At 39.7% G+C, this 60,165-nt stretch overlaps 7 protein-coding genes across 9 annotated transcripts in view; 4 read left to right on the plus strand and 3 right to left on the minus strand.

Moving 5' to 3' along the window:
- The first annotated feature begins 9,908 nt into the window (after window positions 1-9,908).
- On the plus strand, window positions 9,909-12,177 carry LOC121757199. The gene is made up of 2 exons (XM_042152716.1): window positions 9,909-10,748; window positions 10,830-12,177. Exons 1-2 carry the CDS (start codon window positions 10,012-10,014, stop codon window positions 12,040-12,042), a joined length of 1,950 nt encoding a protein of 649 aa, XP_042008650.1. The 5' UTR covers window positions 9,909-10,011; the 3' UTR covers window positions 12,043-12,177.
- Window positions 12,178-17,029: 4,852 nt separating this feature from the next.
- On the plus strand, window positions 17,030-20,829 carry LOC121759010 (protein RETICULATA-RELATED 1, chloroplastic-like). Its single transcript, XM_042154497.1, has 8 exons — window positions 17,030-17,575; window positions 18,421-18,585; window positions 18,677-18,769; window positions 18,836-18,951; window positions 19,382-19,480; window positions 19,555-19,860; window positions 19,966-20,130; window positions 20,251-20,829. Exons 1-8 carry the CDS (start codon window positions 17,216-17,218, stop codon window positions 20,531-20,533), a joined length of 1,587 nt encoding a protein of 528 aa, XP_042010431.1. The 5' UTR covers window positions 17,030-17,215; the 3' UTR covers window positions 20,534-20,829.
- A 1,053-nt stretch (window positions 20,830-21,882) lies between these two features.
- Window positions 21,883-24,644, plus strand: LOC121759011 (cytochrome c oxidase subunit 6b-1-like). Its single transcript, XM_042154498.1, has 5 exons — window positions 21,883-22,008; window positions 23,251-23,526; window positions 23,627-23,709; window positions 23,819-23,900; window positions 24,186-24,644. The coding sequence occupies exons 1-5, from the start codon at window positions 21,967-21,969 to the stop codon at window positions 24,237-24,239; spliced, it is 537 nt and encodes a 178-aa protein (XP_042010432.1). The 5' UTR covers window positions 21,883-21,966; the 3' UTR covers window positions 24,240-24,644.
- A 4,288-nt stretch (window positions 24,645-28,932) lies between these two features.
- On the plus strand, window positions 28,933-29,569 carry LOC121756912 (classical arabinogalactan protein 5-like). The gene has a single exon (XM_042152342.1). It carries the CDS (start codon window positions 29,078-29,080, stop codon window positions 29,435-29,437), a length of 360 nt encoding a protein of 119 aa, XP_042008276.1. The 5' UTR covers window positions 28,933-29,077; the 3' UTR covers window positions 29,438-29,569.
- Window positions 29,570-41,300: 11,731 nt separating this feature from the next.
- Window positions 41,301-48,370, minus strand: LOC121756911 (33 kDa ribonucleoprotein, chloroplastic-like). 2 transcript variants are annotated; one of them, XR_006041126.1, is made up of 6 exons: window positions 47,953-48,370; window positions 47,749-47,847; window positions 46,780-47,064; window positions 46,568-46,702; window positions 44,758-44,827; window positions 41,301-41,470 (listed from the first exon to the last, which is right to left on the minus strand). XR_006041126.1 is itself a non-coding variant. In XM_042152341.1 (5 exons), exons 1-5 carry the CDS (start codon window positions 48,256-48,258, stop codon window positions 44,819-44,821), a joined length of 834 nt encoding a protein of 277 aa, XP_042008275.1. In that variant the 5' UTR covers window positions 48,259-48,370; the 3' UTR covers window positions 44,652-44,818. The 2 variants fall into 2 exon arrangements, 1 of the variants encoding a protein (XP_042008275.1); XM_042152341.1 differs by lacking the exon at window positions 41,301-41,470 and having other exon boundaries at window positions 44,652-44,827.
- Window positions 48,371-48,927: 557 nt separating this feature from the next.
- LOC121758315 (centlein-like) lies at window positions 48,928-51,776 on the minus strand. Its single transcript, XM_042153734.1, has 6 exons — window positions 51,515-51,776; window positions 51,147-51,416; window positions 49,804-49,961; window positions 49,616-49,721; window positions 49,443-49,535; window positions 48,928-49,335 (listed from the first exon to the last, which is right to left on the minus strand). The coding sequence occupies exons 1-6, from the start codon at window positions 51,704-51,706 to the stop codon at window positions 49,225-49,227; spliced, it is 930 nt and encodes a 309-aa protein (XP_042009668.1). The 5' UTR covers window positions 51,707-51,776; the 3' UTR covers window positions 48,928-49,224.
- A 1,262-nt stretch (window positions 51,777-53,038) lies between these two features.
- LOC121758951 (rhamnogalacturonate lyase-like) overlaps window positions 53,039-60,165 on the minus strand; it is an 11,320-nt gene continuing 4,193 nt past the window's right edge. Inside the window, exons 11-16 of one of the 2 annotated variants that reach the window (XM_042154411.1) lie at window positions 55,236-55,377; window positions 54,900-55,056; window positions 54,262-54,378; window positions 53,740-53,863; window positions 53,456-53,648; window positions 53,039-53,168 (exon numbers count right to left, since the gene is read on the minus strand). In XM_042154411.1, the coding sequence (XP_042010345.1) occupies window positions 53,164-53,168; window positions 53,456-53,648; window positions 53,740-53,863; window positions 54,262-54,378; window positions 54,900-55,056; window positions 55,236-55,377 (738 nt within the window). In that variant the 3' untranslated portion in view covers window positions 53,039-53,163. Of the gene's footprint in view, window positions 53,169-53,344; window positions 53,649-53,739; window positions 53,864-54,261; window positions 54,379-54,899; window positions 55,057-55,235; window positions 55,378-60,165 lie in introns of those variants that run through there. The other variant, XM_042154409.1, reaches the window with a different exon arrangement.

A 60,165-nucleotide genomic window follows, 5' to 3' on the forward strand; every position in this document is an offset into this window, starting at 1 on the left:
AATGATAGTTTCAAATGATAAAATGATACTTTTGCATGATAAATTGATTGTTTGAGTTCTTTGGTTGGATAAAATGATAGTTTCAGTGGGTAAAATGATCCCCAAAATCCGCCATAAATCTATCATTTTATCAACTCAGAGTATCATTCTATCCGGCAAAACTATCATTGTATGCAGTAAACCTAACATATATAAGCCAAAAGTATCATTTTATCAACTCAGAGTATCATTCTATCCGGCAAAACTATCATTTTATGCAGTAAGAGAGTGAAAGAATGAAGTGAAATTCAGAAATTAAATGGTCATCTTGCCAGATTTCCTCTAAAATGGCCAACAGATATGTATCAACCTTGATCAAGCTAATTGCTGAATGCTATCTATCATATATCAATATACTGAAAATACCACATGCATAACAAACAGAGTCAATGATCAAAATGAATGCACATAAAACAATAGTAATGTTAAAGAGAGCTCGACAAGCTCCTACCTACAACCAAGAGAAGAACATTAGACTGAGAGAGAGATATCAGTAGCAGTACCTGAAGAATATCTTTCGGTGGGGATGATGACAAAACAGAGTTCAGAAGCTCTATACTATTTCTTGCCACATCAAATGCTTCCTTCGTTTGTTCAGCTGAAAATCTTTGTGCAGTGATTTGATTACCAAGTTCTAGGGAATCAGAACCTGCCACTGACCTTGGAGGAGTCACTAAATTACCAAGATTCTCAGTATTGCGAAGAGGGAATCTTACACCCTTTGCTATCCGGCAAAACTATCATTTTATGTACATACCTACAAATCAGTAAAAGTATCATTGTATCAACTCAGAGTATCTTTCTATCCGGCAAAACTATCATTCTATCCGCCAAAACTATCATTTTATGTGCATACATACAAATTAGTAAAAGTATCATTTTATCAACTCAGAGTATCATTCTATCCGCCAAAACTATCATTCTATCCGCCAAAACTATCATTTTATGTACATACATAAAATCATCATCCTCCAACTTTTGTTTATTGCATTTATCGTCAATCATCTAAGATGCAGGCCATGGAAATTTAAAAATAAGTTAGATTTAGGTTATATTAACCTCTTGTTCGTTTTCGTATATTTATATAAAGATTTTAAAATTGTCTTCACACAAATATATATGTTAGAGGATCTAATCAAATAAAAACATCCAACCGTAGAATTACGAAGCGCATAATCTCTGCCAGTGCATCTAAATAAGTTCATACCTTCTGAATAGAGTATTTAATAATTTAATTTCTGCAAACATCGACAACAGTTAATGAATGAAACATGTTTTCTCTGACCTTTTTCTTCAAATTCCAAATATACATTTTTTTAAAACTTTGGAATTTCAGATCTTCTAGTACAAAGTCAGAATGAGAAAACAAAGCTGTATAGAATTAAAAATTCCTAAAATAAGTTACGTACAAATATATAAAGACTAATACTATTAAACCAGAGATACAAAGAAAAACACATGAAAGCACAACTGCGTTACAGTTAATTGACTATATCATAGTAGTAAACCTTATTCATCAGCTCCTCTCCTTCTTCAACACTTTAGAAATTGCTCGAACTGTGCAAGGAGAAGTCCGGCAGCAGCCACTGATCAACGACGCTCCAGCATCCCGCCACCTCGTTGTGAACACCTCGAACTTGTCATCATCAAAGCATTTCGATGGCTGTTGACGAACGAACAAGATAACAAAGTCAGGATAATCTATCATTTGCTTAGATGGACTGATTAATTTTATTTCTATCTAACCAAAACTATCATTTTATCAACTCAAAGTATCATTCTATCTAACCAAAACTATCATTTTATCAACTCAAAGTATCATTCTATCTAACCAAAACTATCATTTTATCAACTCAGAGTATCATTCTATCTAACCAAAACTATCATTTTATCAACTCAGAGTATCATTCTATCCGGCAAAACTATCATTTTAGCATCACTAAAATAAAGAACATGTAGACAACTATGTATTGGATAGCTCATCAAATATACAAAAAAATATTTTCGGTTTCGTCTTCTGAATATCAAAAAAGATTCATCAAAACTATGAAAAAATAGTTCATCTTTCACAAAAATAATTTCCTTTATAATTTCGATAAACTCATTAATAATTGTAGTACATGTCAAGATATCATCTGAAATTTTGATTTAAATAAGTTAAACCTCATTGTGTTCATATTTTAAGACTTAAATAGTGTATGATGAATAGTTACGATTTAATGAAGTTAATTTTTTGTAGAACTGTTCTTAAGCTCACAAGGGCTGGGCTACCTACGGTTGTGGAACCATTGTTACTTACCATCCTGTGAGAGAAGTAGAGACGGTGCGATTCTGTTCCAGATTCGGCATCGTCTGCCGCTTCAGAAGCTTCATCAACCAGAATTCTTCCCTCAACACCATCAAATCTGGGAACAAAATCGATGAGAAGAGGAATATGGAAACAATATCACTGAGAAAGAGGAGAGAATCGAACTGAGAGAGAATGAAAGAATGGAGCGAAATTCAGAAATTAAATGAGAGAAATGACATATTTACCCCCTGCTCCTTTTTTTATGAAGTAAATCTAAGTTTGAATCTCAGTCACAAGATTAGAAAATATGTGTGGTCCAGATTTGGTTATAGAGTTATCACACAAATTGGGGGTTATCATATGATCACAACTCTCTCTCTATATATATATATATAGGTATTTGATCAAAACAAGTATTGGCTTAAACCAAGAAATACAGACCGTTTTTTGTCCATAGGATTAGCCAATCTCATCTTAAGATTAGATTATCTGACGGATAGATTAATTTGTCAGATATTATTAATTTAATCACTAATATTATTAAAAGGTTAATTATGTCAATCCATGATTTCGTTGGTTATGGACATTCCTATAATTTTGCATATTCATTTTTCCACTAACTTATCGTTAGCTATGTGATTTAACAATCCATAATTTCATCTCCTTCCTATAATAATTGAAAATTCTGACGATCTTCCACATTTAAAGATTTGCTAATATACTTTAACAATTTGATTGGGGCGGTATAGAATTCTTTACAGCCAACCTTTGAGTTTGCATTATACATTCTCGAAAACTATCTACTTTCGTTTAACATTACGTTTTGCATCGATTTGTTAGTTTTTTTTTTTGTTGCTCGATCCAATACACTGTAAATTAATACAATGTACTTCAATTTTTCTTCTCATTTTTCATTTCTGCAGGCATATTTTATTTAACCTAGAATTTAAGTATTTGAATTCTCATTTTTTTGACATGATTACGTATGACCTCAGTCCGTACTTAGTATGACATAACTTTATCATCAATTATTTTTATTCTTGATTCTGTATCAGTATCATTAATGATGCAAGTATGACTTATTTGTATTGCTAATATGACATGTTATTGTACGACCGTTTATATGCACTAAGTATGACCGATTTGTCCGCTATGTTTCGATTTTTGTATAGTATGACCCATTTTCAAATAAGATAGTGGTATGAGTTGTATGCCGCGATTTCATCCTATTATGACCTATTATCATTATACAGCCCAGAAGAAGAAACTAATGGAGGAATTTTATGGTGTTGAGGCACCCCAGGAAGTAGATGTACAACCTCCTGAAGTGGTCAGCACGAAGGGATGTGGTAGTAGACTCCCATCAAGAGTGGAGAAGGCTTTGAAGCTTAAGAGCAAGCCTTTGCGTCAATGTAAGAAATGTCAGGAGTGGGGTCACCACGATTCAAGGAATTGCGACAAATTCAAAGAGAAAGAAAAGCTGCGGTCCAGAAGAAATTCTGATGTTTGATACAATATATTTTGTTTTTTTAATTAATACGTCGGTTTAAATCTTTTTTTGGAGACCATTTTATTTGCAATGTTACGTTGTTAGAAATGACTGAGTTCATTCTTAATTTTATTTGGCATTCTGTTTGTCAATAGTTTTATGTCAGTCTTGAACTGTGGTTTATTATGACTCAGTTTAACATTAACTTTGCATGACCCATATATTCATCTAGTATGACCCAAGTGAATAAATTAATATCTTGGCGTATAAAACACTAGTTTTATATGATGACTCTAATGTTGCCTAAATATGACCCACAATATGCCCACACAATGATATGACATATAAAATTGATTAGTATGACCCAAAAGCATAATTAATGTTCATAACAATTGTTTTTGCATGATTCAATCGTTCTAACTTTTTTAATATGTTAAAAACTTGCATAGAATCTCGTTTTTGTTTTTAAATATGTTCAAAACACGAGAATATTCTTCGTTTGTACTAATAATTAGTTTTAATATGTTAATAACGTGTGGAGTAATGATTCCAATTAATCCGCTCGTAAATAACAGAAGGCAGTTGTTAATATTTCTATACCTAAATTACCCTTTCATGACACAGCACCCTCCTATTATGACCCAACAAAATCATTCACAACACCAGATCGTGGCCATTCATTTCCAGATCTCACGGTCCATATTTGGTCTGTATTTCTTTACATAAGAGCTTCTTTTGGTAGATTAAATATATATATATATATATATATATAGGATAGTGATCAAGATACAACTAATCTTAAGTGTATAACTAGAGAACAAATCTCAGCCACACATCTTAATGCAACAAATATTATTTATTTTAATAATAGAAAATATGCTGAGGGTATTTTTGGAAATTACCTTATGAAATTTAAATCAAATTACGCAGCAAGTTCATCAACGAGACGGAGAGAAAGTGATCTGAAATCTCATCTATGAAGCTCCTTCTCTCTGTAGATATGGTGATTCACGACGGCGAAGTCTATCTGGTGTTTTACGGTGGCGGCGGCGATGCAATCGGAGGCGATTCACAACGGCCAAGTCAATAGATCTGGTATTTATAAAGAGGTCAAATTTTGCAGCGTCAAGAAGAGACCATGAGGCCGATACACGGCGAAGATCTTGACGGTGGAAGAAGATGCCGATTCACAGTGGAGATCGGAGATCGGTACTTTGAAGGATTAATAGGATAAGAAATTTTCTTTTGAAGCTGAATTAGATACGTTGGCTTCAAATTCCAATGCAGCCATTTCGTGTCAATCATTCAACTCCCTCCTATTCACGATTTTTGTAATTTATTGGGAATTTGCTTAATTATTTCTTAAACTTGATAATCTCACCAGAGTTTAAATAGGAGTACAAAAATTCGGTTGAGGCCGTGGGAATAGATTAACTGAGATTGCTTTTGATGTGGTTAAATCGAATAACTTTGTGGGAATTGTACGTATATATTGATAGTGAATTAGATAAATTATTACTACTACTACTACTAATTTTACAATGCACAGTTACTCGTATTTTATCTTTGCTAAGATCCACTTCACATTTTAACTACTCCGCATTTCCTTATTTTAGAAATAAAATGTGTGCTTGTTAATCACATGCCAACACAGTTCCACTTCACTTTTTAATTTCACTCTTGTTTACAAAACACATCACTCTTAGCATGATTTTACTTCACTCTTGTTTACAAAACACATCACTCTTATTGTGATTTTACTTCACTCTTGTTTACAAAACACGTCACTCTTAGCATGATTTTACTTCACTCTTGTTTACAAAACACGTCACTCTTTTTGTGATTTTACTTCACTCTTGTTTACAAAACATGTCACTCTTAGCATGGTTTTACTTCAATCTTGTTTACAAAACACATCACTCTTATTGTGATTTTACTTCACTCTTGTTTACAAAAAAGTCATTCATATCATAATTTTACTTCACTCTTGTTTACAAAACACGCCACTCTTATTGTGATTTTACTTCACTCTTGATTACAAAACACTTCACTCTTATTGTGATTTTACTTCACTCTTGTTTACAAAAAAATCATTCTTATCATAATTTTACTTCACTCTTGTTTACAAAACACGTCACTCTTATTGTAATTTTACTTCACTCTTGTTTACAAAACACATCACTCTTATTGTGATTTTACTTCACTCTTGTTTACAAAAAAGTCATTCTTATCATAATTTTACTTCACTCTTGTTTACAAAACACGTCACTCTTAGCATGATTTTACGTCACTCTTAGCATGATTTTACTTCACTCTTGTTTACAAAACACATCACTCTTAGCATGATATTACTTCACTCTTGTTTACAAAACACATCACTCTTAGCATGATATTACTTCACTCTTGTTTACAAAACACATCACTCTTATTATGATTTTACTTCACTGTTGATTATAAAACACATTACTCTTAACATGATTTTATTTCACTCTTGTTTACAAAACACATCGCTCTTGTTTAAAATAATCTCATGCGACCTATCAGAATTAACCGCATAATCCACTACTAAGCTGCCTAACCGTTGTTATACTATAAAATCCAATAACTCGCACAACACCAAACTCTTAATCCAATCAAAATTTCCTCTACACTATCGGAAAAAATTAACACCGAATCCCCAAAATCTAGCAACAAAAACTTTTTAAACAAATAATCATACAATTCATATACAATCATGCTATATTAATTGAAATTGAGCACTTACCGTCAGCGAATTTGAATTATATATATCTTCACGGGAATTTGAATGATTGTAAACAAATGTATATGAGTGTAAACAAAGTCAATTAATTTTGAACGAAGTTTGGGATGAAGACCAGATTCGATCAACCAAACTAGCCATTTTGTTCTGAAACCAGTAGTATGATGCAACTGAACACCATATATAAACCCTTCTCCACCGCCACATCCGCCGCCCGGCCTCAGATTGTTCCCCGCCGCCGATAGATCTCCAAAATTCCACCAGCTTCGCGGCGCTGCTGCTCCGCCGGAGAAACTGCAGCTCATACAGACCGCTCAAATTGAACGAGGACGACACTGTCGATGACGCGCTGATCCCATAACTCTCCTCAAGCACCGTCGCCAGTGGCCGGAGATCTCCTCCGACCTTCACCTGGAGCTGAAACATGCCTATTGTTATTATGGCTATGCAATGACCATTATACACCCGCCTTGTTATTATGGAGTAAATTTGTGATTGAGGAAACTAATTTCTCCTTAAATTCAAAATTTAATACTAGCCATTGATTTTTTTGATCTTGTGGCTATGATTTGTTCTCTAGTTATTTGGTTAAGGGGTATTTGCCATAGATTACTACCCTATATATATATATATATATATATATATAGGGTTTTGATCTTTGCAAAACTAGATTTAAATACAGAAACGCAGAACAATATCATAATTAGGTCACTTTTAGGTCATAATTAGGTAATTTTTAGGTCATGCTAACAAAGCATGACCTAAAATGATCTTAGCATGACATTAAACCCAAATATTATAATATGACCTAAAATTGCTTAATTATGACCTTCCGTGTTTTTGGTTAATTATTGACCATTAGATCATCTAATCTTAGGGCTAAGATTTGGTCTGCATTTCTGGATTTAAACACATACTTATTTTGATCATCTCCCTATATATATATATATATATGGATGTATTCATTTCCTTTTTCTATATTTTCTCTTATTTCCTTCTTGATCTCAGCCCCACGATTTTGTCATCCGACGGTTAGATTGATGCCACGTGTCATTTAATAATGCAGATTTTCAGTTGAATAATGCACACCGACTAATAATGCACCATTATAATGTAATAATGCAGATTTTCAGTTGAATAATGCACACCGACTAATAATGCACCATTATAGTGTAATAATGCAGATCATCTGGACTGTTGATGAATGAGATCTAACGGCTCATATTAAGAAAAATAAAGGATCTAAGGGATGAATAGGAGAATAACGCTCCCCTATATATATATATATATATATATATATATATATATGTCAAAAATATTTGGTATATTTATCATACTACATCAAGATTATAATTTAATAGTATTTCATAATATCTAAAGTACAGTTTACCTTTTCAATATTCTTTGCTCCCACTCCAAGTTTGCTTGATTCTGTGACTGAGTACTATTTACATAATTTTTCTTTTTTTCCCTTCTAATTTCGTGATGGATTTACTTTATTTTCATTTCCTTCTTTTTTCTTTTCTTTATTTCTTTTACTTTTGTTTATTTCCCTTTACTTTTCTTTCTTATCTTGATGAAGTCTGAGAAAAGTAAACGTGTTGTGTGTAATACTCTCTATGTCCATGAAAAATAAATAAGTTTTGTCATTTTGGTCCGTCCACAAAAAATAGACTAAGTTCAAAAAGGAAAGTTTTCAACCAATACTAACCATACATATCATTCTTTTACTTTTGTTTATTTCCCTTTACTTTTCTTTCTTATCTTGATGAAATCTGAGAAAAGTAAACATGGTGTGTGTAATACTCCATATGTCCATGAAAAATAAACAAGTTTTGCAATTTTGGTCCGTCCACAAAAAATAGACTAAGTTAAAAGGAAAGTTTTCAACCAATACTAACCATACATATCATTCTAAATGTGTACCCCATAATTCACTAACACTCATTTCACTACCTTTTCACACTCTCTCTCTTTTACTTTACCAATTATATATTAAAGTTCGTGTCATTCACAATCTTGTCTATTTTTCGTGGACATAGGGATTACTATTTTTAAGGTTGCGATAACAAAACAATATCTCATTATAATTTTTGTTTCTTTTTCACTTTTCTAGGATCATTAAATGAATGTGTGACTTAATTCGACGTAATTGATTCTGTGACTGTATTGAGTACTCCATCCGTCCAGGATTAGAAGTCCTATTTAGTTATGACACGGGTTTTAAGAAATACTCCTTCCGTCCCATGTTACTTGAGGCGTTTCTTTTCGGCACGAGATTTAAGAAAGTTGTGTTTAGTGAGTTAAATAAAGTAAAATAAAGTAGATAAACGAATAAAGTAACAGACAGGATAGAGAGAGTAAAGTAAAAGAAAATATAAAGTGGTGTGATTAGATGTTTTGTTTTTAGCCAAAAAGAGAAATGACTCAAGTAACCCGGGACAATTCAAAATGAAATACGACTCAAGTAACTTGGGACAGAGGGAGTATGAAGAAAAGTTGGTTGAATAAGTTAGTGAAATATGAGTCACACTTATATATAAGTGAGTGGAATGTGGAGCCAACTTAACATTTATAGGAAAAGTAAAATAGGACTTCTAAAGCTAAATGACAAAACACGACTCTTATTGTGACGGAGGGAGTACTATTTACAAAATTTTCTTTTTTTCCTTTCTAATTTTGTGATGGATTTACTTTATTTTCATTTCCTTCTCTTTTCTTTTCTTTATTTCTTTTACTTTTGTTTGTTTTCTTTACTTTTCTTTCTTTTCTTGATGAAATCTGAGAAAAGTAAACGTGGTGTGTGTAGTAGTACTATTTTTAAGGTAGCGATAACAAAACAATATCTCATTATAATTTTTATTTCTTTTCCACTTTTCTAGGATCAATAAATGAATGTGTGACTTAATTCGTGATACTACTATTATTATTTACTAAGTACTTCGTACATTTTATATATTCTTTGTTCGTGCTCCAGTTTTACTTTTTACCTTTGTTTGTGAAGACATAAAAAAGAATACGTGTTCAGTGGCGGATCCAGGATCCGGAATCGGAGGGGGCGGAATATATAGTATTAGCTTGATTTAGTGCTGACATGGCTATTCTTTTCGTTGTTTGAGGCAACGCCGGAGGCAAACGGAGGGGGCGGACATGGTAATTTTACGTCCCGAAAAGGGGAAAATAGTCGCACGGAGGAGGCGACCGCACCCTCCTGCCCCCCCCTAGATCCGCCGCTGCACGTGTTACCTTTTGCATATTCTTAACTTGCGTTGCGGCATGATTCTTTGTCTTAATAGTTACTCAAAGTTTTGCATCATTTTAATACACATTAAATGGTCTATATATAGGAATTAATGTTGTCTTTTCCAATGTGAGTAGTGATAAGAAGAGGGAAAAAGAAAAAAAAATTGTTAAGAGAAAAAAAAAGAAGAAATGGAGGGTGAGAGTTTTACTCATATGATTCATGAACACCCACTGAGTCTGATCCCCGACTCGGCCGGGAAAAGGGGTTACCGTCCATGGTGTTATGGCTGTTTGAGATACTTTATACCCGGAGATGCAAAGTATGGATGCAGCCTCCACTGGTGTGGATTTGATGGGTTGTTACACAAAGAATGCATGGAAATGCCGAGAGAGATTATGCATCCTATCCATCCTTCACACTCACTCGCATTGTATGTATCTTACGGATATAACGAATGTGAAATTTGTAAAAAGGGTTGTTCTGAGTTAAGCTACAGATGTAGCCAACGGGGTTGCAATGGATTGGCGATCCATCTTGGATGCTCGGTGGGCCTTAACGAAAAGGATTCAGCGCAGCCGGTAATGAAGCACCCAAGCCATCCTCAACATGAGCTACGATTTTCCAAGAAAACGAGGTGGTGCCCATTCCCATGTGATGCCTGCGGTGCCACTGAGAAAGGGGACTCCTACACCTGCACAATTTGCGACTACTCCATACACGAGAGCTGCGCACTCCTCCCTGCGTCTAAGGAGTTCCCTCGTCATCACCCTGCCCACTCTCTGTCCCTCGCCTTTGATGTTCCAACTGTGTACATCCAATATCAATTTGAGTGTGCTATATGCAACAAAACCTTGCCATTAAGACGTTGGGTCTATCATTGCAACCTCTGCAGTTATGTCGTCCATCTCAACTGCGCCAACTCCATGTAACACTTCTCCTCACTATTTACTCATGTCAATATATGCATGTTTACATTTTGGGATTTATTAACGCGATTTTCTTCCAGATTTGATAATGAATATGCAAGTGCAATTGATGATGAGAAAGAGGTAACAACCATTTTTCCAATAAAAGTAGAGGACATGTATGAGGAGATGATCGTACCTTTCGTTAAGCGAGAAAGTGGACAAATTCTTGTCCCTGGTGTTCATGACAATCACAACATTGGCAAGTATAACTTCTCCAATCACCCTCATCGACTAACTTTTATTACATTTTCTTCTTCATCATCGTCATCAACATCTCATCATCACTACAAAAAAGATGATGAAGAAGAAGATGATGATGATGGAGAAGATTATAGTATTCCAAGATCGGAATTAATATGTGATGGGTGCACATTGGCTATACATGAAAAGAAGCAAACAGGTGAGGATGGGTATGAGAGTGGTTACATGAGTTGTGATGAATGCAAATACTTTCTCCACTTGTCCTGCTTCAACTTACCACCTGAGATCCCCTCTCTTACAATTCATCCTCACAAACTAATGATTCGGAATGTTGGCAAGCTCACAGATTGGATATTATGTAGATTTTGTCGTGCTTTTACAAATGGGCTCTATTACGCTTGTACAAGCGCTAGGTGCTCCTTCACAATAGATATCAAGTGTGCTTCTATGCCCAACACCATAAAATATATAGCTCACCCACAGCATAATCATCTCAAGCTAGAGCGAGTCACAGATGCAGTATGGCCTGATTTATGCGCTGGCTGTTTTAAGATAATAATTCCAGAATTTGGTTGTGTGGGAAAATACGGATGCAGTAGCTGTAGGTTCAGTGTGTGTAACAAGTGTGTGATGTTACCAGCAAGAAATAAGCATAGATCGGAGAAGCACTTGTTGTTGTTGACATATGATGCCTATGTTAACCGTCCTGGGGAGTTCTACTGCAGCATTTGCGAAGAACGAATGAATCCTAGGATTTGGATGTATCATTGTCGAGACTGCGATCAATCCTTTCATCCTGAATGCTTTCATGTTAAGTCAGGTAAGTACAGAAACATCAACTTTGGAACACAGCAGTATGTGATCTCCAGTTTTCATGACCCTCACCACCGTCTTAGATTTCAAATCATAACTAAGAAGAAGAGATGTGATCTATGCCATCATGATAGATATGGTGGGGCTGGATTTCAATGTGAGTCATGCTTCTTTGTCGCATGTACCCCATGTGGTGTGAAACACATTGAGGATGCACATGCATCTGATTCAAATTGAATCAAACTTCTCTTCTTTTTTTTATTGTGTGTGCGCCATTTAGATTGTTGTAGTTATGTTATGGGCTAAATGATTGTTGTTATGTATCTTATTCTTATGTACTCCTGCTTATTATTGTATACAAAAGTTTTATAATTCTTGTGTTTTATTTTTATTGATGCATTTAGACCATCCACAATAGCGCCCAGCCGACCGCCCAGCCGACCGCCGGCTCTGGGCGGTTCGCTGGGCGGTCTATTGCAGTCGCCCAGCGGACGAATGGAGAGAGAAACCGCGCAGCGTTGGGCGGTTTCGTGGCGCTGGGCGATCCGCTCGGCGCTATTGCAGAGCCCGGATCGCCCAGCGCACCGCCTAGCGCGAATTAAAATTTTTTTTTTCCGACACACTATATATACGCGCTTTGCTCGTCATTTTCATTCGCACCACTTGTTTTAACGAGTACTCTCTCTATCTTAATTTCTGTACAAGATCAACAACGGGAAATGGATCTCAACAACGAGCCTAGTTCCGGGAGTAGCGGGTCACAAACTCCGTCGATCCCCGTGGGAAGTGGATGGGGTCAGATGCCCGGGTACTACAACATGTACCCGTGGCAGCAGATGATGCCCGAGGTGCCAACGGGGGGGGGGAGGGGTCCGCCGGGGGGGTTTCCGCCGATACCGGGGTGGGCACCAAGTATTCCGACCCCAACGGGATGGGCACCCGGGATGCAGATGATGCCCGGGGGGTACCGGCGACACAGGGGACTCCGGGGGTCGTACCGGCTACACAGGGGACTCATGGGTGATCCCCGGCGACGGCGGGGGATGTCTATCGCCCCAGTTTTGATTTTTCGACTGGTTCTTCGCACACATCGACCCAAACGCCCTTGGGGTTTGATAGTTTTTCCTTAGATGAATTGGTGTTTGATACTCTCGGAGCTCCGGAAACTCTCGTTCAAGGGGGGGGCAGGGCGGGGGCGTGGCGCCCCAAAGAAGAAGGGCAAGAAGAAGGTCGGCGAGTCGTCGCAGCCGGGTGAGGAGGAGGTGGACGGACGAGGAGAACGTCGCGCTCTGCAAGGCGTGGGTGAGTGTTTGCGACTATCCTCTCGTTTCGAACGAGCAGAGGATCGTCAACATGTGGGGCAAGATAGCAGCAGCCTACAAGAGATTTTGCCCGGAGGGGAGGCCACGCAACGGGGAGGATTGCCGGAAGGCCTGGAACCGAATCAGGGCTGCGGTCTCCCGATTTTCGGGTTTGTACACCAACGCACTCCGCATGATGAGCAGTGGCCAAACGGAGGAGGACTGCAGGAGAATAGCGGAGAAAGCCTTCCCACTGAAGGGGGTATACAAGGACTTCACCTACTGGAACTGCTATCTTGTACTGAACGAGTCCGAGAAGTTCCGAGTAGGTGTCGACTCTGGCTGGCCGAAGAAGCAACGACTGAACTATACCGGGGATTTCAGCGGCAGCAGCGGTGGTTCCCACGACCTCCCCGAGACGACGCAGGAGTTCCCCACGCCGCGTTCGGTCGGTGGCCGACCTCGCCCGATTGGGCGCAAGCGCGCTCAGCAGGAGGCGAGGGAGAACGCCGGGGCTTCCCAGGAGGTCCAGTTGGCATCCCCCCTTGGCCAATCCACCGAGGATCTCAAATTCTTCGCTCGCGCCCAAACGCGCGCTCAGTTGATCAAGACGATGGCCGAATGGCGGGTGGCGACGGATCCGGCCCGTGGAGAAGAGCGTGCTTCAAACCTTGCTCATGAGCCTGCAGGACGAGTTGGAGGCGGCACGGAGGGAGACCGGCGGCGGCGGCGGTGTCGGCGGCGATGGTGGCGACGGAGGCGACAGCGATGGAGGCGGCGACGACGGAGACGAGGAGTGAATTGTCACTCCTTTTTATTATTGTATTTTTTTTAAATTAATGTACTTTTTTAAATTATTGTACTTTTTAAAATTTTAATAGTATTATTAAACTTTTCCCGAATATGTCTCGAAAATTAAATTTCGCATATTGTGTGATTGTTAATTATTTCATTTTGTATATATTTGTTAATAGTGATGTGGATATTATGTGGCTAGGCTATGGCTGGGCTATTTGCTTGTTTTGATGATGTGAGAGGAGGATTTTTAGTGCTGATGATGTGGCAGTGGCTAAGCTATGGCTGGGCTATTGCTGGGCTATTCCTACGTGGATGGCCCTATTTATACAACTTGTACCAACATATACTGTCGGTTCAAAATAAACATCAAGCATGCTTCTCTGCCCAACATCGTAAAGTATTAGTATAATTTACCTTTTATATATTCTTTTCTCGCGCTCCAAGTTTGCTTCATTCTATGAGTATTTACATAATTTTTCTTTTTCCCTACTAATTTGTGATGGATATTATATTCGTTTCATTTTGTTTATTTCCCTTTATTTTTCTTTCTTTTCTTCTTGAAAAATGAGAAAAGTAAACGTGGTGTATGTAATACTAACATTAAGATTTCGATAACAATCTCATTATATTTTTATTTCGTTTTCATATTTCTAGAAAAACTAATTTCAATATCTTTATTTCTTTGTCTTATACCATAGGCCTACAATTAATTTAAAACTAAATATGTATCGTAATTTGATTTAATTGTAGTTGTCATCAGTTAAAATTATTAAAACGTTAATTTAAAACCATAATAAGAATATATGAGATTCTTGTGAAGACATGTAGTATAAAGAAAAGAATGCGTGATTTGTATAATTTACCTTTTACCTATTCCCTTACTTTGCGTTGCCACATGATTCTTTGCATTTTTAATTACTCAAACTTTTGATTTTTCGTACGTATTCAAGCGTGAGTGGTGATAAGAGTAGTGAAACAAGAAAAAAATTTGGTGAGAAAGAAAAAAAAATGGAGGAGTGAAACACATGGATGTTTACATTTTGGGTGTATGATTTAATTAATTGTTTTGGTTGATTTTCTTTCAGATTCAGTAATGATGAAAATAAAAATGCAACTGATAATGAGAAAGAGGTTGCCAAATTTCCAATGGCAATAGATGGCATGTATGAGCAGATGATCGTACCGTACCTTTCGTTAAGCGAGAAAGTGGACAATCGCAACATCGGTGGCAAGTATAACTTCTCCAATCACCCTCATTTACTAACTTTTATTACAATTTCGTCGTCGTCATCTTCTCATCATCACTACAAAAAAGATGAGGAAGAAGGAGATGATGAAGATGATTGTGATAGTATTCCAAGATCGGAATGAATATGTGACGGGTGCAGACTGGCTATATATACACGAAAAGAAGCAAAGAGTTGATGATGGTGAGTATGAGAATGGTTATATGAGTTGTGATGAATGCAAATACTCTCTTCACTTGTCTTGCTTTAACTTACCACTAAACATCCCCTCACTTCCTATTCATCCTCTCAAATATCACAACTTAATGCTTCGAAATGCACACAAGCAGCTAACAAGTTGGATACTATGCCGTGTTTGTGATGCTTATACGAATGGCCTCTATTACACTTGTACTAACAAAGAATGCGAATTCAAAATAGACATCAAGTGTACTTCTCTGCCCAACACCATAAATTATCTCAAGCTTGTCGCAAGCGAATATATGTTTGGCTTCTGTGGTAACTGTTATGGGTTTCTAACACCACAAAAGGGGCAATACAAATGTAACAGCTGCAGATTCCGCGCATGTGTGATGCTACCAGCAACAAATAAGCATAGATTGGAAAAACACTTATTGTGGTTGACATATGATGCCTATGTTAACCGTCCCGGAGACTTCTATTGCAGCAACTGCGAACGCTATATTCACCCCAAGAACTGGATGTACCACTGTCGAGACTGCGATCAATCCTTTCATACCAAATGCTTTCCTGCTACGTCCGGTGAGAGTATAGAAACATCAAATATGGTGAGTATAGAAACATCAAATATTTCCGGTATTCATGATCACCCTCTTAGATTTCAAATCATATCCAAGAAAAAGTGATGCGACCTATGCCATGAAGATAGGTATGATGAGCCTGGATTTCAATGTGTGTCATGCTTCTTTGTCCTGTGTAGATCATGCTGTGTAGAACACATGGATGATGCCTAGATTCATTTATTTGTGTTAAGGGTTATGTGTGTTGTTCGTGTATTTTATGCGTTTGAGCAATATTGTATACACAAGTTTTATATTTCTTCAACATTTTTACTTGGTTGTAAAGTTTTTTTAAATCTACTTTTAGAAGCTACGAGACATACTGGAAGTTGATAAAATTTCATGTTTTTTTGGCAATGTGCAATTGATATTATCACTAACAAACTGACAGTTTTTTTTTAATTGAACTGAATTAAATTGATTAAAAGTAAATTAATTTTTGAAAGTTTGGATTATTTTGAAAGTAAATTGATTTTTCAAACTCTAAGCTATTTCATTTTTTTAAGAAACATGACCAAGGGCCCTAAGGTATAAGCCCAATCAATTCTAATTCAATTAACAAGTAAGCAGAGGTTTCACTATTGGAATTTTCATTTTCTCTAAAGGATTTATCCAATTTTAGAGAACGAATTTTATAGAGAAGAATTAAGAGATGAATAATTTAATATGTGCATGAGTTGATCAAGCAGTATTCGAGGAAACAATATAGTGGAAATGTTTGAGTACAAAGATCGCGGATGAATTCGACAAAATTTAATACGTGCGTGAGTTGATGGAAATGTTTGAGGACAAAAAACACGGATGAATTCGACAAATATGCAACCCACGTCTAGCCTCACATTATAATTTGGCACCATGACACCTCTCCCGCTATGTAGTTGAACTGGACGCGAACCTTAGCCACCCGTGCAACCTCAAAGTAGACTGTGTCGTGGTCTTGTGGATGCTCTTAGCATTGGATCCGAATCCTACCAACTCCACCATGGAATTTGTGCAAATATTAAAAAATGATAAATAAAAATGAAATAGGATACGGTACCGAGTGGACTCACCTTCGAGTTATAGTGAGTCAATCAAAACCTTAACTTCACCCTCAACCCCTAATCTCTCCCTCTCTCTCTCTCCTTCTTCTTCTTCTTGTCTCTCAGGGAGGAAACAGCTCAAGCGGAAAATCCCATCCTCCGCTGCAAATTGAAGCTCCAATCTTCAATTCCACTATCCAGCTTGCTCAAACCCAATTCGAATCGGAAAATCAACGCGAAACATGTCTCATTCAGTGTTCCAAACGGCGCAGATTATGCCCCTCGCGCCAACGACCAAATCCCTATCGTCCAAGCCGCTGCAGCCGATTTCAACCGTCTCCCTGCGTCCATCACCGCCGCCGCTCGCCGGGAGGAGGCGGAGGCGTTGTTTTTCGATTGTCGCTTCGTCTTCTTCGTTGGTGGATGGTGACGCGAATGCGCACCTTGAGCGATGCTTTCAGGCGTCGCCGGATGCGCCGTCGTCGAGCTCCGTGGAATTTGGCCCCACTATGAAGGGCGGACAGTACGGGGCGTTTGGAGCTGTTACCTTGGAGAAATCGAAGCTGGATATGACGAAGAAGGAAACTAAGTCTAGTCCTCAGGTAGTTTTTAGTTTCGTAGATTATGCATGATTGATTCTACTAAGAAATTAGTGGAGAGATTTATGGTGGATTTATGCGGTGATATTGTTAAGGAATGGATATGGAAGGTTATCTGTGGGAAATGATGTTTGTGCTGTTCTGTTTTATCCATTTTCTCGAGTAACTGAGTAGTCCTTCTGCTTCAAGGTATCTGCTAATTTTTATTGGGAATTCGAACCTTTATGTTAATCTTCTGTTGCTTAATCTTTGGTGGCTGAATTGTATCCTCCATTGTTATGAATTAACGAGTTTCTGGTAAATGAAAAACTCATTTAGTAAGAAATTAATTGAGAGATTTGAGGTGGATTTATGCAGTTTTAAGGGAGTATTATTGAGTTATTCTCTGAGGACTTATAATGGATAGAGGAGGTTATCTGTGGCTAATTAAGCTTATATAGTTCTATTTTAGCCATTTTTCTCGAGCAATTAAATAGTCCTTCAGCTTACAAGGTATCTGCTATATTTTTTGATTGATGAACTTAAACTTTTAAGTTCATCTTTGGTGGCTTAATTCCGACATCCATTGTTAAAAATTTATGAATTGTTGGTCCACGACTCATTCTGTAATCTGTACTGTTGGCGCAATTGGATTCATCATTTTACGCTTCACAACTCTAATTTATTGGGTTTCTGGTCTTTAGTGGTGCTTATAGTAATTTGAGCCTACCTGGTTAGATGTTTCTGAGGTGGAACTTCTTCGTTACTGAACTATTTGCATGCCTTCTCTCTCTTCTTTGTATTATCTGTTTAAACCTGTTTTCATGGTTTTAAATGTAATTTGGGTGATAAGCTTTTCGTAATGACAGATTGACACTGGGGGTGGAGGTGGCAATCAGGGGAAAGGTCTTAGTCACGGTGGTGGTGATGGAGGCGATGATGGTGGTGATGATGATGATTACTTTGACGATTTTGACGAGGGTGACGAGGGAGACGAGGGTGGACCATTTAGGAGAAGGATCATTCTGGGGGAGGTAATGAAGAAATTTGTCTACAGTGACAAATAAAAGTGGTCACAAAGACTAGTCTCGCACTTTCTTGCTAACACTCAAATGTTATCTGCAGTTGTTTGATAGGAAATTTGTTGATGCTGTATTAAATGAGTGGCAAAAGACGATTATGGATTTGCCTGCTGGGTTACGTCAAGCTTATGAAATGGTAATGATATGCCCATTATGTCCCCCTCGTTTTTGAGGACTATATCTGATGTTTGCTTGTTTACAGGGTATGGTTAGTTCTGCTCAATTGGTTAAGTTTCTTGCAATCAATGCCAGGCCAACCACAGCAAGGTTCATATCACGGTCTCTTCCCCAAGGACTGTCTAGAGCATTTATTGGCAGGTTAGTTGTAGGAGTTTTTATTTTCCAAATAAATTGAAGATAAAAATATATTGAAGGATATGTTCTTAAAATTGCATTCTTGATATCATCTGGAATATAAACCATGTGATTTGTTGTGGGTTTTTCATTGTACTCTGAGCTTATGAGTCTGAGTACTGTGTAGCCACACGCCTCAATTCCATCTTTAAAACCTTGACTGCAACTTTGTAATAAAAGGTTTTGATATGCCTTTGAAACAACTATCTGTATTATTAAAATTAAGGCGAACAAAAAGTATCTGTTTGTGTTAATCTTTGTTAGTAATAATCATCTTGAACTTCTGTTATGTTATTTTATGGTATATATCACTTTAACCCTCAAAATATTTCCACATTACCAATTATATTTGGAACCATTTTTTATTTATTTTTGTCTGAACTTCCTCTGACAGGATGATTGCCGATCCAGCATTTATGCTGAGGATGCTTTTTGAGCAGGGAAGTACAATTGGTTGCTCTGTTTTGTGGGAGATCCAGAATCGAAAAGAGAGGTACATTTTAAAGTAGCAAAACACTTGCTATGTGCCTCTGGACTCACTTAACACTTAAAATTTTCATGTTTCAGGATAAAGCAAGAATGGGATCTTGCCCTCATCAACGTGCTCACAGTGACAGCTTGCAATGCAATTGTTGTTTGGTCCCTTGCCCCCTGTCGTTCATATGGAACTACCTTCCAAACTGATTTGCAGAATACTCTGCAAAAGCTCCCAAACAATATTTTTGAAAGTAGCTATAGATATAGAGAGTTTGACATCCAAAAGAGACTTCTATCATTCCTTTACAGAGCTGCAGAGCTAAGTATGGTAGGATTTACAGCTGGAGCTGCACAGGGTGCTCTATCAAATTTTGTTGCCAGGAAAAAGGAGGGAAGGTAGAAATATATAATCACAACGATGATGTCCTAGTTCTTATTCTGGTAACGTTCTGAGCTTCTTCCTGACACTTAACATTTTCGTTTGGCGATGGCTTTTGTTAGGTTATCAGTGAGCGTTCCATCTGTTAGCACCAATGCACTCGGTTATGGAGCCTTCCTTGGTCTTTATGCTAATCTGCGGTATCAACTCTTATGCGGTTTTGAGATAGCTACGACCAGTTACTTTGATGTCATTGGAGTAGCTCTGTTCTTCAGCACTGCTTTGAGGTTTGCCTTTTTAATAATCTCACCCTATCATTTTATAAGCTGATAATGCATTTGATCCATTATTTGGTTCTTTCCTGCTCATGGCATCTTGATTTTAATGTGGGATGCAAATCCATGCAGGGTCCTGAATGTTCAAGTGGGAGAGTCATCTAGATTGGCGTGGCTTGGTGTCGAAGCGGATCCATTGGTTCACTCAGAGGATCTCCTGAAAGCTTACAACAGACCTTCAGAAGGCGCCAACCAGTCTTCTTCCAAATGGTTCATATCCAAGAATACCATTGTCTCTGGACTCGGGCTTCTTGGGATCAGACAAGGGCAACCCGACTCTAAAGTGGAGGGCGATGCACCTGGGCCCAAGGCCAGAAGGAAGAGAATTGTCAAAAGGAAGGTGGCAACAAGTTGAACCACGGGCTTCAAAATTCCGCCTACTATATCTACGACAAATGCTCAGTACGGCATGAGGTTAAAGAGCTAGTAAGGTTGAGGCGTGCTGGACAAAGCATTGAACAGTTTTGATGGTTCTCGGGAAAGGCTTTAGCGCCATTTTTATCGATTCTTTTCCTAATTTTGGCCTCTCTAGCGAATCTAGCATAACAATTGGGAATATTACAGATTCAACTTGTGTAAGGAAGTTTGATACTTGTTTCACCTGTACTATCTTACAAAATGTTCAAATATGATTCTAATAATTGCGAATTAGCCTCGTCCTTTTGTTTCCTCGTTGTATGAGTTTTTGCTTATTTTCCGTGGGTGGTGTGTTTTTACAAATATTTAGTGATACCTAACTTTTGTCAGTCATGTCAAGATAAAGACTTTGGTGTATTATTAGTCAGTTTTAAGCGAATCACTTCTCTTTTTTAATGTTTTACCATAAGTGAGTTATTTCACTTTTAAGCAAAAAAATCCTCTTTCTTACTTTATTTTACTACTCCCTTCGCTCCAACTAACTTGATACAAAACTTTTGGGCACAAAGATTAAGAAATTGTATTGAAAAGTAGGAGAGAAGGAATAAAATAGGAGAGATAAAAAGAGAGTAAAGTATGTAATGGAATAAACTAAGATTGATTGGATATTTTATTTTTTTTCGTAAAAGGAAATGACTCAACTTAGTTGGGACATCCCAAAAAGGAATACGGCTCAACTTAGTTGGGACAGATAGAGTATATTCTTTTCACTCCTCTACTTTTTTCTCTTTCAAACTTTACTCTCTCTACTTTAACTTTTTATTTATCAATTGCTTAAATCCTTGCCTAAAGTCATGGATCGCTTATGGCGGGACGGAGGGGAGTATCACTTTAGGTCTATGCATATTTAGCAAAGGTGAAGAAAAACGAGTGGAGAAAAAGTTAAAGGAATGTGAGTGACACTATATAGTCGAACGAAAGACCAACCTACCAAAAATAGAATAAAGTGAAACGAGACTCAATTGCGTATGTCGGTTTTTAGTAAAATAAGACCCTATATAACGGACCGAATGAGATCACGATCACCTATGACTAATCCTACTCCATCTCTAACATATACATAAACATGATAACTGATGATGGGTCTATCACTCATGTTTGTGTATGTAGTAGGAGATGGAGTAGGATTAGTCGAACGGACAGATTTACAAAATGATTTTTATTTACAAATTATATATTGAGGCCATTTTATATTGGAATTGGGCTATAACTCGAGGTTAATATTATGGAGGCCCATATTATATAGCTGTTGGGCCTTCAATTACTTCAGCTGAGTAACAGTATCTATCTCAGTTGCTTAGCTTTCCTACTTCTCTCTCCTCTCTCTTCACTGTAATCTCACCGCCGTCACCGCCTCTGTTCCTCCCTACAATGGCCGACGTTGACGCTTCCAAGGTCCCATCGTTGGCTGAGGTAACTTTTTCATGGACCGGATTTCTTATGTTATTCACTTTTCTGGTTTATCTTTTGGTTAAATCTTGTTAGCCCATCTGTTTCCCCCTTTCTGATCAATTCCCCAATATCTTAGATTTAGCTTGGCTGGTTCATTTTCGCCTCAGATTTGATTGGATTTTCATTTCCCCCCAATTTTTGCCAATAGTTCTGTTTTGATTTTTCGTTTTCGTGGTTTTAGAATTTGGTCGCATGATGTATATGCTTTGTGGAAAAGGACAGCTATTCGTCTGAAATTTTAGTCGAATATTACGAAAATCTGGAAAATAAGTAACAAAAACCAGATTTTTTTTCGTTTTATATTGAAAATTGTTAGATTGAAGGATTGATGTTTTTCGTATGAAGTTTGATAGCTATCAATTGGTGGTCAAAGCTCAATCTTTTGCCTCATCTGCTTCGCTGTGATGTCTAATTGTGATTGCTTTTGGGATTTGGTGAAGTCTGTATATTGTTGCTTTCTATTTTGGAGATTTTTATTTGTTCTTGTGTTTTGGTTGATTTTAAATAGGTTAGGATTTAAGAAAACATCATTATATATAGAAGTATAGAACTGATTAGGGATAGTCCATTTGTTATAAGTACTCATATCCTGCAAATTTCAGCTAGTCTTTATTAAGATGATCTAAACTTAGTTATAAAGGTGGTATACTTAATTTGTAACTCAGGTGTACTTTAATCATTTAGTCTAAGGCTCGAAACAACAATCATCAGCTCTACTGAACAAAAAATTTGATCAAAGAGCATTATGTGTGAACCATTTATCATGAATATAATATACATATAGCAAAAGATCACTAATCAGTTGGCATCTTATATGTTTTAGATAGAATTGTTCCAAATGTGTGGAGTCAACATTAATGGTTGTTTGGAGAATTACTCAGAGGATCTTTGCGAACTGTATCCGATACTAATGGTTGAGTGGCCAAGAAATTTATCTACTTATGTAAAAAGTTCCATTGCTAGAATTAGGAAAATATTATTGATGAGGTCAATTAGAACATAATTTTAGAAACCATTTTTATATTTTTCTAATTTTAGTCAATCTTTTTTTATGGGCAAATGATTTTAAATTTAAAGGTCGTGCCACGTAGGACTCGAACCTAAGACCTTTCCTCAGGCATGAACCTTTATACCGCTTGGCCAACTCTCATTAACCTTTAATTTATAATAACATTCTGATTCTACTTGATTCTTGGTGCACAGGACTATTTACTGGTTGAGAAAAACCAAAAGGAAGTTGTGGCTGAAAAATCAGTGAATTCATCTGACGACAAACCCGCTGAAGATACGACTGCTGTTGAAAGCGAAGCTGCTCCTGTTGCTGGAGAGGGTGCTGAAGCTGCAAATGTTGCTAGTGAAGAAAGTAAGGAATCCAATTCTGTTGATGACACCAACTCTCCTCCCAGCGAAGAAAGCAGCGACAGTGCTGAATCTGGAGACGCAGCTGACCAAGAAGCTGAAGAAACTCCTGAGATAAAGGTTTATCTCTGACCAATTAGAATCTCTCCTTTAGCTTTCCTGCTTTTGCTTACTCTATTAAGCTAACCAATTTATCCTTTTCCAAATGCACACACTGTAGCTTGAGACTGCACCAGCAGACTTTCGTTTCCCTACTACCAACCAAACTCGACACTGCTTCACCAGATATATTGAGTATCATCGGTGGGTGAACTAATAATTGAACTTTCCAGCTAAATATGTTCTTGATATACATAGAACTCCCATGCACTATATCATGCCAATGGTCCCTCAAATTGGTACATCTTTTCAGGTGCGTTGCTGCGAAGGGTGAAGAAGCACCTGAGTGTGACAAATTTGCTAAATATTATCGCTCTCTTTGTCCCGGTGAATGGGTATGTCTCTGTATAATTGTATAAATACTATATGTATACATGTCTTCACTTCACCATCCTCCATATGTCTCTGTATAATTGTATAAATACTATATGTATACATGTCTTCATTTCACCATCCTCCATCCTCCATTTCCCCGTTAAAAAGTATGCTAAATATATTCTCTCTTCATAAGGGACTAAGTACAACCAGGTGAAACACGAGTCAATCTCAGTTTAAACAATCTCATTGTTGAGCTGTAATGTAGCCTGTATTTATTCTTGGTCCTCCATTCATGGCTGCAGGTCGATAGATGGAACGAGCAGAGGGAAAATGGCACTTTTCCAGGCCCTCTGTAATTGTTGCCCCCACAAAGTATCACACATTCTCAAATCTGTTTGATGCAATGAGAGTTTCTTCTTCTGAAAGGATCGAGTAAGTAATAAGAGAATTTGGCTTGTTCTTATGAGCACGCGAAGCTCCAACTATAACGAGGTGTGGCCTCATTGAACCACATTTTTGTCTAATGTTGTATTTGTCCCGATTACAATGGTAAAGTATACCCCATTTTCATACTCATTTGTTGAATAGTTGTGGCATGCCGTTACACGTTTAATCGCTGTGCGAGACCGGGCTTGCCACTTGATCAACATTTTATAACTGCGTTCACCAGAACTAGGGTTAAGTTGGTTACAAATTGCCATCACTGTTTTGAGTTTTGTTTTTTGAATGCAAGAGTGATAAACTTGTATTTTGGTCACTAATGTAACTGCTAGTGTTGAATTACTATACAAATCAGATTTAACGTATACGTACGAAAGAAACAATGCGATTAGGGGGGTGCATTCGGGTTTCGGTTCGGTTTTTTGCCCCAACCGAACTGAACATGAAAAACCGAATTTAGGCTAAAACCGAAAAACCGAAAAATTGGAAAACCGAAAATCAAACTTAAAAAAATGAATTAAACCGAAAAATTGAAATTATATAAAAAACCTAAAAATCGAAAAATTGAAATTATATAAAAAATCTAAAAATCGAAAAATCTAAAACTGAACTGAATAGTCTAAACCAAAAATCCGGAAAAAAAAAACAGAACATAAAGTTTCAACCATTACAAACCATAACATTGATAATATCCATAATCAAGTAGCAAAATAGAAAGGGTAGAGAGGGAATCGGTCTAAATCTAATGATGGAAAATGAGGAACATAGAGAGGATTTGGGCGAGAAATCAGATTTGGAGAGAGGAGCGCAGCATTCAAAATATGATGATCTAGATTTGCATATAAGGTTTGAATTTCAAAAATTGAATTGAAGCCCGTATATAAAGGAAATCACAATCTTTGTTGAATTCTGGGGTTTATATTTGTATTTTCTGAAATCTCACACGTTTCAAGCTCTGGTTTCCAGCTGGAGGGGCGACAGGCGACGGCTTGGAGGGGGGTCGGGCCGGAGCTTGCCGATGGAGGGGTGACGGACGATGGCTTGGAGTTGGTGGTGGATTGGTGGGGGGATTTAGGGTTAGAGGGAGAGAGAGGAGAGCGGCGGACTACTGAAACTAGAGATGCCCAAGGTTATCAGTTCGGGCGGTTAACCGCGGAACCGTAATCGACGGTTCATGTTCCGAACCGGATCCGTGAGATTTAAATCGAACCGAAACCGTCACTTTTAGAACCGTGGTTCGGTTCAGGTTCCAAAATTTCAGAACTGAAACCATGCCGGAACCGCCGGTTTTGGGCGGTTCTAGACCAGAACCGCGAAAAACCGTGAAACCGTGCCGAAATCGCCGAAAACCGGCGGTTCGGAACCGTAACCGTAATCGCCGGTTTTGGAACCGGAACCGTAACCGCGAAACACCCTCGTGGTTCGGTTCCGGTTGAACAATTTTCAAAACCGGAATTGGCGGTTCCGAACCGTGGCCATCTCTAACTAAAACTTATTTACAATTCACAAACGTGAACTTTCAACTTTCAATTAGGGCTTTAATTTTAATTATAATTAAAAATAACATATAAATATATAGGGTCCTGTTAGGTTGAGATTTTTTAGCTTAATTGAGAATTGATATGCATTTTCAGCCACTCATCCACAACATTTTCAAAATATCAACTGCAAGTAGATTATGTCAACTCAGCGGTATTATCGTCAATAGCCTGCACATCAAATGTCAATAGTCTGTATATCAAATGTCAACAACTTATAGTTGACATTATATGTGTATAGTTGACATGAATTGTATATGTAGTTGACATTATATGTGTGTAGTTGACATGAATTGTATATTTAGTTGACAATTTTTTTTTAATTTTTTTTAAAAAAAAAATAAAAAATTTTTAAAAAATTAAAAAAATAAAATTTAAAAAGTATTTATTGAATAAAATGTACCATGAAATTACCATTCTGCCCTTTCATAATTAATTAATTTAAAAATAATTTCCATGTGGCAAATTCTGGACCACTCATTTAATAAAAATGAGTGGCTGATAATGCATCTCAATTAGGCTAAAAAATCTTAATATATATAGGTATAGGGGGTTTTGATCCTATAGGTATATATATATATATATAATTAAATATAATTTGATTTTTCGATTTTTTATCCGATTGAACCTAACCGAAAAACCGAAATTTTTCAAATTTTAAAACCGAACCGAACTGAACCGAAAAACCGAACCGAATTTTAAATTTTCGGTTTGGATCTGTACGGATATTCGGTTTTTGGATTTTTTGCTCACCCCTAAATACGAATTTTAAAAATATTGAATTTTCGACATATATGAAATTCGAACCTGAGTACTCAAACAATTTAAATTTTTTTTTTGTAATTTAGAAAAATGTTTTATTTGAATTTTATTGAACTCTACTCGGTTCTTCTTAATAAATGTAATAGTAAGGAAAATCGAAAGCTAATATAAGTCCATCCTTCTTTAACAATTATTCCTAAAAATTGTCAAAATACTACATTTGGAATAAAATATATTTTTATTTATAACTATTATTTACACACATTAATGATTGGAATCTTAGCCTAGTTAAAGAGGAAACATATTATTAATACCCAGCTGTACTCAAATAATTTTTTCTTTTCCATACAAATACAGGGGCAAATTGTCATAAAAATTACTATATCTGTCCAAAATTAGTTCAGTATTTTTTTGGAACGAGATTTATTAATATTAATGGTCAAAGTGAAGTGAGAATAAAAAAACTAGAAAAAAAATGTAAGGTACGAAAGAGAATAAAATTTTTGCTAAAAAAAGGAAATGATGACAAGGGAGTATAAAATTTAGATTTGTTAGCGATCATAATCTAACAATCATACGTGAATAATATCTTTTTTCATGAGTTCAAACAACATCGGCTATTTAAATATAAAAATGAAGTCATTAGGTTGAAAATAACAATAATATACTTTGTTCTAAGTTAATTGATTCGTATTCATTTTGAGCACTCAAGTTAAACTGAGTCATTTTTCCTGTTGTCAATTTTTTTTATTTTAATGATTTTTGAGAATTTTTTAAAGTTAAGGAGATGACCATAAAACTGAACTTGATAAATTTTCGATAATATGCAGTAAATTTTACTCTATCCGTCACATTTTGACCGGACACGAGTTTAAGAATTGTAATAAAAAATGAGTTGAAAAAGTTAGTGGAATTTGAGTCATACTTTTATATTAGTTTAAAATGTGAATGAGAATGAATTAGTAAAATATGAGGTCCATTACTAGAGTTAATAAAAATTGAAATCTAACGAATTTTATAAGACGGACGAAAATGAGAAAATGTGGGGAGTAACGATTATAAATTTAAATTTGTTGAAACGAAGACAAGACATATGTCTGTAACATCATAATTTAATTTTAACATGACAACATGGTATAACGGTAAACCTAAAATTCATAATAATTAATTATGGCTGTAACGTTCACAGAATCTCACTGCTGTTTCAATCTCAACCGTCCGATCAATAACCGGCAAAACATGCGGCCATTATCTCTGCTGCTGGCCTGTGGCTTGTACCATTTAATTATTTCAAATGCACATGTATTTGTTTTGCTTTTTCCTAACTAAGCTTCTTTTTATAAATTTTCAAATTATAACTTTTATCATATACTACTACTTTATGTATCCCAAAAAATACATCTAAGCAGTACAATATAACACGAATTTTAATAAAAACAACTTGCATATTGCAAATGGAAAAATGTAATAATAGCAAGCTGTCATATGAAAAAAATGATTAATTACAACTTTTATCATATACTACCCGTGGCGGATCTGGGGGCAGGAGGGAGCGGTCTCCGTGCGACTATTTTCCCCTTATCGGGACGTAAAATTACCATGTCCGCCCCTTCCGTTTGGCTCCGGCGTCGCCCCGAACAACAAAAAAAATAGTCATGTCCGCACTCAGTGGCGGATCCCGGGGGCAAGAGGGGGCGGTCGCCCCCTCCATGCGACTATTTTCCCCTTATCGGGACGTAAAATTACCATGTCCGCACTAAATCAAGCTAATACTATATTCTCCGCCCTCTCCGTTTCCGAATCCTGGATCCGCGCCACTGTATACTACTACAAAATATTCTATTTTTATATTTAAAATAAAATTCAATTTTCTCTCATTGTTTCTATTTATTTTAATACACTAAACAAATTCATCAAAAATATTGTGCATTTAAGAAAATGATGATTTGAGTAGGAGGGGAACAAGTAAGTAATTCTTTCACCCATGATTTAAAGTTTCATTTTTGACTCGTTGTGAGTTTAATAAAAATAGTAATAAGAAGAAAATTAATAAAAAATTAGTAAAATATGAAAATAATGATATGATTTTAGTGGATATAGTATAATCTTATCTAAAATAGAAAAATGAATGCTTTTTTATCGTGGATATACGAAATTGCAAAAAGAACAGATTTGTTATGCATATTCTCTTTATTACTTTTAGAATCAGCACCCAAAATTTTGAATTCAAAATTGTGGTGAATCATAATCACATCAAATTTGAAATCAAAGTTTCTAAATTAGCTCTAATTCAAAAACTCGAAATAAAAAAATCAGCAAAAAATTCCCTCAACTAAGTATATATACACACGCTGATTAACACTTCCTTCATTCAATTTTCAGCCTCTCTCTCTCTCTCTCGATTTTGCACTTTTCCTCCGAAATCACTTCACTCAGCAAATAAACCCCCAAAAATGGCCAAATTCTCCGCGATAGTGTTGGTACTGATCTCGGCATTGGTCGCCGGATCCGCTCTCGCTCAGTCCCCATCCGCCGCGCCTAAGGCTGCTCCGACCGCCGCACCGTTGGCTGCTCCGCCGAAGCAAGCTGCGGCTCCTTCGCCGCACGCATCTGCTCCGTCGTCGGCGCCTACCACCTCTTCTCCTCCCGCTCCTCCGAGCGATGTTCCAGCTGGATCTCCCGTTTCTCCTCCGTCCATCGCCAGCGCCCCTGGTGGTTCTGCTCCGGCGCCTCACTCAGCCGCCGCGTTGAACCGCGCCGCCGTCGCCGGATCCGCCGCTCTCGTGGTTTTATCGGCTGCTTTATTGATTTAGGTTGATTTATGCTAGTGTTTTTTTTTTTATTTTTTGTATTTTATGTTTGGGGATTTGATTTAATTTGAATTGATTTTATTTATGATGTAATCATTTGATTATTTATGGTTATGGATATTTATGTTTCAGGCATATTAGTTTAAATTTGTTAGCATTTATATGTGTTTTATTTTTCTATTTCTCTAATCAAAAAAGGAAATATTAATGAGATGTTAAATGTATTTTCAGTTAATATTGATAAGGAAAAGAGGGGAAAAAGAGTTGATTTGTGGAAGCATCCATTATAAAACATCATTTTCTTATTTAATGAAATTGCATATTTAGTTATCCTTATAGTAGTAACTACTGGTAGTATTATTTTTATGTTGACATTTATTTTTATAATACACTATTCAATTTGAATATTTGAATTATTCCACTATAAAGAAAAAGGCACATCCACCACCTTATGAACAAAGTTGAACAATTTGGGTGGGAATAAAGTGGCATGTGCACAACAATACCAAATGAATCAAATCAAAAGAAAATTACAATACAGAAAAAGAATAAATTATCTGAAATAGTAAGACTTAGTCGAGGGAATCCTCAATTCGCATGATGAATTATATTTATACCCTGACTAGTGCTTTAGATTTGGTGTACCGTCCTCATAGATATAGCAATTTTTCTTCTAGCGTGTATGTACACCCTCAAACTCCGTAGCACCAGCTTCGCAAATATGTGTATAAGATGTACAAAACATGTGTCTCTTTTACCTCTTAAAGGGGATTTGTACATGTTCAATCTTATTAAGTCCTTGCCGATTACAAGAAGACAAAATGCCAAGAACTCGACATGGCTGGTCAAGAAACTCATACTAAGGTCCGTGTTTTTGGTTGTTGGACCTTCCTGCACAGGTTGCAAATATTAGGCCCAACAACCAAATTCATTCTAACTCTTTTTTGATCCAAAATAATTATCAAACTTCACCATAGCACTTAATTTGTCACTCACCAAATATTAATTTTGAAAAAAAATAGAATTATATGCTCACAACGTGGAATAATCTGCAACTAATGTTTTCATGTAAAATTAAATAAATAGCCTCCAAATTAGTTAAGAATCCTACAAACTCAAAACCAATCCCAAATCAAAATGCAACCCTACAAAGCTCAAAAATAAATTTTCCAACAAGCAATTCATTCTATAATATATCTGAAATTGATTATCGACATAAATTCATGAACTTGATGTGTAGACACCTATAATGGAATTGATGCATCACATGTGTGGGGTTTCAAGTTTCAATATCCACAAAAATAATGTTCTCCATGTGTTTCATGCTTATGTGTGGGGGACTCTTTTTGCGTTCATCGCGGAGAGTGGCAAATGCAGACCTGTTTTTGAGATAATTTCAAAATTTACAAGTATATAAAACAAAACCAAAAAAATATATTAGGAAGACTAGTGTTATAGACTTCAAGGATACTTATCTCACTCCGATTATTTAAGGCAATAATTTATAGACCCAATGTACTATCTTTTCTCATAGTTGGAATGGATAGTCTTTTGGAAGCTCTATTTATTATGGTGGGTGATTTACCTCTAACATTAAGGGGGCGTTTGTTTGGTATGATAGCCCTAGATATGAGCTGCTATCTAGGTTCTATCTATGAGGATCCGGTATAAACTCCATGACCCACAAAAATGTATGATAGCTAACTGCCATTTTCATATACGCCTAACCAGGCTGAAGGCTGTGATTGAAGTTATGTTGTCGATCCAGATTGTGTTCTACACATCTGTTGTCTAAAACACCCCTCCCCTTCCTCCCCTCTCCTTCTATTTCATACTGTATTGTGACGAAAAATTGCACTAGCGTCAAAGTTCACATCCGCCGCCGATAAATTTGCCCCCGACGATTTTCGGTAATTCAGTACGATTGAAAATAATTCACTACGTTTTATGCCGGTTCATTGATTCAAATCTTCAAATCTAATTTATTCCAATCTTCAAATCGACTCAGAGTGCTTGAACCATCTGTGAAGCTCAACAGTTTTGGGAACCTCAATTTTGCAACGGATTCCCAAGGCTAGTGAAGAAGAAGCTCCTAAGGTACACCAATTTGTAATCCAACTATCAATTCAGTAGAAATTCGTTGAACTATAGTCAGATTCGAAACTGTACATCGACTACCAGCGATGATTCAGCCTGCCGACTCTGACTTTGCGAAATTTTGGGGTGAATTGCTTACAAAACGCGCTTATTTTTTGGACTAATGATTGATTTGTTCCTATCTTTGCTATATCAATTTGTGTGTATTGTTTCTGATTGGTGATGGCCTTGTAATTGTCAGCTTTCTCCGAATCTGCTTGTTATAATTAGTTGTTGAGTTAGAAGAACATGAGTTGTTGAGTTCACTGCTATTTACATTCGGTTTGTGTTTATGATTGTACCAACGATTTTGTGTATGACTAGCACTCTGTAAAATGTTTGAACTACTTCCTCAATTGCAGGACTGATGTTTGATGGATTGGTTCTTATTTTGGATGTATCAATTTGTGGGTAGGCATTGTGTTCATTGATGACCCTGTAATTGTTTGCCTTGTGTTGGTTTTTGTGATATATTTCATATAGATCCAGATTGTGTTTGTGTTTGTGTTTGTGATTTTAGCTTTGATTGAATTAGCAGCTTATATACATTTGTTTTTCACCAACAATCTGTTAATAAATGTGTGTAATGCTTCATCAGGGTGACGATAGGCGTAATGAAATGACATCCTTGTTGATTTTGTTAGAGGAGATAATACTGAATCATCAAATTAACATGCATCCTTATATCTTTCATGATCACGCTTATTGGCCCGCAAATGCATACGCAAATGCTGAAGGCTTTGTGACGCCATATAAAGGGGTCCGATATCATTTGAAAGAATGGGGACCCGGAAGACAAGCACCTCAAACACCGGAAGAGTTGTTCAATTTGAGACACACTAAGGCAAGGAATGTCATCGAACGATCGTTTGCCGTGTTGAAGATGCGATGGGGTATAATGAGGACGACAATGAGGATGAAAGTGTTGCCAACAATGAGGATGAAAGTGCTGCCGAACACGATGGTGCTGAGCATATCAGTAGTGTCGAACCATCAGCCTCTTGGAACAAGAAAAGAGATGATCTTGCTAGAGATATATGGTCCGAGAGAAACAATGTCTCTGTCACGCCCGCATTTCCTAAGGATAGGAAGTACGGTGGACCGCGACTAGGGGAGGAATAAAGAAGCGGGGAAGAAAGGGGAAAAACAGGAATATTTGACCCAAAGACATTTGATAAAAGGAAATTCATTTTAAAACCAGGTACTGTAGCGACATTTCTAGAGTTAATGTAAACAGAGTTTAAATGAAAACATTGTTTCGGATTACAAGCAGCGGAAAAAGATCAAGAGACAGATAATGCCGGGTATGACGACACGACATTATCCAAAACAAAGTGAAACGCATTTTGACTTTAACTGCTCAACATCCGTCCTCCCCATCGCCGCTCAACCTGCACATTAAGAAAACAACATGCAGGGCTGAGTACTTATTGCACTCAGTGGACACACGCCAAAATCATAGTTTGTCATGCCATAACAGTGTAACCTTGGGGTTTTAAGTGTAAGAAAATAACCCAAGTACACAAAAATATATTTTCATAAATTCGACTGCGCAGTCATTTTCCGATATTGCCACCCTTATTCCCTCAATCATACACTATCTGATCCAACCATGACAAGGGGCGTGGCCACACCCCAGGTCAACTAGACCGGCCAACTTGCTCTCAGATGGCTCCCGGTCTCGTGTACACTAGCCTGAGGGTTCGCAGCCCAACAGACCCGAATTCGATTAAACATATGTGGTAAACCACTTCAGATAGGTTTCAAAACAAAACAATTGGCAAGACAAACAGTTCACCTCCATAAACATTTCCGGAACAAAGTCCGTATTTAAAGATAACCCACATAAAAGTAGGGTAGAAAAGCCCACCTCGATTGCTTAGCTTTTAAAAAGGTTCCCTTCAACCACACTTTCCTCGTAAAAGATCACCCTTTTGAAAGATAAATTGTATCATGATTAGAGTCAGAAGAGACGAGACTTTAAACGACAATGCATGATTCCTACGTGGACGACTTCAATATCTAGCACGTTACACGTACATACACTTAACAACATGTTACAAAACAAACACACAAAGTCACACGTTCGAAACACACCCCGCATGCAAACGACGTACCCAAAACGCGCACACGACACACGAACACAGCACTCCAAGTCCTGGCATACCCTTACTGTGCAAACGGCTCACTTGGCTCGGAAAAGGTTCGGAAAAACTCGGAAAAAGGATCGGCGTCTCGACATGGCTCGGTGTCTCGGCCGGTGGCTCGGCACCTCGGCCACCTGTTCGGCACCTCGGCCGCTGGCTCGGCACCTCGGCCGCCTGCTCGGCACCTCGGCCGCTGGCTCGGCATCTCGGCCGCCTGCTCGGCCGCTGGCTCGGCACCTCAGCCGCCTGCTCGGCACCTCGGCCGCTGGCTCGGCATCTCGGCCGCCTGCTCGGCACCTCGGCCGCTGGCTCGGCACCTCGGCCGCTGGCTCGGCATCTCGGCCGCCTGCTCGGCACCTCGGCCGCCTGCTCGGCACCTCGGCCGCTGGCTCGGCACCTCGGCCGCCTGGCTCGTTCCGTGCACACTCACTTTCCTCCAACTTCCGATTCTCAAACCCTATACAACATTCACACCACACATTCTCGGTCCCAAAACACACCCAGACACCTGGGATCATCCCTTCCAGACTCTCCACAAATCTGCCCTAGGCTGAACCCAACAACTCTCGGCCAACACACACGAAAACTCTCGAACCAAACACTGATTCCTCCGAGCCATCTCTTGGCCAAACACACCCACATACATCACAAAAGCACAACACTCAGAAACCCAACCATTGCACATGAAAACATCTCCCAAAAAACACACAACACGCAGAACTGCGCAGTTTACTTGCAGAAATCATAATAAAATCATACGACCTCCAAAGAAGCTGAAATTTACACACCACACAGAAGACACACCAAAGTTTATACAGCTAAAAATTCGTACCAAAAGGAGATCGTTTGCTCAGTCAAAAAGGGGTCGGAACCCACTGTCAGTTATCACCTAAAACATGTTCAACACAAGCACATAGCCACAAATCCTATTCAACATCTAACCCATCCAAAAACGTCCTACATGCATGTTTTTCGAATTAAACGAGAGTTGAGGCCTTGTGTTACCTTTCCCGGATAGTTCAACGTAGTGAAAAAGCTTTACTTCCTCTTACGACTCCGATTCACGACGAAGGGGGTATCACCTTGAGGAATCCAAGACGATGATGAGAGGGAGTGAATGAAAAAGATGAGAACCGAGAGGGAGAAGGAGAGAGGGAGCTTACCGGTGTTGAGAGCAATTGCAAGAGAGAAAAGAGAAAAACCGATGTGGGGAGAGATTGGAAAGGGGATGATGTATCGGTTAAGAGGGAGTGGGGAGGTTGAGAAAGTAGTGGGGAGGGGGAGAGAAACCGAGAGAGAGAGAGAGAGATCTTAATTTTAATTAGGATTTTTAAAAACATGGCTTAATTAATTATTTAATTACATTTTAATTTGCCTAGGTAGAAATTACCACATCCACAACAATCAAATAAACACAAAATATTTTCCACACCATATTTTAAACACAAAAACATAAAGAAAATTTCATCCTTAATTAAAAGAATAAAATTCCACAAATTTTCGGGTATTACATTCCTCCCACCTTAACAAAAATTTCGTCCCGAAATTTGTTAGATTACTCAAACAGTTCTGGAAACTTCTCTCTCATCTTATCTTCTGATTCCCATGTTGCCTCTTCGGTTCCATGATTCCTCCACCGTACTTTCACCGAAGCAATTGACTTATTCCTCAATTCTTGCAACCCTTCGATCCAAAATGGCCTCGGGCTTCTCCTCATAGCTTAGATCGGGATTTAGGACCATCATCTCTTCTTGGTGAACTATGTGTGTGGGGTCAAACACGTACTTCCTCAATTGTGACACATGGAAGACGTTGTGCACATTTCCAAAGCTTGGTGGTAGGGCCAATCTGTATGCCACCATGCCGACTCTATCCAAAATCTCGTATGGACCGATGAATCGGGGTCTAAGCTTTCCTTTCACTCCAAAACGAGTTATTCCCTTAGAAGGGGAAACTTTCAGAAAGACCTTTTCTCCGACCTCGAACTGTAAATCGGTCCTTCGAACATCCGCATAAGATTTCTGTCGATCCTGTGCCTCCTTGATCCTCCCACGGATTTGTCGGACAATCTCTATCATCTCTTCTACAGAGTCTGGTCCGAGAATTCTTCTCTCACCCACTTCATCCCAATAAAGTGGCGACCTACACTTCTTTCCATACAATGCCTCATATGGGGCCATCTTGATAGTCGCCTGGTAACTATTGTTGTACGCGAACTCTACCAAGGGCAACACTTCTTCCCAACCTACGCCTCGATCTAGCACCACGGCTCGCAGCATATCCTCTAAGGCTTGAATTGTTCTCTCCGACTGCCCGTCGGTTTGTGGGTGGAAAGCTGTACTGAAATTCAACTTAGTCCCCAACTCGCGCTGCAGGCTTGTCCAAAATCTAGAAGTGAATTTAGCATCACGATCAGATGTGATTGTCGCTGGAACTCCATGCAAGCGTATAATTTCCCGTACATATACCTTAGCCAACTGATCGGATCCATAAGTGGCACGAACCGGCACAAAATGGGCAGATTTGGTGAGGCGATCTATAATCACCCAAATCACCGTGTTCCCTCGCTGGGATTTTGGCAGTCCTACCACAAAGTCCATTGCAATATGTTCCCACTTCCATTCCGGAATCTCGAGGGGTTGCAATTTCCCATAGGGCCGTTGGTGTAGCGCCTTTACTTGTTGACATGCTAGGCATCTCTCCACAACTGCCGCAACATGCTTTTTCATGCCGTTCCACCAAAACTGTCTTTTCAAGTCTTGATACATTTTGGTGCTCCCTGGATGAGCAGCGTATGGGGTTTCATGTGCTTCTCTCATGATTTCCATCCTCAAGCCTTCATCCTTGGGCACACACAACCTTCCCTTGTAGGTGAGACCGTTATCCGCTGCCTCACGGAAACTTCCGGGTTCACCCGTCCTCACTTCTGAGCGAAACCTTTCTAGTAGCGTATCTCGCCGTTGAGCTTCCACAATTCTGGCTCTTAAGTCGGGTTCCATCCCCAACGTGGCTACTATCCCTTCCACAGTCTCGGGCATTCTCACCACTTCCAAGCGCATCTTACTGAACTCTTGGATTATACTCTCCTCGATAGTAAGAAAGGTGGCCAGCTGAGATTGAGACTTCCTACTAAGAGCGTCGGCCACTACGTTTGCTTTTCCCGGATGGTAATTTATACCACAATCGTAGTCCTTCACCAACTCGAGCCACCTACGTTGGCGCATATTCAGCTCCTTTTGCTCAAAGAAGTACTTTAGACTCTTATGGTCCGTGTATATCTCACAACGAACTCCATAGAGATGGTGTCTCCAGATTTTCAAAGCATGCACCACAGCTGCCAGTTCCAAGTCATGCGTCGGATAATTCAGTTCATGGGGCTTCAATTGTCTCGATGCATATGCAATCACTTTCCCCTTCTGCATAAGCACACATCCTAGTCCCACCTTCGACGCGTCCGTATATACCGCATAGTCAGTCTCTGGCTCCGGCACAGCTAGGATTGGTGCGGTGGTCAATTTCTCCTTCAACAACTGAAAGCTCGCCTCACATTCTGGCGTCCAAATCATCTTGACTCCCTTTTTCAGTTGTTGCGTCATTGGCCTTGCTATCTTCGAGAATCCCTCGATGAATCTTCGATAATAGCCCGCCAGTCCTAAAAAGCTTCGGATTTCGTTTTGTGTAGAAGGTGACTTCCACTCCTGCACCGCTTCTACCTTGGCCGGATCTACACGAATTCCATCTGAAGTTACTACATGTCCAAGAAAATTTACTTCCTTGAGCCAAAACTCGCATTTACTGAACTTGGCATATAGTTTCTCGTCCCTTAGAGTTGCTAGGACGGTTCTCAAGTGCTCTTTGTGCTCCTCCTCGTTCTTTGAGTAAACAAGCACGTCATCGATGAAAACCAGGACAAACCGATCCAGAAATGGATGGAACACGCGGTTCATAAGGTCCATGAACACTGCCGGGGCGTTCGTCAGTCCAAAAGGCATTACAACGAACTCATAATGACCATATCTTGTTCGAAAAGCTGTCTTGGGTACATCTTCTCGCCGAACCCTCAACTGATGGTACCCAGACCTCAAATCCATCTTAGAGAAGACTCCTGCCCCTCGAAGTTGGTCAAACAAGTCGTCTATCCTTGGTAGTGGATACTTGTTCTTTAGCGTTAGTTTGTTTAGCTCCCGATAGTCGATGCACATCCTCATCGTTCCATCCTTCTTCTTTACAAACAACACTGGTGCTCCCCATGGTGACACGCTAGGTCTAATGAATCCCAATTCCAGTAGCTCTTGCAGTTGCACCTTAAGCTCCTCCAACTCTTTTGGCGCCATTCTATAAGGTGCTTTGGATATTGGTGCCGATCCGGGCTCCAGATCGATCGTGAATTCTACCTGCCTGTCGGGTGGGGGTCCCGGCAATGCATCGGGGAAGACATCGGGATATTCACTCACTATCGCCACATCTTCTATCTTCCTGTCTTTCTTCTCCTCCCCATTCAAATAAACAAGGTACGCTGGACATCCCTTCCTCATCATTGTAGTGGCTTGCAGCGCAGAGATAATGGACTTGCGTCGGCTCATTGGGATTCCGTGAAACTTCGTCGGCTCTTTTCCGGGGGTTTCAAACGAGATTTCCCTATCTCTACAATGAAGGGTAACGTGGTTCTCCGCTAACCAATCCATACCCAAGATTATGTCTACGCTACCCATCGTCATTACTTGCAAATTATAAGCCACTAAACTGAGTTCACCTATTCCAAAGTTCACACATGCACAAGATCGGGATATATCTATAGCCCCGCCTACCGGTGAGGTCACACTCATAGTGGGTTCGGTCTTAACAGTATGTAATCCCAAAGTATCCACACAAGACGTTGATATAAAGGAATGCGACGCACCCGTATCAAACAAGACAACTATAGGCATATTGAGAAGTGTGCCCATACCTGCCAAGTTTCCTTGCCCAAAGGTTTCTTTCCCGTTTGCCGGCTGCTTCCCCCTCAAGGCGTAGGCCCTTGCTTGCGATGGTAATCCTTGGCGGCGTTGTTGCGGTGGAGGTGCAGGTAGTGCCTGGGATTGTGGACGGAAACCTAGCTGGTTCTGTCTCGTTCCCGTTCCCATGTTCTTATTTGGGCAGCTTCGGAAGTAATGGCCACTTCCACCACAGTTGAAGCACCTAGGGTCTCGACACTCCCCGGCGTGGTACTTGTAGCACCTTCCACATTGAGGGTTCCTCGGCGGAAAGTTTGCCCTCGGTTGGAAAGTATTCTGTCTCCCGCCATTGTAGGGTGGGTTCCTCATGTGTTGTGGCCTCTTACCACCATACTGAGCCTGGTCACCATCCCACCTCCTCTTCTCTTGGTGGCCCGGCTGAGCTTGTAGAGGTGTCGCGTTTGTTGTTGCCACAACTCTTGGCTTAGGGAGTGCATCTTCCACGTCCAGTGCACAAGTCAAGATCTCCGAGTAGGAGAGTTCTCCTCGACAGGCCAATGCGGCCTTTATCTCATCTCTGAGCCCGGCCCGGAACTTCACCGCCCATTTCTCATCGGTGTCCATCAACTCGGGCGCATATCGTGCCATCTGCGCGAGGGCTCGGTCATACTCGGTTACAGTCATTCGGCCTTGGCTTAGTGTGTGGAACTCTACCACCTTGGCCCGTCTGTACGTCTTTGGAACATACTTGTTATCGATCTCTACTTTAAACTCCTCCCATGTTAGCGCCTCCAGGCGGGCAGGATTCATAGTCCTTTGCCGAGTCTCCCACCAATAATCGGCATCACCTGACAGTTGAAAGGTGGCGCAAGCAATGCGCTCCTGATCTGTGCACTCCATAACCCTGAAAATACGTTCGAGGCTGCGTATCCACTCTTCGGCTTTTGATGGATCTCCTTGTCCATCGAATTTTGGGGGATTCTGCCTGGAGAACGTAACTATGAATCTTTCCTGCTGAGGCGGGGGTGGAGGTGGTGGTGGCGGTGGTGGTGGAGGTGGTGCCTCCACGTTGGGTCCTTGTCGTGGTTGGCGTGCACGTCTTGGCGGCATTCTGATTCAATATCCAAAAAGTGTTACTACAATTCTCATCCAAAATTACCACTTTCTCAAAATTTTCTTATAAAACCTTCATGTAGTATAAGATGCAACACATAGGATATAAATCAAAATCAAATTCTCATTAAAAGAAAGAAGGCCAACATTGTTCCCGAGAGTAGATCGTACTGCAAGCAAAAACTGAAAAGACAACGAACTATTCTAATTCTAGACTACGACTCTATCATCCTCATCCATAGGTCCTTCCTCTGGGTCTTCGTCATCGTCCTCCTCGGGGTTCTCTTGCTGAGCCTCCTCGGGTTCTTCCCCGTAGTCATCTTCAAACCCTTGCTCACCCTCGTACATGCTCACATACTTGTCCTGATACACGACCCTCTCTTCCACATCCTGTGGGGGCTGTTCCTCTCGAGAGTCTACCAGTGCACAATACACGGCCTTCCGAAAGCCAGCCATGTCACCCACCATGTCATCGGTAGCGGGCTCATGCCACGTGTACCTCCTCGCCGTTCTTTCGGCCCACTCTTTCCAGCTGTCGGGGAGCAATTCTATTAGCTTCTCAATGCCGTCATGCTCTGTCACTCCGAACTCCTGAGCTGCCCTCCAGAGGGTGTCGAAGTGTGCCACGAACTCGATCAACGGTACGTGATCCTTCTTCCGGTACACTCTATAATCTCTGAGCACCCTCTGTGCCCTAAGTCTATCGCGATCACTCCGTCGCGGGGTTCGGAACATACGCGCCATCTATAGAAAAACAGAAACAACCGCCTCGCGTATAAAAAAACAGAGTACATAACCGAAGAAGAGAGAGAGAGAGTGTGTATGCACGTATCGCTGTTCTAACCCAAACCCGCTGGTGTTCAAAGGCCAAAAGCTCTTATCTATCATAGGTCCAAGAAGCACTAGTGAAATTCTATCACGTCTAAGTTCAAACATTCAAAAGGCCAACACATACTCACATAAAAGCTCACATCAACATTCACGTCATCATATCAACACACATCAGCCACATGCTTTCATATAAGTTCATCATACATCAACAGTTCATAACACCATAACAGTTCATAACTCAAATAATTTCCAACTTTTCCACATCACGTTGTACCATTCCACATGTCTCAACATTTACTTAAACTTTACATAAAACATTTTCAACACCAAAATCACAATTTCCTCCACTTCCATATACTTTCCAAAATTTCGAAATTTTCATTACCTCATTTCAGGTTGAGTGCGATGAGTCGGATGTTGAGCCAATGACACTTTTGAAAACTTAGTCAATTATTTATTTTGACACAGGGATACAAACTAAATCAAGACAGAAGAGACTCTTACGTCCAGAGCAGAAAGAAAAAACCTTGGCTCTGATACCACTCTGTCACGCCCGCATTTCCTAAGGATAGGAAGTACGGTGGACCGCGACTAGGGGAGGAATAAAGAAGCGGGGAAGAAAGGGGAAAAACAGGAATATTTGACCCAAAGACATTTGATAAAAGGAAATTCATTTTAAAACCAGGTACTGTAGCGACATTTCTAGAGTTAATGTAAACAGAGTTTAAATGAAAACATTGTTTCGGATTACAAGCAGCGGAAAAAGATCAAGAGACAGATAATGCCGGGTATGACGACACGACATTATCCAAAACAAAGTGAAACGCATTTTGACTTTAACTGCTCAACATCCGTCCTCCCCATCGCCGCTCAACCTGCACATTAAGAAAACAACATGCAGGGCTGAGTACTTATTGCACTCAGTGGACACACGCCAAAATCATAGTTTGTCATGCCATAACAGTGTAACCTTGGGGTTTTAAGTGTAAGAAAATAACCCAAGTACACAAAAATATATTTTCATAAATTCGACTGCGCAGTCATTTTCCGATATTGCCACCCTTATTCCCTCAATCATACACTATCTGATCCAACCATGACAAGGGGCGTGGCCACACCCCAGGTCAACTAGACCGGCCAACTTGCTCTCAGATGGCTCCCGGTCTCGTGTACACTAGCCTGAGGGTTCGCAGCCCAACAGACCCGAATTCGATTAAACATATGTGGTAAACCACTTCAGATAGGTTTCAAAACAAAACAATTGGCAAGACAAACAGTTCACCTCCATAAACATTTCCGGAACAAAGTCCGTATTTAAAGATAACCCACATAAAAGTAGGGTAGAAAAGCCCACCTCGATTGCTTAGCTTTTAAAAAGGTTCCCTTCAACCACACTTTCCTCGTAAAAGATCACCCTTTTGAAAGATAAATTGTATCATGATTAGAGTCAGAAGAGACGAGACTTTAAACGACAATGCATGATTCCTACGTGGACGACTTCAATATCTAGCACGTTACACGTACATACACTTAACAACATGTTACAAAACAAACACACAAAGTCACACGTTCGAAACACACCCCGCATGCAAACGACGTACCCAAAACGCGCACACGACACACGAACACAGCACTCCAAGTCCTGGCATACCCTTACTGTGCAAACGGCTCACTTGGCTCGGAAAAGGTTCGGAAAAACTCGGAAAAAGGATCGGCGTCTCGACATGGCTCGGTGTCTCGGCCGGTGGCTCGGCACCTCGGCCACCTGTTCGGCACCTCGGCCGCTGGCTCGGCACCTCGGCCGCCTGCTCGGCACCTCGGCCGCTGGCTCGGCATCTCGGCCGCCTGCTCGGCCGCTTGGCTCGGCACCTCAGCCGCCTGCTCGGCACCTCGGCCGCTGGCTCGGCATCTCGGCCGCCTGCTCGGCACCTCGGCCGCTGGCTCGGCACCTCGGCCGCTGGCTCGGCATCTCGGCCGCCTGCTCGGCACCTCGGCCGCCTGCTCGGCACCTCGGCCGCCTGCTCGGCACCTCGGCCGCTGGCTCGGCACCTCGGCCGCCTGGCTCGTTCCGTGCACACTCACTTTCCTCCAACTTCCGATTCTCAAACCCTATACAACATTCACACCACACATTCTCGGTCCCAAAACACACCCAGACACCTGGGATCATCCCTTCCAGACTCTCCACAAATCTGCCCTAGGCTGAACCCAACAACTCTCGGCCAACACACACGAAAACTCTCGAACCAAACACTGATTCCTCCGAGCCATCTCTTGGCCAAACACACCCACATACATCACAAAAGCACAACACTCAGAAACCCAACCATTGCACATGAAAACATCTCCCAAAAACACACAACACGCAGAACTGCGCAGTTTACTTGCAGAAATCATAATAAAATCATACGACCTCCAAAGAAGCTGAAATTTACACACCACACAGAAGACACACCAAAGTTTATACAGCTAAAAATTCGTACCAAAAGGAGATCGTTTGCTCAGTCAAAAAGGGGTCGGAACCCACTGTCAGTTATCACCGAAAACATGTTCAACACAAGCACATAGCCACAAATCCTATTCAACATCTAACCCATCCAAAACGTCCTACATGCATGTTTTTCGAATTAAACGAGAGTTGAGGCCTTGTGTTACCTTTCCCGGATAGTTCAACGTAGTGAAAAAGCTTTACTTCCTCTTACGACTCCGATTCACGACGAAGGGGGTATCACCTTGAGGAATCCAAGACGATGATGAGAGGGAGTGAATGAAAAAGATGAGAACCGAGAGGGAGAAGGAGAGAGGGAGCTTACCGGTGTTGAGAGCAATTGCAAGAGAGAAAAGAGAAAAAACCGATGTGGGGAGAGATTGGAAAGGGGATGATGTATCGGTTAAGAGGGAGTGGGGAGGTTGAGAAAGTAGTGGGGAGGGGGAGAGAAACCGAGAGAGAGAGAGAGAGAGAGATCTTAATTTTAATTAGGATTTTTAAAAACATGGCTTAATTAATTATTTAATTACATTTTAATTTGCCTAGGTAGAAAATACCACATCCACAACAATCAAATAAACACAAAATATTTTCCACACCATATTTTAAACACAAAAACATAAAGAAAATTTCATCCTTAATTAAAAGAATAAAATTCCACAAATTTTCGGGTATTACATTGTAGGTTGTTGTACTAATCGAATTGAGTAATCTTTGCTATGTAGTAGAATTGTCCGAGAGAAACATATTTCATTTTCCAAAACAGGTTCCTTTCTGCTTCATATTGTGCCATAGGTTTCATCATCTAAATTTAGTTATTTTGTGGTTTGTAACTTGAATAGCAAAATTATGTATTTCAAACTCATCTCTAATTTGATGATGAATGGAATTTATTTTTTAGAACGTGGACATGCTATGGTTGTTTGAGGATCCTTGTGAATAATTATCCATATTGCATTACCTTATGCTATGGACAAATAACAAAGCATTCAACAACACAATATCATGTCATTGAAACCGTTTACACCATAACAAGCTTAGGGAAAATTTGGTCAATACAAAATGTTTATGAGGGCATATTTGTCAATCAGTGTTGCTATCATGGTTTTGTAGTAGCCCAACCAAAGACCAAATAAGTTATATGATCTGCACTATCAGCCCAAACAAATATCCGATTGAGATATAATACTATCAGCACTATCATGTAAAACCCTATACAACTACCCTATCATACACAATACTCTCATACCAATCAAACGAACAATGCAATAATATCTTACCTCCGTGGATATGCATGGTTAAACCAGAACTACCTATTTTGCTCGGAATCGGAACCTTCAGTTCCAATTTCAAAAGCGACATAAACGGGCTGAAACAGACAAGCTTCTTAGAGCTTTGTAGTGCACGCGATTCATTTCAATATAATCAAACTTTGAAACCGGCTGTTTCGAATGCGAAACTGGTAAAGACAGTAACACACTGCCGTGCAAAACCGGGAAAACAGTAAGATATGGGACCGGCAGTTTCTAACCCGGGGGTACCTCTATCCCTCACTAGAGGGCATGAAATATTCAAAACTCATTTTTACTTCTTGAAATGATGGTTCATTACACACCTCAAAGTCACCCTTGATGGAAATACGGTTAAAGCAGTTAATACAGTTGGCGCTCATACCTTCCTGCTCAAAACTCCAATGCCGTTGTAATTACATTACTTCATCCTACTCAGCCTCATTTTATTCCACCTGGCAAGTCATGTAGCCACATCAGCAACAACATATTTTTTGTTTATATACAAATCACTTATTTTCTTGTATATATATATTTCAGTTTCTTTGTTTCAGCATTTATAATGAAATACATTCAAACATTTGAGCTGCAGAGACATTAAGTTCTTCATTTAAAATGTTTACTGCTTCTGTTTCTTTTCATTCAATCCTCAATCCTGGTCGATCCCATTCGCATATAAGCTTTAACACAGTAGTTTCAGTTTCCGTTATTTGTTTGGCTGTAAATACACAAACTTTCAACATTTTCTAATTTTTCCATGAACTTTATATTTTGAATATGAATACACAAACTTTGGACTTTTATCGTTTTTCCCCTAAACGAAAAATCAAAACAACGTTGTTTTGATTTCCAACCAGTTTCAGTTAGTGTTTTTTTGGTTGGGGGAAAATCATAAAAGTCCAAAGTTAGTGTATTTGTATTCGAAAATAAAGTTTGGGGCAGAACCAAATATTGAAAGCTCATGTATCAAGAGGAAATTAACCCTTTTCGAAATGCATGGATGCACTGAGATACAACAAAACTTTGTGGACAGAGTTAGACAATACAGGCATTAAAGCATAGCAGCAAAACTGAATACGTACGCATATGAAGCAAGTGACAAGCTAATCCTAGCCTTGGTTCATATGCAAAAAAAATCTAGAGAAAGTTCGATTTAGGGTTGTTTTCTATTCAGGATTAACAATAGGTATGATTAATTATCCTTTTGAACATAGCGAGTTATCCTTTAGTAAACAATGGATTAACCTGTATATTTTTATCTATCTAGGCTAATCCTCAATGGTAAGCGTCTCCAATACGTATAGAGAAGGGAAAGCACATTCAAAACATTCAATGACAGCAGGGTTATGGTCTCCAAGTGAACGTATAAAGTTTGGAACTTGTTCTCTAAATATGGGGTTATGATCTCTAAGTGAACGTATAACTTATAAATACGATGATAGTATCTCATTCCTATCATCCGGTCGTACTAAACAAGAATCATAACTTCTCTCTACGGTTTCATACATATCATTTGATAGATGATCAACCCTACTTCCGATTTGTCAATGACACGAACACAAGTATGCTTCTGCTTTCGTTATCATTTGCACTTAACATGTAGTATTTGAATGTGACTAATCACTTTATGGATCTTCACAGAAAAGCAGCTTGCTTGCTTGTAACATTTCCTCCGTGCAATTTTAATGTCGAAAAACAATTTCACGTAGAGAATTGCACGATAAAATTACCCAACAAGAGAATACACATAGAAAAGGAAGTCATGGCTACATCTTCTCCTTTCTAATGACAAGAATGAACATTTTCATCTAGTGTGTAACAGCATGAAATCACCCCGCAATGCATCCAAACACATTAAAAGGAAAAATAGGCCGAGCTAAATGAAAAAAACTCAGAGATGAACAGCTTGAATTCTCACTTATAGATGAGATATTGCTCGTGGGGTTCAGCAAAGACCACACACAATGCTTTTGAGTGATAAAAAGATTCACGGATCTTCATGCAGGTTTAATGTCGAAAAATAATCTCCCATAGTGAATAGCACGATAAAATTGCACAACAAAGGAATACTCTAATGGCAAGAATGAACATTTTCACCATGGAATTACCCCACTCCACAGATGTATTCAAACACATTTAAAACAAAAATATACCAAGCTAAGTAAATACTAACACAGAGTGCTAAAGAATTAAACCTCAGTAGATGATGTCTCCTCAAGTTTCTCAGAAGAGTTCGATTCACTTTCATTTCCTGACTCGATAGCTGCCTTTGTTTCCGGCCTCAAGAATCTCTTGCTCGGTGCTATGCGTAAGTTTCTCCCCATAAACTCCTGAAACACAACAAGCATCAAGATTCACGAACAACTCGGCATTCCTCATTCCAATAAGCCACATTCACTATTTATACCTTTCCTTGCAATGCAACGAGTGCTGCATCAGCCTCTGCCTTAGTGTTGAAAGACACAAAGCCATAACCAGCTGATCGCTTAGGATTATCACGGAATATTACATCAGCAGAAACTGCATTAGCATTGTGAGCATTGAAGAACTCCTTGAGGTCCTTGGCCCTCGCCCGAAACGGCAGAAACGTGACAAACAAATTGTGCACTGGCTTAGGCCGCGGCGGGGAAGAGGGAAGCTTCGGCTTCTTTGGCTTAGCCCAATTAAGCTTCAACACTCTACCCCCATACTCCTACACCCCAAACACAATGACCTCGTTCACAAAACAATGTTTATAATATCAAATCTATCATCACTGACCATTTAGTGATTTTATCATTTCACAATCTTTCAAATTTATCAATGCTATCCCAACTTTTTAAAACTCACCATTTCTTTCATCAGAATTTCACACTAACAATTTGAGTCGTGACATGACTTACTAGATTGATTTTGTTGATTCCATCTCAAGATTTGAAATTTACCAATATTATCCCATTTTTTTCGAACTTATCTATACTATCTCAAAGTTTCGTTGGAATTTCAGTCTAAGAGTCGCGACGCAAAGTGCCCGATTGATTTTATCAGTTCTACCCCAATCTTTGATACTTATCAACTCTACACCAACTCTTTCAACTTATCATTTCTATCCCAATTTTTCCTCGGAATTCAACTCTAAGAGTCATGATATGATGTGCACGAGGATGACCTATTATTTTGCTCCGGAAACTAAGTTGAATAAAAGGATACTTATTTTTTTAAAAACAATCATCTTTAAACTTGATAGGATAAAATTGATAAATTGAAACAGTTATGGCTATAATTCTCACCATTGTTAAATATTGGGATAGAATTGATAAAAGAACTAAAATTCGAGTATATTCAATCACTAAATCAGCATAATATTGGTGAAGGAATGAAATTCTTCTAGGCTTACCGAAGCTTCGAGACCGTTGAAAGCTGCAAGCACTTCATCGGGTGAACCCATAGTTACAAACGCAAGACCTCTATTCCTCTCTTTATTATACATTGAAAACTGAATCAAAACACACACACAAATAAAAAAAAAAGCAAAATTAAGCGAAAATCAGAGCCACAAAACGGATAAATAATTGAATGTGAAATAGAAACGGAAACGCACCTCAATTTCAACAACGGTTCCGTACTGCTCGAAGAGCGGGCGGAGATCGTCCGCGGTGGACGTCCATGGAACATTCTGGACGAGCAACCTCGTTGTGGAAAATTCTTCTTCTGATTCGGCGGCAATTTCCTTCGGCGATTCGGATTGGATAGAAGGTAGGGCACGGAGCGGAGCGTTGAGGAATAGATGGAGATTGGATTTGCGAGGCCTGGCGGCGACGGAGAGAAGGAGGCGGTGGTTGGGTAGCGGGAGATGAGTGTGGGAAGTGGACGGAGGGAAGTAAAGAGCTCGAAATGCGGCGGCCATTGTTGGAGGATTCAATTTGGTGATGGTGGGATTGATTGGAATTTTCACTTGAGTGTTGTAGATGAGTGGGAGAGGGGAAGGATAAGGGAGGGAAGATGAGATGAGATATTTGTTTTGGCGGCGAATTTATGAATAGAGATAATTAAATGAGTAAATTATCTACCAAATAATTTGATTCATCTTATAATTTCGAAAAATAGTACTCCCTCTTTCTCACAAAAGATGTCACACTTATGAGAATTTTAGGAAGTTTTATTTTGTATATTAAGTGACAAGATAAAATACAATATTTATATTATTATCAGTGAAAACTTATTTAAAAAACAGAAATATGATATTTTTAGTGGTATAAACTAAAAAAGAAAATACAACATCTTTTATTTAACGGAGGGATTACGAATTTATTCCTTCATGTATAAACATTGAATAAGATTATATTCGTTCAAAAACATTCGAAGATTAAAAAATGTGAACTATTTCTTCCATCTACTATAAGTTTATAAAATAATATGTTTATTTATCTTTTATCATAAAAGTGAAATAAAAATTAAAATACTTAATAGTATGGCATTACATTTATACAAAACTTCTATCCCGAGTATATGCAATCCACGAGTTAACACAAAAATGGAATTCTGAGTTAATTGAAAGCATAAGAAACACAACAGATCTTCTTTCATTTACAAATCCACCATCAACATCTCGATTTAGTCTACAAAGAACACAGAGAGCAAAAATGAAGATGAAAAATGGCTCGAATTCTCTGGCAGTTCTCGCGACCCACTTAGGTGGTTCAAACGGCCAGACCCGGCCAACTCAGGCCAGTTTTTTTGCCAAAGCTTAACCACAAATGTACAATCACATGTACAACCATCAAACATCATTGCTTCCTCACCAACAAAGTTAGGAATTAGACAAATTCACAATCAAAAAGAGAAATTTCAAGATGAAATCTCTGGATTTACTTCATGTGCAGTTAGATTGGAGTGGTGAGAGTGGCTGTCTCAGCATATTCGCTTCACTTGAATCAATCTTCTTCTCCATTGGGCTACTCATCTTTTGGCTGCATTTTTTCTTCTGCTTTACACCACAAGAAATTAAATGCCATTAGTATATACATGTATATGAACATAATTACATAAATATATAGTAACACACACCAAAACATTACATATACTTTATACCTTTGCAGAAGCAGTGCCTCCACTATAGCATTTCTTCATCAGCCTTTTATTAACCTCGTTCAGGGCGTTGTTTTCTTCAAACAGAGCATTTACCTGAAAGTACAGCCATGTCTGATTATCGCATGAGGACTTATAAAACAGCAATCAACATCAAGTTGTACTGGTTTGCATACCTCATCTTCAGCTTTACGAAGGTTGATCGTTATATGGTCCTTGTCTTCCTCTAGATTTTTCACCTTTGCTGCTAATGCTACGACTTTCTGGGTTAAAGGACTTAAGCTGGATGGAATTTGAACTCCGGTCAGAGTCTGAAACAACATTAATATTCTAACTGAAATCACATTTTCAAAATGAATCCCACCTTGTCCACAATGTCAATAACTCGTTGCAAGCTTCAACTCCAGTATATGCCTCCAAAAAGTTATGTGCGATTGGCAGAATGTCGTCCTTGCCAAACATAGTAGTGAACAGTGAATTAAGTAAACAATGTTCTTCTGTACCGTTGGTAGACTCGCCAACCTTTAGCCAACAAATTAGAGTCATTAGACAATGTGTCAGTTTCAGGAGAATTTCAAGCTTAAATCAATGTAAAGCTGTTTTCATAGTTCAATAGGAAACTCCCTCACAGAGTTGCATAACATAATGTTTATGTCTCACCGAATCACACTTAGAGATAATGATAATACACAAGAGTTAATGATATTTTATAACAAATTCATCAAATGAGAAGCAGCACAATTAATATGAGCATGGAACATGTGTAATTTCCATAGAAATTCAGACCAAACAAGTCCCTTACCACCAACGAAACATAAAGATCTTTAAAATAAAAATGAAGCTGTCTAACAAAACACCTTTGGGACTACAACTATGGACATAAGAACAGAAAGTAAATTATGTATTAGGATAAACTGCTACCTAAAAAAGATGAAATTTCAATTTTGAGTTTGGAACTTCAGTACCATTGAACTGGCCTCCTAAAACAATGAATGAAATGTGCCCAAGAAGGCAAGAAAGAAAGAAAACATCTACCACTTCTGTCAAGTCTAGATGGAGAGAGCAGCTAAAGGACTTTCAAGGGACTCCAGGTAATTTTCTAATAGGTCCTGAGCACAATATGTCAAAGTTATCTGCACTGAGAGTTTATCAACATGAATTTAGTGTAAATGGGCAGATGAAACAATGAAAAATCCCTCAAAACATCACTACATCACATTCTAAATTGCACCTTTCAACTAATAAATTAAGCCTATTTAGTTCATTAAAACCATTACTTTGCCGCGAACATTTTCTAGTAGGGATCCAATAGGCAATGAGTGAAGTAGGCAAGAAACCAGTACAAAATGAGGAAACTTGGGGAGTATAACCAGGAAGAGGTTTAGAGGCAGTGGCAGGTAAATAAAGGTGAGACGTTCCCAGGCTCATAAAGAGGATATCGGAGTTGAAAGGTATAACAAAAATGGACTTAATGCTTATAGCTCACATGGATGGATTATGAATTACTATAAGACTGTAAACTAGGAAAATCTATCTGCAGCAACTCAGAAAAGCTTTTGAAGGGATCCAACTGAATTATTTTTCCGAGCAGTGACATATGAATCCAACACAAATCTATTATCAAGTAATTCGAATTTTAGAACGAATCCACATATCAAAAAAGAAGAATTAAATCAGACGAAAATCAAGAAATTACTAGAATTTTACCAGCTGCGGGGATCGACACTTGTAGGAATGCAACTCTTCCTCCAATATCTTTTTCTCCTCCTCTAAATCACGATTCCGCACCTCAGCTTCCTTGGCTCTCTCGTCTGCCTCGTTCGCAAAATCCATCAAATCTTCACGATCGTGATCGTAGAGCGAGCACTCCTTCTCCCACTTATTGCGCGCCGCCAGCAGATTAGAGCATTCCATCGCCAATTTCTGGTTTTCCTTAACAAATTTCTTCAATGCCACCGCGTTCATGCTCGCCTCAGCCTGAAGAACCGGAAGCAGAAAATAATTAAATTCCCCCAAAAAAATGAAAATTCGAAACTGAAATTCGAGGAGCGGGGGTAGAAGCAGCAAAAACAAACCCTGGATCGTTCGATTGTGTCATCTTTCTCTTTTAGCTTGGATTGGAGAGAGAGATACTGGCGGCGGAGATGAATCTGCGACGCTTCGACCTCGCGAAGTTTAGAAAGAAGTGCGTCGGTGGAAATCGTCAGACCGACGCTGTGATCGGTGGATTCTCGTATGTAATCATCAGCTTCTTGGGGGATTTCCATGGCGATAACAGAAGCTAGGGCTTCGAAATTGGATCTTCAATTACGCGATTTTGGAACTCAGAATTTGAAATGGGAGGGATTTTGTTGTTTCTCAAAATAGCCGTTAGAAAAACTCATATTCTTAAAAATACTCCGTAATAATTATTAATAATAGTAATAATATTAAAGTAGTTTTGATGTTAAAATTAGGTTATTTTGCTCTTAATTCATAGTATTTTTTGGCATGGTTTTGCATATTGGCTTTGAAATACACGTGCTAATTATTGAACTATAGATTTGAATCATTTGACATGATTGACGAATTTTCTGACGAATATCATTCCTGACACGACATGCTAGCAGCAAGGAGTTTAGACATTATTGCATGAGGTGTCGAGTTCGAGCCCTCTTGACATCAGTTGTAATTTCCTCCTATCTATATTATATGAGTTTATTTATAATTTCTCTTGACATCAGTTGTAATTTCCTCCTATCTATAGTATATGAGTTTATTTATAATTTCTTCCCTTATATAGGAGTTAATTTTTTTTAAAAAGCCAAAACAACAGAGTGCTAACAAATTTCATTGCTATCAGTTGTAATCTCCTCCTATCTATAGTATATGAGTTTATTTGTAATTTATCCCTTATATAGGAGTTAATTTTTCTTTAAAAAAAGCCAAAACAACTAAATTTCATTGCTAATACGACATGCTGATTTAAGCCAAAACGACAGAATGTAAACTTGCAGAGCTAAACATGCTAAACTTTGGGTTGACGTTTGTGGAAGAGGGTTGTAGTAACAGATTTTGAAAGTATCATTATCTAGTTGGAAAATCAATCTATCTCACATGTAGGTGGTTGAAGCTCAACTTGATGGACATGTAAAATGCGAAGACCTACTATTGTAATTTGCCAATTACTTATGGTTAATAATTTACTCAATTATTAAGTGTTTAAGTTTGTGGGGTCTGAGTTAGAGGTGGAAAATTTATTTGTAATATGAGTAACTGGACTAAACTGAACAAGACTAACATATTCAATTCGATTCAGATTTTTTGGATTATTGGATCCGATTGATATTTTTTTCTTCAAATTTGAAACCTTTTTTTAAAAAATGATAAATCCGATGTAATGTAATTTATACTCTTGCAGAGTAAATTCTATATGCGGCCCACCGGATCTAAGAAACCAAACTTCAACTGAGACCAAAACAAATAATTAAAGGCAAAATGGAAAAAAAACAGGTCCAATAATATAAACCGATGGCCTATAGTATTCTGTATTTAAAATATCATATGGAGAAATTTTGAATAATTTGTTGTGATGATAGAGAATTTTGTACAATAATCTACATAAAAATATCAAATACTTAATATAATTATCATAAAAACATTTGTTTAGTAATGGCTTAATCGACTTATGGTTTAGTCTCGTGTTTGTCTTTTCTCACACTCTTGTGTCCGCCACTACTCACACTCACACTGGTTGAGAAACAGCAGAACAAAAACAAAATTGTGTCAGTGATAAATGTATCTTAAAAATGAGATGTGTCGTATATATGGGACTATTTGAAAAAAAATACATGCCATGAATAATGAAACGAATGATGTGGAGTAACAAAACTAGGATTATATACTATATATATAAATTGCCATTTTAAAATTTTTGACAAATAAATCATCTTAGAATTTCCAAACTAAGAGAAGAGACTATTATGATTTATTTCACTATTTGGGACTTTCAAGACGTATGTAATCGTACATTATACCTTGAAATGGACCAGTCGCATTTGCTTGGGTCAAATAAATAGTGTTAATTCCTTGAATAAATAAATTGGCTGATATTTCCACATTAAATAGCCAATAAAGGCCATGGATTCCATGTCTTGCAATTGCGTTGTCCTTCCCTATTAATCCAGTCGTAAATAATGCTGGATTTTGGTCGGGAATATTTATTCGTACCTTAAGAAATTACGATTAAAGACACAAATTAATTAAAAATATATATAAATAAAACAAACTTAATAATGAAATTTTATAATTAAAATGGTACCTGTAATTCAGCTTGAGCTGCAGATGCAAGTGACAATCTCAAGTAGTATTTTTCATTTGGTTCGACGGCTTCGAGTTTGAACTTGATTTGCCATGTTGTTGCTTTATATGAATTCAAGTATTTTCTATTAATTTCGAATGAAAAGAAAAATAGTTATTTTTCAAAATAAAATGGAAAATCATATATTTATATTTTGAAAGGTTAGTTTTTAATTAAAAAATAAATACCGAGGGCCAAAATTAGCAGAGCGAAACAGATCAAAATAGAAATAACAAAAAAAAAATAACAACGAAATTATTTTAAGAAGGTTATTAAATTTCAGATTTAATTAACCATAATCTTTTATAGTTATACTTATGCATTATCAAAGTTCATATTTAATTAAACTCTGCAAATTTAATTTGCTTATTAATTATCATATTTTTATGGTTTTTTATCGCTTATTTTTATGATAAAATTTGCAGCCAAAGAGCATGCACGCTATTTATATGTATGTTTGCACGTGCATGCACACGTTCGTACCTGGTGACGTGGGCGAAGAACCAATCCGTTGTGTAATTGCTCTCACCAATTGTATAGACTAAATCGCTATTGGGATATAATTCCCCATACCTCTCCCATAATCCATATTGTCTGAACCTTCAAAATAGTAATCACAATTTAATCGTCTTAGTTTATTAGGGATGCAAACATTTTTTTTATGTATTATGAAACGCTCAACAAAAAATATGGTGTGCAACACTGTAGTAGTACAACATCAACTCTAAAACAAAACAAGCAACACTGTAGTAGTGCAACACCCGTTCTAAAATAACACAAAGTGTGCGTATCGTCAAAAGCAAACACACTATCCAAAACCAATACAAAAGCAAGAAAGCATAACAAACAACAAACATCTTACAAACATCTTGGCATAAAACATCAATCATAAAACACACGAGAAAGTATCTACCAACCTAGCAAACTAAAAGAAATAAAATGCCACAAAGACAAAACATACAAAAATAAGTAGAGAAAGTACACAAATGACTGAATAACCACACACCAAGAAACAAAAAACTCACGTGAAAGTAAACAACAACCAAACCAGAAAGAGGCACAATAGAAGTTAATAAAAAAGAGAGCAAAAAAGCCTCTAAAAAATAAATGAAAATAATAACCTATCAGGATGATTAACATAAAGTTTGTTGATGTATTTAGGATTAGGGTCGGGAACGTAAAACTGTTGAGCAGTTCGATCCGGGATGCCAATTTCCCATAGGGTCGGTCCATTCCTCGTTGGTTCGTAGACTATTTTGCCCACATCAATGTTGCATCCTACATCATTCTCGAAAAAAATCAGATATGACAGATTTAGACCTATAAAAGCGTTGTATTTGAACCTGAAACCTTTGTCTTGAGCATTTACCACTCGACCACTACGCTAACACACACTTATATTCCTTTTTATTAATCAAAGTGATTAGTGAGAAGAAATAATGGATCAATTTATGGACCTGAGGTTATGATAATGTTGTGATCATGCTTAAAATCTCCAATGAATCCTGGCATCCATGCATACAGACTGTACTCTCCAATTCTGATGTTGTTGATGCTAAAATGACCTTCTTCATCTGCTCTACTCCAAAATTGATAACCCTGAAAATTCTTACCAAAGTTTTAACTTGTGTCACTGATACAGTTAAAGAGTGGAGAACGTATAAGAGGGGAGAAAGAGAAGTGATATGGCCGACTAAGTAGCAACAGCAAGAGAGAAGATTTCAAATTAATTTGTTAGCATCAATTTCTCAGGTTGTTAGGTTGTTAAGTTAGTTCCTATTTTCTTGTATTTTGAATTTCAAGTAGCTGAGATAGAAGTCTATAAATAGAGAGAACGGGCAGAGAGAATGCATCTCTGGACGTGATCACAATTGGACGACTTTTGTCGTAGGGCCTCCTCGCGAGGATTGTTTTCTAGTTCTTCCATATTTCCAGCAATAATAATCTCCGTTCCTTTTCCTTTATTCCAGTATATTCAGCACATCTCGTGCTTCTTTGTGTGGGTAGTCTTTACTCCGTAACAATTGGTGCGGTGAACGATGGTTAACTCTAGGGGCGATTCACGCCTAGACGGTGTGGAGAAGGCTATCGACAACCTCAACGCCCATGCCCAACAGACTGATGATAGGGTCTTGGCGTTGGAATCCAAACTCGATTCCATGATAACCGAGATGCGCGCGGGTTTTGCGTCCCTCACTCCAGGTTCCAAAATACCCCCGGAGGCCGACGCAGCCTCTGAAAATCTGGAGTCCAATTCAGTGGCTGGGGGGTACAAACCACAGTCACCCATGCCGACTTTCGACGGGACAGATGCCCTCGCATGGTTGGCCAGGGCAGAGCAGTACTTCCTAATCTCGGAAACACCAACCGAGAAACGGGTAGGCGTAGCAATGGTAGCCTTGGCAGGCCGGGCCCTTCCATGGTACCAGTTATTGCGTCAACGAGTTCCAAACCTCTCGTGGACTCGATTTGCGCGGGAGTTGATGAAGCGATTTGGTGGAAACGGGGCGTTGGATGAATATGAAGCGTTCGCTGCGGTTCGTCACACCGGCTCTCTAGCTGACTACGTCGCGGCGTTCGAGGCACGCCTCGCGCAGGTTCCGGATATCGCTTCCCATCAGTATCTCGGGTTCTTTATGGCAGCCCTTCGCCCGGAGGTACGCCTCCAGATGAAAGCAGCAAAGATCACCACCTACGAGGACGCGGTTGAACTAGCCCTCGATATTGACCTGATGGCTACGACCCACTCCCCTAAACCACCAGTTGGTCAATCATTCACGCCGGCGGCCATGTCGCCCGCCCAATCATCCCGGCCGGGTGCCAGGGGTCCTTCCACGGCGACCTCCCACTTATCATCGACAGCCTCTTCTCGACCGGGGAACCAACGCTTTCGAAGCATGTCACAAGAGGAGTATAGGAAACATATCGCGGCAGGTACATGTTTCAGATGCGGGCTGAAATTCGGGCCGACTCATCGGTGTCCGCCCAAAACTCTCAATGTGCTGGTCTGCGAGAATGACGACGAGGTTTTCGCGGAGGAGGAATTCGAGGGGGCTGCTGAGGACGTCGAGCTGCAGATCTCGGAATTATCGCTGAATGGTCTGGACACGTCAAAAACGATGAAGCTATTTGGAGAAATTGATTCACATAGGATCAAAGTCATGGTGGATAGTGGAGCTAGTCATTGCTTTATCTCAGAGCAATTGGCAATACAACTACAGTTACCAATCACGCCAACCAAGCCCTACTCTGTAATATTGGGCGATGGAACGTCACGTCAAGCCGCGGGGCTCTGCCGGAGGGTGCCCTTGGTTTTGGACAGGGAGAGCTTTGCGGTATCATGTTATGTGTTTCCTCTCCGCAACATCGACGTCATCCTAGGGGTATCATGGCTCGAAACCCTGGGGTATGTCTTGGCAAATTGGCAGCACTCCTCGATGGATTTCTCGGTCGAGGGTCGACCCGTGTCTATCAAAGGCGACCCGACCCTTATGCGGCGCGCGTGCTCAACACAGGACCTACGCTCCCTGGAGGACGGGGATTGCTGCTGGTTCCTTCGATCAGTGGAAAAGGAGTCAACGGCGGTCTCTTTGGCATAGGCACAGACCTGTCACAGGCTGCACGCTCCCAGCTACTACAACTCTTAACCGCTTTTCCAGCAGTCACCGATTCAGCCGGGGGTCTGCCACCGAGTCGCAGCATCGACCATCAAATTCCGCTCCTACCAGGTACAGAGCCGGTCTCGGTTCGACCTTACCGCTATAACCACGCACAGAAGGATGAAATGGAGAAGCTAGTAGCAGAAATGCTGGCTTCCGGAGTGATCCAGCCAAGTACCAGCCCCTACTCCAGCCCGGTCCTACTTGTACGAAAGAAAGACGGTTCGTGGCGTTTCTGCGTCGATTACAGGGAATTGAACAAGCGGACGGTCCCCGATAAGTACCCCATTCCGGTCATTCAGGAGCTCCTCGACGAATTACATGGCGCGAGATGGTTCAGCAAGATTGACTTGAAGTCAGGATACCACCAAATTCGAGTGGCTGCCAAGGACGTTCACAAGACCGCATTTCGCACGCATTCAGGCCATTATGAGTTTTTGGTGATGCCGTTCGGCCTCACCAACGCCCCGGCCACATTTCAAGGCTTGATGAATGACATTTTCCGGCCAGCCTTGCGAAAGTTCGTCCTAGTTTTCTTTGACGATATCCTCATTTATAGCACATCTTGGGAGGCACATCTGCAGCATCTTCAACATGTTTTTCAGGCCCTCCACGCCCACTCCCTCGTGGTCAATCCCAAGAAATGTTTGCTGGGACACCATAGTGTGGAATACCTTGGTCATATCGTGTCCTACGAAGGGGTGAAGATGGACCCAGCGAAGGTTTCTGCCGTGCTACGGTGGCCGACGCCCTCGAACTTGAAAGGTGTCAGGGGTTTCCTCGGTTTAACCGGCTACTACCGCCGTTTCATTCGTGATTATGGCAAGATAGCAGCCCCTCTCACCGCCCTTCTACAGAAGCCGATAGACCCAACCGCCAAACGGGCCTGGACATGGCCAACCGACGCAGCCGCCGCATTCGAATCTCTTAAGGAAGCACTGACGTCGGCACCTCTACTCCGTACGCCAGATTTTACTAAAGATTTCGTTATCGAATGTGACGCCTCGGGTCGGGGACTGGGCGCGGTCCTAATGCAAGAGCGCCAACCGGTTGCCTACTTCAGCAAAACACTGTCCCCCCGATGGCTCGCAAAGTCGGCCTACGAGAAAGAGCTGATGGCCCTAGTTTTATCAATCCATCATTGGCGCCCCTACCTACTCGGCCGCCGCTTTGTCGTCCACACGGATCAACGGAGCCTACGTCAACTCTTGGCCCACCCATTGGCTACTCCGGCTCAACAGAACTGGGCTGCGAAACTGTTGGGCTACGATTTTAAGATCGTTTACAAGGAAGGCCGCCTCAATAAAGCTGCCGACGCTCTCTCCCGTCGCGATGAAACAACACTACAACTCGCAGCTGTGTCGAGACCATCCTGGCCGGAATGGTCCACCGTCCAATCCACCATTCCCGCCGACCCGACTCTGGCTAGAATCAAAGCTGACTTGGAGGCAGGGCGTCCTTCATCTCTCCACTACGAGCTGATTCACGGGACTCTTTTCTACAAGGGACGGATCGTGGTGCCTCCACAATCACCATGGATTCAGAAATTGATTGCCGAGTTTCACACCACACCAACCGGGGGCCACTCCGGGGCCTATCGCACTTACCGCCGGCTCGCATCGAACGTGTATTGGCCTGGGATGATGCGGCAGGTCACTGCCTTTGTTGCGGCATGCGCAATCTGCCAGCGACACAAGTCCGACACCAAAGCGCCGGCGGGTCTCTTACAACCCTTGCCAATCCCGGAACGAGTTTGGGAGGATATAAGCATGGATTTCATCTCCGGACTACCTAAGGCGGGGGGGTTCGACTGCATCTTCGTTGTCGTCGACCGTTTATCCAAATATGCACACTTCATGGGCTTGAGGCACCCATTTTCGGCTCGACAAGTGGCTGATACATTCACAAGGGAAGTTGTACGCCTCCATGGCATCCCTCGTTCCATCGTGTCGGATCGAGATCCGCTTTTCTTGAGCTCCTTCTGGAGAGAGCTTTTCCGCGCGATGGGAACTAAGCTGAAGATGAGCTCGGCATACCACCCCGAAACTGATGGCCAAATGGAGGTACTAAATCGGTGCCTGCAAACTTACCTCCGTTGTTTCTCATCAGATAGACCGAAGCAATGGCACAAGTGGCTATCTTGGGCTGAATTCTGCTATAACACGAGTGCCCATTCTTCCGCGGGAACGACGCCTTTCGAGGTGGTTTACGGCCGACCGCCCCCGACCATCCATGATTTCCTACCCGGTGAAATCAGAGCTCAGGCGGTTGTCGACACACTCCAAGCTCGCAACGACGCCCTGGAACTCCTGCGCCACCACCTTCAACGCGCTCAAAATCGGATGATTGTCGCGGCTAACAAGCGCCGTCGCGATGTTCACTTCAACATCGGCGACATGGTCTACCTGAAATTTCGACCGCACCGCCAGTCCACACTCTTTACTGTGCGAAATAGGAAGCTAGCACCGCGCTACTTCGGCCCATTCCGGATCAGGGCACGCATTGGCGGCTCTGCGTACCGTTTGGAGCTCCCCACCTCCGCTCGAATTCACCCGGTTTTCCATGTCTCCTTGTTGAAACGAGCCATTGGGGAAGAAACAGCTGAACCAACGTTGCCGGAGGGACTGACCGATTACGAACCCCCAATCTTACCGGAGCGGGTCCTGGACAGACGGGTGTTGGACCAAGACGGAGAGCAGGTAAAGCAGGTCCTGCTAAAATGGGATGG

Source organism: Salvia splendens, chromosome 12 (assembly GCF_004379255.2).
Source record: "Salvia splendens isolate huo1 chromosome 12, SspV2, whole genome shotgun sequence".
In the NCBI taxonomy this organism is placed as follows: Eukaryota; Viridiplantae; Streptophyta; class Magnoliopsida; order Lamiales; family Lamiaceae; genus Salvia; species Salvia splendens.

Bases quoted from the DNA above. Each gene is read 5' to 3' on its own strand.
- LOC121756911 (XM_042152341.1), bottom strand. From the start codon at position 48,258: ATGGCCGCCGCATTTCGAGCTCTTTACTTCCCTCCGTCCACTTCCCAC. The intron at 47,065-47,748 runs GTAAGCCTAGAA...TTTGGGGTGTAG, and splicing joins TCAACGGTCTCGAAGCTTCG to GAGTATGGGGGTAGAGTGTT. The intron at 46,703-46,779 runs GTATAAATAGTG...GTTGTGTTTCAG, and splicing joins TCGTTGCATTGCAAGGAAAG to GAGTTTATGGGGAGAAACTT.
- LOC121757199 (XM_042152716.1), top strand. From the start codon at position 10,012: ATGGAGGGTGAGAGTTTTACTCATATGATTCATGAACACCCACTGAGT. The intron at 10,749-10,829 runs GTAACACTTCTC...ATTTTCTTCCAG, and splicing joins CTCAACTGCGCCAACTCCAT to ATTTGATAATGAATATGCAA.
- LOC121756912 (XM_042152342.1), top strand. From the start codon at position 29,078: ATGGCCAAATTCTCCGCGATAGTGTTGGTACTGATCTCGGCATTGGTC.
- LOC121758315 (XM_042153734.1), bottom strand. From the start codon at position 51,706: ATGGAAATCCCCCAAGAAGCTGATGATTACATACGAGAATCCACCGAT. The intron at 49,962-51,146 runs GTAAAATTCTAG...TGTTGGCTAAAG, and splicing joins AGTGTCGATCCCCGCAGCTG to GTTGGCGAGTCTACCAACGG. The intron at 49,336-49,442 runs GTATAAAGTATA...GGTGTAAAGCAG, and splicing joins GAGGCACTGCTTCTGCAAAG to AAGAAAAAATGCAGCCAAAA.
- LOC121759010 (XM_042154497.1), top strand. From the start codon at position 17,216: ATGTCTCATTCAGTGTTCCAAACGGCGCAGATTATGCCCCTCGCGCCA. The intron at 18,770-18,835 runs GTAATGATATGC...GCTTGTTTACAG, and splicing joins TACGTCAAGCTTATGAAATG to GGTATGGTTAGTTCTGCTCA. The intron at 19,861-19,965 runs GTAGAAATATAT...GGCTTTTGTTAG, and splicing joins GCCAGGAAAAAGGAGGGAAG to GTTATCAGTGAGCGTTCCAT.
- LOC121759011 (XM_042154498.1), top strand. From the start codon at position 21,967: ATGGCCGACGTTGACGCTTCCAAGGTCCCATCGTTGGCTGAG. The intron at 23,527-23,626 runs GTTTATCTCTGA...CACACACTGTAG, and splicing joins AAGAAACTCCTGAGATAAAG to CTTGAGACTGCACCAGCAGA. The intron at 23,901-24,185 runs GTATGTCTCTGT...TCATGGCTGCAG, and splicing joins CTCTTTGTCCCGGTGAATGG to GTCGATAGATGGAACGAGCA.